Source organism: Peromyscus eremicus, chromosome 10 (genome assembly GCF_949786415.1).
Source record: "Peromyscus eremicus chromosome 10, PerEre_H2_v1, whole genome shotgun sequence".
Taxonomy (NCBI): Eukaryota; Metazoa; Chordata; class Mammalia; order Rodentia; family Cricetidae; genus Peromyscus; species Peromyscus eremicus.
Genome location: NC_081426.1, coordinates 89194350 through 89266438, shown reverse-complemented (window position 1 = coordinate 89266438; position 72089 = coordinate 89194350). Strand labels below are relative to the sequence as shown.

The 72089-nt window shown below is 44.4% G+C and overlaps 1 protein-coding gene and 2 pseudogenes across 1 annotated transcript; 1 reads left to right on the top strand and 2 right to left on the bottom strand.

Moving 5' to 3' along the window:
- Window positions 1–12660: 12660 nt before the first annotated feature.
- Gpat3 (glycerol-3-phosphate acyltransferase 3) lies at window positions 12661–68714 on the bottom strand. The gene is made up of 13 exons (XM_059275256.1): window positions 68643–68714; window positions 68045–68350; window positions 54295–54361; window positions 28493–28763; window positions 27609–27683; window positions 26979–27068; window positions 25654–25747; window positions 20659–20774; window positions 18970–19025; window positions 18145–18230; window positions 17475–17603; window positions 17154–17233; window positions 12661–13171 (listed from the first exon to the last, which is right to left on the bottom strand). Exons 2-13 carry the CDS (start codon window positions 68183–68185, stop codon window positions 13060–13062), a joined length of 1317 nt encoding a protein of 438 aa, XP_059131239.1. The 5' UTR covers window positions 68186–68350; window positions 68643–68714; the 3' UTR covers window positions 12661–13059.
- On the top strand, window positions 49819–49984 carry LOC131920809 (cytochrome c oxidase subunit 7C, mitochondrial-like; annotated as a pseudogene).
- On the bottom strand, window positions 56286–56397 carry LOC131921324 (small nucleolar RNA U13; annotated as a pseudogene).
- Window positions 68715–72089: the final 3375 nt, after the last annotated feature.

The window sequence follows — 72089 nt, the reverse complement described above, 5'->3', positions numbered from 1 at the left end:
TCCTTGTAAGATTAGAATTCCTGGTGTGCTGAATGAAAAGCAGTGATTACAATGAATTTTGTACTTAGAAAAGCTGAGAGGCGGCTAATGCAGTTGGCCGCATGCCCAGGACTTGGCTGAACAGATTCTGTGAAGGCAGCGGCAGGTGAAGCTTTCCCTTCCAGGAAAGCATGGACTCTCTTGGCTTTAGTAGGAAGTCCATTACAGAGGACTAAGTAAAGAGACTCAGTCACTCGTATTTGAAGTCAGAACTCTTAAAACCATCTTCCTGCACATCTACGGTTCTGCCCCCTTCATGCACAGCACAGGGGCTGCAGCCAACCCTTCATGAGAAGGAGCCAGGGCTTGAAACCCACAGTCACCCATTTGGGGCCTGGTCTGGTCTTCTACTTCAACAGCTGGAGACATCTAACCCAAGACTAAAGAAAGAATACAAGATCACCAGCAGACAAGTGGAGGTGGCCTACGATGGGACAGAGAGAGGGTCAAAGCACTCAAGTAGGAAGATATTGCTGTATTGCCCAGAAAATATTTTTCTGCAAATGACCAAAGGATGTACGCATAAATGAATGAATGAATAGTTGCCAAGTTTTTGCTCAGAAAGGTACACTATAGGTGATTGATCCAAAAGCTATTTTGGTTTGTTGCCATATGATCCACTCTGTTTTCCCCCCTAGGCCAGCCTAGAATAACTGAGTCCTTCCATCATTTATTATAATGGGTCAGCATCAGTAAGAGGGCCAAGGGGATGGGAACCCAGACTTATTTGTCCTTCATGTAGACCTTTGGGGTCTGCCAGCTCTCGGTTGCTTCCTTCAGGCCTGCCTCAGCCAGATGCACTTCAAATCTTTCTCAGACTTGATCTGCTTCCTTTTCAGACTTCCTTCCTGGACTTTATGTTGTAGTAACTATGTCCTCTTGATCAGTTTATGGGGATCCACTCTTAAGTTCATCATGAATTGCAGAACAAAATCTCCTGTACCAGAATGTACAACTTACAAGAAGACTAACTTATCTGAGGCCCATTCCACAAGAGGGAACTCATGCCTGGTACTATAAACCCAGTCAAAACCTCACAAAGGCTTGGGTCCTAGGGGAGACCTTAGCGCATCAAACTGCCTTCTAATTATCTATATACACCCACAGACAAAGGCCACTCTTAACCAGAGAAGTCTCCCTTTACACTGAACAGAGGTGAATAGAGACCCATGACTCACAGGATCCTGAGAATGAGTGACAGCTGATGGTGACTGACAGCTGACAGTTCAGCCCTAAACAAGATGTTCATACAACCCCTTAAGTCTCAGGGATCACTGTCTAAGAGGGAGCAGAAAGAATGTAACTGCTGTAAGATAAGCACCACATGTCCATGGCAATCATGAACCCACACCACTTCGGTTACTGGCAGTGGGCCTACACAAGACTGTCCCAGCCAACTGTCAGCTAGAGATGGGAGAGGGGCTCATGGGACCTTACACATACTACTGAACTGTGAGCAGTTAACAGATTGTGGGAGAGGAAAGGCATAGTATTCAATTTGTGCACCCACCAGGTACCGCTGGACAGTTCCAAATCCATAGTCACACAGGTAGAGTTAACTTCATGGAGATGAAACAAAAGCCAGGAATATGGGAAAGAGATTTGTAGTAGGGGTGTAGAAAGGTTGGCAGTGGTGGGAGGGAGGTAATGGGGGGGCATGTCAGAATATATTATATATAATATATTATATATATGTAATAAATTTTTTAGTAAAATATTTCTTTAAAACATCATTTAAAAATAGAAGAAATTGCAGAGAAGATAACAAATTTAAAGGTGTGGGCGTGTAGCAATCCTCGAAACTTCTATTATGACACTATTTACCTTCTTGGTAGAAGTTAAGGTTTGGCTTAGGATTTTGACTTACTCATAGTCTATGAAACTGGATTTTCTTTTCATGATGGAACCAACTAGTTGACAAGACCACGTCAGAAAGAAATGAGTTCAGTACTAGGAAGTAAATGTGACTTGCTCTAAAGCAAAGCTGAGGAGCATTCACAGAGCTACTTGGGAAAAAAAAATGTACTCTTAAAAAAAAAATTCTAATTTGGACACCGCTTCAGTGAGCATTGTGCCTTTCTTAGCAGAGTGACTTTTGCTGCCGGGACACATGACTGTAGCTCAAGACGACCTCCGCACAGTGTTTAAAATAGCAAGCCAGAATGAACAGAGCACGAAGAAGCGGAGCCAGACATGTGCCAGAGGAGTCAGGCTATAAATAGAAGAAAAGAGAATGGAGGGGAAAGGTTGAAGGCACAGGCAAAATGCTTTTAATAATCTAGACCGATTCCCAGGGCACGGTGAGGAAATGGATTCTTTCTTTCACCGCTTTGAAATACTCATTTTATGTGTTTATACATCTGGGTATGAATGGACACGTGTGCACAGAGTCCAGAGTGTGGGGAAACTGCTTTGCTGTGGGGGTGCAGACTCAGACGCTCCTCCTCATGACAGAGCAGCAAGCAGTTTTATCCACTGAGCTATCTCTCCAGACTCCTGCTTCTTACATCATTTTATTTATTCCTGTTGGATTCTGAGTGGTTCTGTAAAGTCGAATTCCCTCCTGATAACAGGCATAGGTCTCCTGAAGCATGAGCTGCTAACCTGTCTGCCTTCTTATACTCCCGAAAGGGAAACAGCAGCATTGTGGAACCTCCAATTCCCAGGACAAAAACGTCCCTTAAAGTTCCTGTTCAAGTGAATTATCCCCTTTTAGGTCCAGATATGAGAGTGAAGTGTCCCACGCCAGGATAATCACTCTGCAGCTCACACAAATGTGGGTTTGGTGCTGAAGGGGCAGTTTCCCTCTGCCTACCAGGAGTTGACTCACCAGTGAGATATTCAGGGCCTCAATAAGTTTATTTCTCTCTGTTGTCTCTCATAAACGGGGAAGTCGACTTCTGAAAAGGCTTGCTCCAGTCCTTATGAGTTTTCAGTGACTCTCCCTGGCTGTCTGCCCTGCACTGAGCAGTGGACATGTTCTGAACAGCTGCCAGAGAATCTGGGCACCACAGTAGTGCTCATTGTCCCAGATGATACCCACACTGCCTTCTCTGCAGCAGCGAAGAAATTTCCAGAAGCTCCTGGGCACAATTGCCCGTCTAGAGTCTAGTTTGATTTAGTTAATATTTAATCTAGGATGAGGGCTAACATTATGTTTTAAGTTTTAATCACCGTGCTTAAGAGATCTAAAAAATAAAAATGCCTCTAACCTGTAAGCCCCACTTGCCCAAGGGCAGATAACTTTCTAGCATGCTGGAGGCTGTTGTTCATGTCAGATAACAAGTCATGTGCTTTCACATCTGTAAATAAGGTTGGCCACCCCAACTACACAGGATGTGCTTGGTCACATGTAGGCAGGAGTTATGTCAGGATGCCCCTGATTGGATGAGGGTGAAAACTACGTAGCCTTGTGGGTTTTGCCTTTATAAGCACAAGACTAGCGTAATTTTTGGCTATTCTCTGGGAATCTCAGGTATAGACATAGCCAGTGTTCATCATCCTGGCCAGTATTTAATAAAATGTCCTTCAAATTTGGCTCAAAAAAATTGTGGTAGTGGTCTTATTCTGGCCCAGTGGGATTAAGACTAGCTTAATAGTTTTATATCCCAAAAGTTATTCCAGGGGAGATATTTAGATTCTGTAAATATTCAACAAAGTCTGTGGTGAGTGTTTTGTGTTTCCAAAGCTAAAATTGGGTCCCACAGTGAGGTTTGGGGGATGGGGGAATCCTACAAATTACATATTCCTCCTCTAAGGCTGTGTTTCATTTTTGTTTTGTAGAGCTCTCGGGCTTTCTACAGCGCAGCAGAGAATCAAAGGCGTTAGAGAGGGAGGGGGTGGGTGCAGGGCGTTCTGAGCCCCATCCCCCATCCATCAGAAGTACCATCTTGTCTAAACCGGGTCTGGTGGTGCACCCCCGAAACCCCAGTGCTGGCAAAGGAGGCAGCAGGAGAGCTCGGGTCTTGCTCGACTTCGTATTGAGCTGGAGACCAGCCTAGGATGCATAAGAACGTATCCAAAGGTGTTGGGGGCGGGGTTTAACTATGTTTTAGAGTTTTAAAACCTCTACAGCAAAGAGAAAGGAAAATGTGGAGCAGGAGAAGAGTCAGGGCACTTTGGGTACAGGAGGGTGACAGTTGATATTAACAGGGTCTCTGGGCATGTCCGAGAAGGAGTTCCTACACGTGGTTAGCTGAGATGGGAGTACCACTCTAACTGTGAGAACTACTTCATTTATTTGGTCTGTGGTCCCCATACTCAACGAAAAGGAGAAAGCAGACTGAACACCGGCCCTCATCGCCCTCTGCTTCCTGGCTGCGTACACAATGTGAACAGCTGCCTCACATTCCAGCAGCCACTGACTTCTCCACCATGATGGACTGAATCTCTTCGAACTGTGAGCCAAAATCAACCCTTCCCCCCTTACACTGCTTTCGTAGGGTATTTCTCTTCAATGCTGTGAGAACAGTGACTGACACCGGATGTGTGCTACACAAGCATGTGCACAATGTGCACTAACGGTGCGTATTGACAAAGCCCTGTTTTAGGACTGTTTCATTTGTGGCTCCCTACAGGGAGCGCCCTCTTCTGTCTAAGTGCATCCCAGTTTACTCTGGCTCAAATAAGGGAGGGGGTTTTAGTATGCTTGGAAAATCTGAGGATTCTCTGGTTTCCAGTATTGTTGAATATCAGACCATGTCATTAGGAGAAATGTCTTTTACTATCCGCTCAACCTGTATTGGACTCGGTTCCAGAATAATTCTCCTGATGGCAGCAAAGATCACTCTGAGGACCTCTGAGCTGTCACCCAGAGATACAGAAGAACCAAGTCTCCACTTGAGGCTCGCAGGTTGGGTTTCCACCCTTAAGCCTCCTTCCTTGAGCAACACAGTCCTAAAGCCATAAATGGACAGAGCAAAGGACCTCCACACTGGTGGTAGGAAGGTTGTGGTGGACCAGCGAAGTTGTCAGGGCCCAGGCAGAGAAGCTCCATAGAGAAAGACTTCCCGGGGCACCAGAGCTAAAACAGGTGAGGTGAAGGATCTTGCACTGGGATAGAAGTGCAAGCTTGCTGGTTGCATGGCAGGTTCACCTAAGATACGATCTGCCTCTCCTGACTTGTACAAGCAGACACAGAGTGAAGGGAGAAAGATGCCCAAGTGGGGTAGGGTGGCAAGGACTATGAGATGGATTAGTAATGAGTAAATATCAGGATATCAGGGGTAGAAGACAGATTCCTCATTAGAAGAAAGAGACTTACAATACAGAAGATAGAAAAACTCAAGTGTACCATGTGGTGATATATTGTGCACCCCAATAAAGCTTGTCTGGAGATCAGAGGACAGAGCCAGCCACTAAACTAGACATAGAGGTCAGGCAGTGGTGGGACACACCCTTAATCCTATCACCCGGGAGGCAGATCAATCCATCTGGATCTCTGAGTTCAAGGCCACACTGGGTTACATGAGAGAAACAGAATCAGAAAGTGGTGACACATGCCTTTAATCCCAGGAAGTAATGTGGCAGGACACAGAAAGGTATATAAGTCATGAGGAAACAGGAACTCACTCTCTTGAGACTGAGGACTTCCTAGAGGTAAGAACTTGTAGCTGGCTTGTTCTGCTTCTCTGATCTTTCAGCTTTCACCTCAATATTTGGCTCTGGGTTTTTTGTTATAAGACCTTTTAAGATTCATGTTACAGTACCCTGAAGTGTTGGACTGGAAATAGTTACCGTACTTTTAAAAGAGATAGAAAAAAAGGGGGAGGAAAGAAAAGAAGACTGATGATTAAGAGACAGATGATAGATAGGTAGATAGATGATAGATAGAGATGATGGATGGATGGATGGATGGATAGATAGATGATTGATAGATAGATAGATAGATAGATAGATAGATAGATAGATAGTATTTAGATATAGGTAGATGATAAAGATGATAGATAGGTAGATAGAGGATAGATAGATAGATAGATAGATAGATAGATAGATAGATAGATAGATAGATAAATGGTATATAGATGTAGGTAGATGATAGATAGATGGATAGATGATAATAGATGTAGAAAGAAAGAAAGATAGAATATAGAGAAATGTTAAATACAGAGGATAGAAAAATAAGTTGCCCAGAGATGATGCTGATGACAAATGATATGTATAGATGATCAATAGCTAAGATAGAAATAATATTGGCATAGATTATAGGTATAGATCATAGATGATTGATAGCTAGGTAGAGAGACAAAAATTCAGATGCAAGGTGTGTGTGTGTGTGTGTGTGTGTGTGTGTGTGTGTACATACACTTCCTAGCTCTGTCCACTGACAGGGTTATGAGAACAGCAACACCCCAGGAGCAGTACATACACCAGTACAAACTTTGGGTTCTATATACCATTTTCCACTGAAGGAAACCAAGTCTGCAAGGAAACCAATATCTCCTCCCAAATGACTCTTATTAGAGGAAGTATAAAGTTTGCAGTATGAAAGCTCAGCAGACATTTCCTGCTACAGACCAGATTATGTCCCTCCTTCCCACAACTCAGGCTGAGGTCCTAACCCAGCACAGGAAGTCCCTCCTCCCCACAACTCAGGCTGAGGTCAACTCAGGCCCAGCACTGGAAGCCCCTCCTCCCCACAATTTGGGCTTATAAGAAGGGAGATGACACACAGAACACAGAGAACAGAGAAAAGCCACGTGAATAAGAAGGCAGTCATGTTCAAACTTTTACCTCTGACTTCTGGCCTTCAGAACTATGAGAAATTCATTCCTGGCATCTTGTTATAGTAGTACTAGACAACCAATACATATTAATCAAATGCCAGGAGTGAACACCCTCCTGAAGGAACAAATGGAAGTATGGACCACCTAAGAAGATGCGGTGGGAAGGATGCACATGTCTTGTTACTTCTTCCAAACCGTGAGAACATACCAGAGGCACCCAAGTCAAGGAAAATATACACAAATTAACCAGACTATCATTTTCAAAATTATCAGTCATGTGGACCAGCCGATGAAGGACGGAGGAATGATGATGCATTTACCCATTGTTTAAGCAAAATAGTGGTCAAGCTACAGTCCATCCTGGAGCCTAGGACTAACAGGCTGACCCCAGGTACGCCTTGCCTAAAATCCATGTAATAGCTAACATGTCACCTCACATGAGCTCTTCCTCCACAGGAACTAGGTGAAGCTGCATTTTCTCAAACATTTGGCACCATTGGTCAGCCAAATTTCCGCAGAACTTTCTAAATAGGGATGGATTCCTGGAGTCATTTCTCCTCATGTCCTGAGCAAAATTGTGGTTCTGAAGGAACAATCCCTGAAGCTACATACACCAGCACTGAGGATTCTGATAAAGGTCGGACAGAGCTCAATTGGTGCTTGGTTTTAGCAACAGACAGGAGCCAGGGCTGTGTGTACCAAAGATGGTTCCCACAATAATCAGGCTCCCACCACAGTCAGAACCACAGGAGACTCACAGCACAGGAGTATCTTCACAGACTGCCGGGCTCCCTGCTCATGGTCAGAGGCTGGGCCATGAACACTGTAAGGAGAAAACCACAGACCTTGCAGCTTCCTTCAGCTGCTTCCTGCCACAGGGTCTCTTTGTCCACTGTGTGGAAACCTCCTGAGTTCCATGTGGTAGTTCACGTCTTCCTGTACCTCACTTACCTTGTTAAAAAAAAACTGTTCTTCAGCAAACTATTAATTTGAAAACAGAGTGGAGATGTAGCTCAGTTGACACAGTACTTGTCTCCCATGCCTGAAGCTCTGGTTTGATCCCCAGCACTGCATAAAGTCAGGTGTGGTGGTGCACAACTATAATCCCAGCCCTTGGGGGGTGGAAATAGGAAGAGCATTGGTTCAAGGCCAACCTCAGCTACCTGGCAAATTTGGGGCCAGCTTGGACTATAGACTGTAGGAGACCCTCTTTCTCAAAACAATAATAATTTGTAAAAAGAAAAGCAAACACAATAAAACCAGCAATGACTCTAAAGGAGTACTTTTGCTCTTAAAATAGTAGCCAAAACCAGATTAAAAGACAGGATTGAGATAGAAACCATCCATTCCCCCACTTCCAAACGTGAGCAAGACAAGTGGCTTGTGTCAAACTTTAGTGCTAAGTAACAGCAATAAATAAATAAATAAAAAATAGCACCCCCACCGAGGATTTAAAACTACTCGGCAATTAAAATGAATGAAAGGCTTAGAGCACCACATGGATTCATTTCAAAAATATAAGGCAAAGAATTCAAAACCATAAGATGGGACAAAGGGTTCATTGGAGCTGCGAGAACTTCCCTAACTTGAAAACATTGATCCACAGATGTAGAGCCAGATGCCCAGCCACTGGGTAACAGAAATGCATCCTGGATACACCTTCACCATCACACCCCCTCCCCACCAAAATCCCCAAACCCACCAAACAGTAACAAATCCATCAAGAACAAATGTTTTCTTTTTTAAACACATAATGTTACATCAGACCGTTGTAATCCACAATGTGAGAGGTAGAGACTAACGTTGAGAGGGCACCTAACCTAAGGTGCCAATCCCAGACTGTAGCCTTGCCTCGCCCATCTCTTACCACATCCTTCTATCCATCAGGAGCTTTAGGTTGGTAACGCCATACTTCAGAAACAAAACAGAAGACAGGTGTTCTCACAAGAAACCAACAAGCCCCATCTTTGACTTGAAGACGTCTATAGGATTCCTTAAGTCACACACACACACACACACACACACACACACACACACACACACACACGGAATGACAGTCACCAGGATTGTGTGAGTAAGCCGAGGACAGTCTGATCACACAGAAACCTTCCTGAAGATGGCTCTCTGCACAGGCTGTCACACTACTTCCTGTGTCCACTTCTCCATACAGGACTTCTCATTCAAGTCCAGGGTATGTCATGGTAGGTCAAGAACTCTTAGTGTTCCTCAAACCTACTGTCTGCAAACACAGCCCAGACAAAGTGCTAGAATGAAAAAACGGGCAACCTCAGAGCTCAGATAATGAGTCTACAGGAGGCTCAGGTGCAAGGTCATATCTGATGGAGTTTTTCTACTGAGCCCTTGATACCTCATTTACGGTAATGAAGATTCAGAAACGCCAGACACTGAATCCTCCTCCTCCCCAACCTCTCTCTCTGCATGTGCGGTTATGTTTGAGATGAAATCTCACACTACAGCCCAAGTTGGCCCAGAACTTACTATGTAGACAAAGTCAGCCTCAAACTCACCACAATCATCCTGCCTCAGCCTTCCGAGTGCTGGGATAACAAGCATGACCCACGAAGCTTTGAAAACAGTAGAAGTAGTAGTAGTTCTTCTAAAAGGTCTCCTATAGTCCAGGCTGGCTTCAAACTTACTTTGTGCCGGGCGGTGGTGGCGCACGCCTTTAATCCCAGCACTCGGGAGGCAGAGCCAGGCGGATCTCTGTGAGTTCGAGGCCAGCCTGGGCTACCAAGTGAGTCCCAGGAAAGGCGCAAAGCTACACAGAGAAACCCTGTCTCGAAAAAAAAAAAAAAAAACTTACTTTGTAGCCAGAGATGACCCTAAACTTCTTTTTTATTTTCGATTATGTCTGTGTACCTACATGTGGGTGTGTGCATCGGATCCCCTGGAGCAGTACAGATGGATGTGAACTGTCTGATACATGCTGCTGAGCCATCTCTTCAGCCCCAACCTTGATCTTCTGATCCTGTCTCCAGAAATACCCCACAGAGCACAGTATTTCTAAAACAATGTTAGAGCTAGGGATACGGCTCAGTTTAGAGTGCATACCTAGCATGCACCATGCCCCAGACTGGGTCCCCAGCACTGCATATGATAATAGTAATAATAAAAATAATAATAACAATAACAATAATATAAATAGATATGGGGGTGCAAGCCTGGAATCCCGAACTAGGAGGTTGGGAGATAGAGGTAAGATAAGAAGTACAAGGTCAGCCATGGCCACAGAGCAAGTTTGAGGTCGGCCTGGACTACTTGAGACCCTGTCTCAAAGAAATTTTTTTTCATCAAAGTAATATTAGGACCAGACATGGTGCTGCACACCTTTAATCGCAACACTCTGGAAGCAGAGGCACACTGATCTCTCTAAGTTCAAAGCCAGCCTGGTTTGTACAGTGAATTCCAGACCTGCTAGGGCTACAGAGACCCCGCCTCAAAAAACAAACAAACAAAAAGCTTAACAACAGGAGAGTTCTAAGGTTCGTGATCCAAATCTCAACAGCATTAGCGTTCCAAAAACACACTGAGCAGCAAAGCCATCCTGCAAGAACTCAGAAACTAATGTAGATGGAAGTCCTAGAGAATGAGCGGCGTTCTGACTGAGGTAGCGTGCCATTAACTAGCATAAGTGCCAGCATTATTACTGTCCCTCACACGCTCTATGAAAGACACATTTTATCTGTGTCCAAACACAGCAGTCTTTCTGAGAACTGGAACATGAAATGGATTTAGTAATTCAGGCCTTACTGAATACTAAAAGTAAAAAGAAACAGGAACCTCTCTTTCTGAGAAAAAAAAAACAAAAACAAAAACAAATAAATCAAACAAAGGATCACTTCAGCACAGTTGTACGTGCTGATTCTCCATCACAATCACCCTGGTCCGGCTTTAGGGAGAGATAAAAACCTAAGCAACAGACCCAGAGGGACACCCACTGACCGTGAGGGGCACCCACTGGCCTGAGGGACACCCACCGACTGTGAGGGACACCCACTGACCGTGAGGGGCACCCACTGGCCTGAGGGACACCCACTGACCGTGAGGGACACCCACTGACCGTGAGGGACACCCACTGACCGTGAGGGACACCCACTGACCGTGAGGGGCACCCACTGACCTGAGGGACACCCACTGACCGTGAGGGACACCCACTGACCGTGAGGGACACCCACTGACCATGAGGGACACCCACTGACCATGAGGGACACTCACTGCACATGTGGGACACCCACTGACCATGAGGGACACCCACTGGCCTGAGGGACACCCACTGACCATGAGGGACACCCACTGGCCTGAGGGACACCCACTGGACATGAGGGCCACCCACTGGCCGTGAGGGACACCCATGCTCGGTTTCCTTTGGATCTAATCATCCAGAGGAGTACTGGTAGTGTGTTCCAGGCCTGCCTATCTAGTCAATTACATGTAATTGCCTGGGTTCACCTGCAAAATACCCCCGGCCTGGGGCTTTGTTTAAGGTGGGATTCAAAGGCCAGATTCCAAATGGCAAGGCCACAGACCAAGGTAAAAAAGAAAGTGGTGGCCGATGTTCTGGGCTGTCTTAGCTAGGGTGACTATTGCTGTGATGAAACACCAGGACCAAAAGCAACTTGGGGAGGAAAGGGCTTATTTCACTCAGCTCCATATGACAGTTCATCATCCAAAGCAGTGAGGGTACAAACCTGGAGCCCGGCGCTGACGCAGAGGCCATGGAGGGAGCTGCTTGCTGACTTGCTCCTCGTGGCTTGCTCGGCCTGCTTTCTAATAGAACCCAGGCCCACAGCCCAGGGATGGCACCGCCCACCATGGGCTGGGCCCTCCCCCATTGATCACTAATTAAGAAAATGCCCCACAGGCTTGCCTACAGCCCAACCTTATGGAGACATTTTCTCAGCTGAGGCTCCCTCCTCTCTGATGACTCCAGCTTGTGTCCAGTTGATATAAAACTAGCCAGCGCATGATCCAATAAAATTTGTCACTGAAACAAAAACCCTTGTTTGTTACAGGAAAAGGGGGGGAAGCAAGGGAAGACTAATACAACACTCATTTAAAAATATAAAATTTATTCATAGTCAGTAAGACAGTTCACTTCCTGTACAGGGTTTTACTCCTGAGCTAACAGCCTCGAGAGCTCACAGCGTGATATATTGCTATCAAATATTGCTCATGCTATTGGACTCAGAGAATGCTTGTTTTCCCTTTAAAAAGGTTAAGGCTCAGTTTCCAAAAGGTAATTAAACCACTTAGTTTTCTGCTTAAAAGGCTGGGAACGTTTGGGACTAAATCACTACAGTGAGGTTGGTGGGGCGGGAGGCAAGTTCCTTCATACTGGAGATAGTGTGATTGTTTCTTTAAAGGCTCCTTCCCTTTGCAAAACATGTTTTGCTACAAAAAAAAAAAAAGACAAAGGAGATCTCTAGCATAAACACAAGAAAAACTAACGGTGCTTTTCCCACGGTGGCTGGATGAACTGTGTTGTGGGAACAAACATCATTCCTACACGGTTCTTAAACGAGTCTAACCAATCAACATCTCTCTCGTAACACTCGAGGAAAAAATCATCTCCATTCCATTCCTTTCAGATCAGGTGATCACAAATTTGTCCTTTCCCCTAAAAATAACCCTCCATTTTTCTTTCAGCCTTAGAGCAGAATGTAACCATAGTTGTGGCCATAATGGGAACACGCTGTGGTGTGATCCCACCACTTACAACTTTGACGCCAACAGCTAGGGATGGCAGCACATGCCTGGAATCCTAGCACTTGGGAAGTGGATCCAGGAATAGTGAAGAGTTCCCGGCCAATCTTGGGTGAGTTTGAAGCCAGCCTGGGCTACATAAATAAGACCCTATCTCAAAAAAATAAAAAATAAAAATAAAAGAAATGAAAGGGAGAGGAAATCAAATTAGCAAGTGTGGAGCTGTTTTTGAGAATTACTTTATTAACAAGCTCCAAACACTCTCTAGAAGCACTGGTTTGCAGACAAAGATTCATTCAATCATCAATGACACACCATTTTTACAAAAGGCAGAATCTGCTTCCACTCAAGAATCCGCCTTACAATTCATTGAACCAATACTATAACAAAAATGTCAAAAAGGGGGCGGGGGGGGGCACCTGTGGGTTCTGCCTCTCGTGTGAAGAGGTAGAGAGACATTCAGCCGGTAGAAAAGATTAACAATAAACGAGCAAAAAACAGTACAACAAACGATGTTATAAAATTTCCCGTCTGAAGGCCAGCTCTGGGAAGCCAGTTCATCCATGGCGCCTCAGTCCAGCTCCAGGTTGGGAGAGCCGTTGCCTACAATCATCTTGCTGTAATTCTTCTGCTGTTCTTCCTTGAAGGTATCCTTCACCTTTGCCCTCTTCAGACCTCCGTCCCTGCAAACAGAAAGGCACACATAGCAAAGATACTCTGCCAGGGGAGAAATGGGGCCATGTGGTGGGTGACACGTGCCTCATGGTACCAGGACGCTTCATAGACGCAGGAAGAGCAGGTTCTGGCCTCTCTCTACAAATGACCAAGTGTGTGTTCCTTTGAGCAATGGACACGCTCTCTGAGCTTGGTAAAAATGGAGCGGAATACTGCCTGCATGCCATTTCTGCCTAAAGAGGCAGACGTTTTCTGGTGCTGGGACTTGAACCCGGGGCTTTGCGCATGCTAAGCAAGCGCTCTACCACTGAGCCACACCCCTAGCCTTCATTCCGTTGTTTCAGAAGTTAGAGCTGTTGTATGCAATATTTAAACAGAAACAAGGATTATTAAAGCCAAGATGTTTCTTCAGATTCTTTCCTTGGAAAACCAAACATTGGTTTTTCATTGGCTGTGGCTTGCCGAGAAACCCCGTGAAAAGTTGTAAACACACACACATGAAATGACGAGAGTGTTGTTATCCATGCATGAGTTATAAACACAGGCAATTTTCTTTAAAATAAATTATTTAATAATTATTCAAATCTAACCCTATGTTTAACAATTTTATTTTTATTCAAAACGTATGTATACTTTTACACTCCAAAGCAGATTCAAGATAAAACAAACAACAAAACTGTAAGCTGCATTTGACCAGAAGTTGGCACAGTAGAAACAGCCTTCCTCCACTCAAGGCTTTGATCTTTCTCCAGGACTGTGAACCACAGACCTCTCTGTGTTATAAGGTAAGGGCTCTGAGCGTCTTTCCTTCTTTGGACACAAGGAACAGCAAACTGGAAGGGCTGGAAGGAGACCGGGCTACCAGGGATTGCTCCTCCCCCATTATAATACAGTAGATTCTAACTCCTAGGGGGAGGGGGCTGAGAACTTGCTTACTTTCTATGCGGACTATTGAACTTTAGCCCAGTTAGGCAAGTTCTAACAGTGCCGAATGATCATGGGTTACACAGTGAACTCAATGCCACCGGGACAGGACTTGACCTTCAGACAGACACCTGCCTGACGCCAGTGCAATGTTCTCTGAGAATGGACCACCGTTCACAGGCTTTTTCAGAGGGTTGGGTACGGGAAGTTCCCATGAGATAAAACTGTAGGTTGTGGTCGGGTCCTAAGAATTGTACACAAGCCTCTTTTCTCCAAATGAACCACCTCTATCTGTAGCATTTACACGGATTTTGAGTAGTGAGAACTAAAGGAGGAGAGAGAAGAAGGACCTTTTTCTTTTTCTAAGGCCTGAACTAAACTGGACAGTAACACAGACGCACTGCTTCTGATGTTAATAATGCCTGTTCCTAAATCTCCTGGCATCACCCCCAGGGAACCACCCCAACTATGATCTCTTGCCTCTAGAGCCTTCAAAGTTCTATCAAACTCCCCACTTCACGCAGATCTTAGTTCTTTAGGAAGGCGTAGCCACATAATAGCCAGCTTAAGATCCTACAGCAAAAAAGCCAGGCGTGGTGGTGTATGTCTTTCGTTCCAGCACTCGGGAGGCTGAAGCAGGTAGATCTGAGTTTGAGGCCAGCCTGGTCTACAAAGTGAGTTCTAGAACAGCCAGGGCTACATGGAGAAACCCTGTCTCAAAAAAACCAAAAAATTAAAATTAAAAATACCACCTTCCCCCCCCCCAAAAAAAAAATCATAGCAGTTCTCATTCATCTGCAAAGAAATCAGTCTAGACGTGCTCACTCATACTCAGCAGGTGAGTGAAAATATACCTGGAAAGGCAGGAAGGCTTTTCCCTTTTGGAAAAACAGGCCAGGTAGTTAAAAGGAATATTGTTTATACAATGGCACATGATTCAGTAAAAGGAAATGGAAAAGTTCAAAGGATTTGTTTTGGTGTGTTTTGTTTCTGTGAGACAAGGTCTTACTCTGTTGCCAGGATGGCCTGAAATTCACTAGTCAGCACAGGTAGGCCTGGAACTCATGGGAATCCTCCTGCCTCTGTCTCCTAATACTAGGACTAGAGGTGAAGATCATTGTAGACAGAATCTGACAGTGAGTCTTCCCTGTGGCTGACTGCCTGTGCTTGCTCTCTCTCTCTCTCTCTGTCTCTCTCTCTCTGTCTCTCTCTCTCTCTCTCTCTCTCTCTCTCTCTCTCTCTGTCTCTCTCTCTCTCTCTCTCTCTCTCTCTCTCTCTCTCTCTCTCTCTCTCTCTCTGCTTGCTTCTCTCCCTGCCTCTGAGAACACAGAACCAGTCACAAGCTTTTCGTGACAGCTTCAGACAGGGCTAGCATGCCGGGTAAGAGGAAGTGCTGGAAAGAGGTTTTAAGAAGAGAAAAAGAGGAAGACAGCTACACACATGAACTTGAAGAGTCACTAAGACACGTTTCGCCTCAGGCCTAGAGTTTTGTGATGTTACCCTGTTTGCCAGTTTAACATTTCCAGATTAGATTGCATGATGTAAAATGCTTATCTTAGCCTGCAGCTTAGAACAAATCAGCTGCTGTCAGTCAAGAATTCATACTTCCAGGGACTCATCTGGCATCGACTTTCACCTCCCATCAATTTCCAAAGTTTGGCTAATTAGCATACTTCTAAATGACTTTTTTTCCTATAAAAATTAGTGTCAAAAAAGCAGTGTTTGCCAGAAATAGGCTGGGGTGGTATAAATTAACTGGTTTCAAGAGAGGTGAATGGGCAAAATATATTTTAGTGATATGCCCTCCTATTGGATAAAGGAATATAAAATGCTAGCCAGCCCATCTTTAAAGATGTAGCCCCTAAATAATCCTGGGCCTCTACGCTGAGGATGTTCTTGGTTGCTATTAACACGGAAATCAAATCCTAGAACAACACTACAATTGCCTCAATTGAACTCATCATATAAAGTGTTTTGAAACATCCAAAAAGGTCATAGAGACTTCACTGAACTTGCTGAACTTGACACACAGACCATTTGATGACAGCCCACTCATACAAGGATCGACCTCCTACTACACAGTGGGTCTAGTTAACCCTCACTGTTCACGGCTTTACTCCGAATATTTCTATCCTCACAATTTATAGATTGAAGCCAAACTCCCAGGGTGACAATATTTGACAATGAGGACTTTAGGGCATCATTAGGGTCAGGTGAGCTCAAAAGGATGGGGCCCTTAGAGTGAGGTTAGCGCCCTCATAGCAACAGGCACTAGAGAACTTGCTCTCTACGGGCTTGAACAAAGAGAAGGTCATGCGAGAAATGGAGAAAGCAGCCTTCTGAAACACAGGGAAGAACCCTCGCCAGAAACGGGCTGTGCAGCATCCGAAGCTCAAACCTCTAGCCTTCAGAACTTAGAGAAAACAAATTCTGTGAAGACACCATTCTGTGGTATTGTGTTATGGCAGCCCAAGCTGACTAATGCACACACCTACATTAACCCACCTCAGAAAAAAAAAAGTGAAAGAAATCTATAGTTATCTATCACCAAAATACTTCACTTCCTTTCTTTCAGTTCTTAAGTGTTCTGATACAGTTACAGTGAAACACAAACAGCCTGCCCCCCAAACCAAGCTCCCTTTCTCTCCCTTCTTCTTCAGTAAAAGAACTCTCATTTTACCTAAGAACATGGTCATCCAGAGCAAACATTGCATCACCCAGTTTCCTTTGCAGCTAACTGCTACCCCAAGACTTGCAGCAGATAGATACAAGTTTAAGTTACGTGTGCAATTTCTAGCGTGTGCGCCTATGGAGATGGGTGTGTCCCTTTTAAAAGGCCCCCAGCCAGCCATTTGCTGTGTGCACCTGGGCCATGAGTTAGAAGCGCCTATTGAGGTTGGTATAGGAATAAAGGAGAAGCCGTTAGCCAGCCTGGACTCTGGTGCTTAAGTGGGAGAGTAAAGCCTTTACCCTTTTAAGTCTTTGTTACGTACTTCTTGCTAAATCTATAGCTAACCAGTGTGGTTTTGTTGAATATACAGAGAGTGCTTCTGGGAGGACTCTTACCAGGGAAGTTCAGTCAGCCCCCCTTGGACAGCGATGGCGGATTTAACCCTGTTTGCAAACTGCACAGCATCTTCTCCTTCCTGGGTAAATGAAAAAGATACACATCTTGAGTATGAAGTTTTTAAACACCTTAAAATGTCTCGTAATCGTTTTTTATTTGTTTTTATAGAACTAAATACATTACTAAGAAACAACCCTTTCATTAGGAACGAAGAAAAGCATGATGGGAGGAATGGAAAGACCCAAGGCTTTAGGCAAAGGTTTTCTTGCCTTTATCTAATTAAATAAAGCATCAAAGACTGGAAGTTATCTCAGTAATACCTCTCTGGTCATGGGAGGCATGTACCACACATCGCAGACGATGGCCCAGCTGGTCATTATTCGAAGCAAGTAGCTCACCATGTTGTATTTACTACTGTTCCAGAATGCATCACCAAACTGGGGGTTATACTGAGAAAAAAAGAAAGACAAGACATTCCAGCCATGAATTCCATGCCGGCTTCTCTCATCCAAATCAGTGTTTTTCAGGTGGTAAGATAAATGAGCCTATCAGACCCCAAGAGAATTTACTTCACTTGATAGAATTTTTCACAAGAACTAAGCCAGTAGAGTCCAGAGTGCTAACTACGAAAGCTGTTGATATGACTCTGCACTTAATTAGAAAGTCAATAAAAGCAAAGATCAATCAGGTTTGCCCACCACTATATCCTGAGTATTAATACAACCTCTGCTGCATAGTCCGTCTGTCCATCTTCCTATATCTATGCATCTACCTATCTCTGTATCTAAGTGTCTCCTGTGTACGTATCATCTACCAGCTCTCCATGCATGTATCTATCACCTGTCTAGACAGAATGAGCACAAATGTACAATGTAAGAACCCAAAGAAGCTAAATACACAAATGTTCTTCACTCTTGCACGTTTTAAATTTGTAACAATATCAAATAAAGTTAACAATCAAATGTTCCCCCTTTTAAACTCAGACTTTACCTTTATTGCCACTGGATATATGGTCCCTCCAATTTCAAAGCTTCCCTTTTTAAACATCATGACTGAAGTATTGTTGATGCAGGTACCTGGCAGAGATGTGGAAGTGAGTCTCTTTTTAAAAACAAATTTTAGAGGGAACTGCTCTAAGGATTATTATATTTTTTTATGTGGGTGCATGTGTTCGGAGGTCAGAACAACATAAGGGAGTCATGCCTCTTATACCAGTGGGTCCCGGAAATTGAACTCAGGCCATCAGGCTTACAGGCAAGCTCCCCTACCTACTAAATTATCTCGCTGGCCCAGGAAATAATTTTCTATAATCTAAAACATCATCAAAGCTGCAGATACCTTAGTGCCGCTCCACAAGTCAACCCTTGCTTTAAAAATAATTTACAAGTAAGTTTGGAGCATATTTAACAGCAAATTTTCACTTTGCCACTAAAGGCTCAGCAATAACCCCATCACAGCAATTGATGATTTTAATACATTTAAAGAATAATACCTACAAAGTCATAAACCATGCTGCTTAATACCACTATGGAAAAATGGCTTATAAATCAAATAAGTGCCAGGTGGTGGTGGTGGTGGTGCACACCTTTCATCCCAGCACTCAGGAGGCAGAGGCAGGTGAATCTCTGTGAGTCTGAAGCCAGCCTGGTCTATAGAGAGAGTTCTAGGACAGCCAGAGCTGTTACACAGAGAAGCCCTGTCATCAAAAAGCAGGAAAAGAAAAGGCACCCATCCCTTCCTCTCGGAGTGCCAAACCTAGAGTGCTCCTCAGATGGTTGGCGGCCATCAGCCGTAGCTTGGCAGGCAGTCTCTTACCTTCAGGGAAGATTAATATGGGCAACTTTTTCTTATCAGCGACATGTTCTTTCAATCTGTAAGGGAAAATAAAGGATCTGTGAGTCGATCTTGAGAAACAAAGAGACAGAGTTTTTGTTTGTCGCATCCCTCTAGCAGGAAGAAAAAGTCGTAAGAGAAATAAGGGACAAAGAGAAAGTGATGAAGGGCAAGGGGATAAGGAGATCGGCATGCTTTCATTTCCTCTGGAGTGAGTGGGTTTGGGTCACTTCAGCCTACTCTGTCTGTGACAGGTGACAGGGTCTCATTAGCTCAGGCTGGCCTTGAACTCACTACACAGCCACAAATGTTTACTCCTGACCTCCCGTTTCTATTCTCCAACTCCTAGGAGTACAGGTATGCACTACCAAGTCCAGCTCTTCTGGCTACTCTTTGATTTCTAGATAGCCAGGTGCCATTAGCACTCCGCCCTTCTTCTCTGTGTTGATAATTCCTTGTGTGAAAAAACATGGGAGTCCTGGTGACGCACGCCTTTAATCCCAGCACTTGGGAGGCAGAGGCAGGCAGATCTCAGTGAGTTCGAGGCCAGCCTGGTCCACAAATGAGTTCCAGGACAGCCAGAGAAACTGTCTTGGGAAAAAAAAAAAGGGGGGGGGGAGATTCTGATCATGCTTGATCTGTCTGCATTATGGTTATTAAGTAAGAAACTCCTCTAATGAATCAGGATGATGAACTTTCCTATGAAATCAAACACCGTAGCCAGGTATAGTAATCCCGGTGCTCAGGAGGATGAGGCAGGAGGCTAGCACAAGTAAGTCTAGCCTAGGCTCCACAGAGAAGGAAAGGCTTTTCATGAGGAACACCTGCATGTGAGCACAGGCTCTTCAGGGAAAGCTTTTCCTCAGCTTTGTTCCTAGTGAGTTCATCTCTATGGAGCCCCAGAAAGACACTCCCTCCCTCCCTTTCCGTGAAGACCTGCTGTAGTTTGGATGTACTCCCTACAACCCTATGTTCACGGTTCAGATGCCACTTGCAGCACTAAGGAGTAACAGTGCCTTTAGGAGATGCGGTGCATGCTCTTGGTGGGAAGACTGAGACCCTGGTCCCTCCACTCTCTCTTGCTTCCCTGTCGCCATGAAGTGAACAGATCTCCTCTGCCACAAACTTGGAGTTTATTGTATAGTCATGAGCATAAGCACAAGAGCCGAGGGACCACGCACAGCTTACCCCAAAACTAGGAGCCAAAATCAACCCTCCCCTACTAAGCTGATTGTGTCTTGTGATGGTAAAGAAAGGCACAGCTGTGGTTATCAGCTCTCTGATAACTAGATTCGGAGTGGCAGTGGCCATTCAGCAAAAAGAAAAAGAAAGTTATTCAGCAAATAAATTATCGGTATTTTTCTGTAAGTTCTCCAGGTGGTAATTTTAAACTTTTAAAAGTTCAGTGATTGTACTCGAGTCACAGCAAAACAGACATCTGAGCTTTCCAGTCTGTTTATATGCAGCCACATATCCCCCTGACTACAGAACTATTACTTCAGTCCTATTGATGACTCCAGAAAAAGAGGTTTGCATGATTTTGTTTTCATTTTAAGTTTGTTTTTTGTTTGTTTGTTTTGTGTTTTGTTTTGTTTTGCCCTTTGGCCAAATGATCCAAGTCAATCAGCTTCTCTGTTACTCCAATAAAGGCCAAGGAACTGCACTGTTTACCTCTTAGTAACCAGGTGTCGGTCCTTCATTTCTGAGCGCTCAAACCAGACGTGTGGACAAGCCTTAACCATGGCTCTCTGAATGACCCCCATCAATCCACCATGAACCTGTCCAACCTAGAAGAATCAGGAGAGACAGAAAAACATAAAGGTATAGCCACCGAAAAACTGCTAGGGGTCTTGTCAAGAGAGGGAACCCTATTCTCCACTCAGAGAGAAGACTGGCTGCCTTTTACTGACAGATAAGTCTAAATCTAGTCAAAGTATCTGTAAAGCCCAATGCAAGCCAAAACGTGCTCTTCAGCAGCTAAATTCTAGCTGGACACTAAAGTCACTTTGCTCCACCAGCTGTCCTAGAACTCTGAAAAACAGAGATGCCTCAACTTCATCAGGATCATGGAAATGTTGGGCTGGAGAGATGGCTCAGAGGTTAAGAGCACTGGCTGCTCTTTTAGAGGTCCTGAGTTCAATTCCCAGCAACCACATAGTAGCTCTCAACCATCTGTAATGAGATCTGGTGCCCTCTTCACCTGCAAGGATACATGCAGACAGAACACTGACACATAATAAATCTTTAAAAAAAAAAAGATTATGGAAATGAAAATCAGAGCTACGGTGGACTATGATTTCAAGTGCACCCAAATGACCAGGATTTAGCCTTGATACCATACTCTGCTGCAAGGCTTTGGGGGAAGGAATGAGGACATTAACAGCTGTCAAGACTACATATTCATTTACCCTCCATTTCAATCATTTCTCTTCTAGAAATTCTCCCTGAAAACACATCAGCAAAATGAAAATACATACTCAAAGATTATTAGCTATAGTATTGTTTATTATTGCAAAATATTGAAAACTAACTAAATGTCTAAATAACCAATAGTGTCAATGAGGTGGTGGTGGGATGTGTGTGTGTGTGTGTGTGTGTGTGTGTGTGTGTGTGAGTGTGAATGTGTGTGAGTGTGTGAGTGTGTGTGACTGTGTGTGTGTGTGCATACACATGCATATACACAGTAGAATACTTTGCAGCTGAACAAAGGATAAGGTTGACCTACAGGACAGATAAGGAGTGATGACCTCCAGACGATGGTGTTAAGTGACAAAGGCAAACGAACAGAAAAGTGTGTCATCTTTGGGGCAAGAGGAAAATGAAATGATACGTTTGCATTTTTTAAAATGAAATGATACGTTTGTGTGGTGATATTGTGTTCCCCCAAAATATTGTGCACTCTAATAAACTTATCTGGGGTCAGAGAACAGAACAGCCACTAGGTATAAAGGCCAGAAAATGGTGGCACACACGCCTTTAATCCTATCACTTGGGAGGCCAGAGATCCATCCAGATCTCTGTGAGTTCAAGGACACACTGGAAACAGCCAGGCATGATGACACACGCCTTTAATCCCAGGAAGTGATGGCAGAAGCAGAAAGGTATTTAAGGCGTGAGGATGAGGAACTAGAGCTGGTTAAGCTTTTAGGCTTTGAACAGCACAGTTCAGCTGAGATCCATTTGGATGAGGACTCAGAAGCTTCCAGTGTGATGGTATTGTGTTCCCCAAAATATTGTGCACCAAAATATTGTGCACGCTAATAAACTTGCCTGGGGTCAGAGAACAGGACAGCCACAATATTAAACATAGAGGATGGGCAGTGGTAACACATGCCTTTAATCCTAGCATTCCAGAGGCAAAAATCCATGTGTTTAAGGATACAGCCAGGCATGGTGACACACGCCTTTAATCCCAAGAAGTAAGCCTTTAATCCCAGGGAGTGATGGCAAAAACAGAAAGATATATAAGGCGTGGAGACCAGAAACTAGAAGCATTTGACTGGTTAAGCATTTGGCTGGTTAAGCTTTCAGGCTTTTGAGCAGCACAGTTCAGCTGAGACCCATTCGGATGAGGACACAGAGGCTTCCAGTCTGAGGAAACAGGACCAGCTGAGGAATTGGCAAGGTGAGGTAGCTGTGGCTTGTTCTGCTTCTCTGATCTTCCAGCATTCACTCCAATAACTGGCCTCAGGTTTGATTTTATTAATAAGACCATTTAAGATTCATGCTACACGTTTGCATTTTTTTTAACCCTCAAGAAGAAATAAGAAGGGATAACCAAGCAACAACGTCAGGAACCTACAAAGAGACCAACGATATTCTGAGGTCTTCGGTTTCAAATGTATTACCATCAATTCTTTGTTGGCCAGAGCACAGGAGAAATAGGGGGTGGTCTCAGAAACACAAAATCCTAGTTAAACAGTTGCTACGGTTTGAGCACATGCCCCGGAATCCATGGACTAGAAGCTGAGTCCCCGTGCAACCATACTAGAGAAATGACCTAATGTGAGCAGTCTGGATCACAACAGCTCTGCTCAATGAACAGTTAAAGTCATTATCAAAAGGGCTCTTGCTGAGGCTGGAGAGATGGCTCAGCAGTTAAGAGCACTTGCTGCTCTTGCAGAGGACCTGGGTTTGGTTCCCAACACCCACACAGCAGCTAACCACTGTCTAGGTACAGTGAACCCCACTGCCTTTTCTGTCCTCCTAGGGAGTTGCATGCCTCTGATGCACAGATGTGCATACAGGCAAGACATTCACACATAAAATGAAAATAAATATCTCTACAAAGTGCGATGCTCTTGGGAGCGGACCTCCTTTTGTAATTCCAGGCCTTCTGACATGTGAAGACAGGACAATCAGATCTTCACTAGACATCTTGACTTTAGATCTTCAGCCTGCATGGTGAGCCAATAACTTCCGTTCCCCACAAATTACCCCATCGGCAGTACTCTGTTAGGTCAGCACCAGATGGACCTGAGATAGGCAGATCAGCTGCCTGGTCTCTGCCTCCCCTACCTACAACGAAATCTCAGGCCTGACTTAACTGCATCACAGAGAAAATCAAATACAGTGGGTGGAATGTGAATGTCCACATACACAAAAGTGCATGTCCACACACACAAAATGCTGATGTGGATGTCCAGGCCCGTTCGGGGGCTCTACTGAGGGCTGCATTGGGTGGGCTTTAGGGAGAGTACCTAAATATTGAGATTATATACAAAATTGTGTTTGTATGACACACATGTATGTTTTTTCCAGTTTTTTTTCAAAGTATATAACTATCAATTGATTCCCAATCTACCAAAAGATAAACAATCAATTCTTATCTCTTTTCCCAAAGATGACAAAAGATTCTTTAGGTTCAAGAAAAGCTCACTTTAATTAATGATGTATTAAAAAAGGACTTGTCTAAGAGTTATCTATTCTCAATATTTTATTTCACTTATTTATTTACTTTGGTAGGGAAATGAGTATGTGTGTCAGGGTCTCACTGTGTAGTCCTGACTGGCCTGGAACTTGCCATGTAGTCCAGGCTGGCCTCAAACTTACAGCTATCCTCCTGCCTCTCTTCCTCCTGAGTGCTACGATTATAGGAATATGCCACCATGTCCAAGTTGTACTTTTTTTTTTTTCTGGTTTTTTCGAGACTGAGTTTCTCTGTGTAGTTTTGGTGCCTGTCCTGGATCTCGCTCTGTAGACCAGGCTGGCCTCGAACTCACAGAGATCTGCCTGCCTCTGCCTCTCAAGTGCTGAGATTAAAGGTGTGTGCCACTACTGCTCGGCCTCAGGTTGTACTTTTTTATTTAGACTTTTTTTCCACCTTTTCTGGCAGTGCTGGAGATAGATCCGGGGCTTGACATGTGCTAGACAAGTATTCTACCACTGAGCCACGTCTGAAGCCACTGACTTAAGTAAACATGTAGCAGTAAGTGGGAATTTTTGCAAAGGCCTTGTTGATCACAGAACCCACGGATAGTGAAAACCAGTGTGCATGCTGGCACTCCCCACTCACTCACTCACAGCACACACAGTAATACACAGACCGGTAAGGCTTTCCCAGAAAAGCACCCTAGGCCACCAATATCAATCTGCAGAACTGACAGGTGAACCAAACCTGACTTCAGCCTCACAGCCTGACCCACCATCCATAACCCACAGCTGTGAGAAGAGGAGACAGCCCAGGACACTCATCTAGTATCTAGTCATCCTGTTCTCCACACCTCCTTAGGACACATTTAACCCGTGAGCAGAAGGGGAGCTTGAGTCAGCCTCCGGGATTCACCCAGAGGAAATGTCAAGACGATCTGTCAGAGCAACAGAAGATGCGGGGGGAACCCCAGAGTGGGGCTCCTCTTCAGGCCCAAGAAAGGGTACTGGGGGCCTTGGTTGTGCTGTAGACTCTGTGGTTAGGGCGCTGGGGACTTGGTTGTGCTGTGGACTCTGTGGTTAGGGCACTGGGGACTTGGTTGTGCTGTGGACTCCGTGGTTAGGGCGCTGGGGACTTGGTTGTGCTGTGGACTCCGTGGTTAGGGCACTGGGGATTTGTTTGTGCTGTGGACTCGGTAGTTACGGCACTGGGGACTTGGTTGTGCTGTGGACTCCGTGGTTAGGGCACTGGGGACTTGGTTGTGCTGTGGACTCCGTGGTTAGGGCACTGAGGTCTTGGTTGTGCTGTGGACTCCGTGGTTAGGGCACTGGGGACTTGGTTGTGCTGTGGACTCCATGGTTACTGGATTTTCTGCTCTTTCCTTTGCTTTCTTTGGAGGCTGTGGTCACAGTCTGAGAACTGGACTGAGACACAAGTATTCTGCCTTCTTTGCCAGATCCTCATTAAAGAAACAGATTTTTTTTTAACTGTACTTATCTCCCTGAAGAGAGAGCTAATTGGCTGACTGGGATCTGTAAAACTCTAAAGAGGATGGCTTTAATTTCATACAGTAAAATTGAACACCGGCCGGCATGTTCAAATCAACTTCACAAAGTTCCGTCGAGGTGTTTCCCACCTTCTCTGTTACAGCTGTTTCCTTGCACTAACTGTTCCTTGTGTAAATTACTGCACAGCCTATGCTGCTAAGTCCCAGCCAAATTCCTAATACGAAGCCAGCTTCTGAGTTTGCAATCCAGCAAATACACATACGTGAAATATCATTGAGTTGCTCTTACCATGGCATAACAGCCATCCGTTGTCAAGATTAAGACATCGATGGGAGATGTATGGTTGGCAACACAAATGCCTCCCTTCTGGGGTCTGTACTGCCTGCAATTAAAAAAACCGTAAGTACTACACCTCAGAAAACAGTCGATATTTTACAGAACAGCATGTAAAGACTTATCTTACTTAGGATTTTTTTTAAAGTTTTTAGGTACATAGGTCCCATCTTTAAAACATCATCCCCATGTAGTATGATGAGTTCTGTGAGGAACCATGACATTCTCTTTATAACTCATATTTTGCTTCTTTAGTCACAACTATTTCGATTAATGTTGATTGCTCTAAGTATAGTATGCTACTTTGTTGAGACAGGGTCTCTTATAGCCCAGGCTGGCCTCAAACATCTGGTTCTCTTGCCTCAGCCTCCCAGATGCTAAGATTACTGTGTGGGCCACCACACTCAACCAACTTAAAATAATAACAAATTTTAAAAAAAAACAACATTGAATTAAGAGAAAAGTATTTCAAAATCAATCACAATCATTTTAATTTAGTTGATTATTTTCCCTAGCTACTTGTATTATCTGACTGTGGGTAAAGAGAACAGAATAAAGTATTTCATCTTAGGAACTAGGTAGAGAATTTTAGACATGGAGAGACTAAATGTGGAAAACAGGCCTCTGCCTCAGCCGTACCCCAGGACTGCCAGCAGCAGCATTGTGGGAGCCCACAGAGGTTTCCTAGTGAGATCTGAGCTTGCTTTACCCAGCAGGGCTGCATAAGAGGATGATTGGACCACGGGCCTGGGTACCAGGTGTTTGGAAGGGTCTACACTTGGCTGTATCTAGCAAGGGGGAGGTCTTTTGCCTCACTCCATAGCATTGTTATAAAAAGCCCTTTTGAATAAAGTTCTGGGCCAGTGAATAAGGATCCAGGTCCTCCCGAAGCTCTCCTGTGTTTCTGTTTTTCCTCTTGTCAACTAGGTCTCTTTCTACCAAATGTCTCTTATCCCTCTCTCCTCCTCATAGGAACCCTGTAAAAGGTGGGGGCTGGTCCCCCACACAGCATCTTCAAATTGAGCCCAGTTCAAAACCTGACTTTGAAACTGTACCACCCTTAGCAACCAGATCCAGAGTTCCCATCATTCATCTGTCTATCCCATGGGATAGCAGTGTCCACCCCCCAGGAGTAACCTATGAGAAGTTCACCCCCACAGCACACCATAACTGCCCATCTATGAACACTGCTCAGTGTTAATTTTTGTCTTCCTTATGAAAACCCAAGCAATGATGAACACAGACGTTCCCAGGTCAGGACAGCCACAGCAGACACTCACTTGTTATGATAATGAATGGTGCCGGACAGGGACCGGACGCAGATCCTACAGCAGGTCAGATGCACCAGTTCACTCAGCCAGCTTTTGAGGCTGAAAGGAAAAGAAACCGTTCTGTTATTTTGTTCTGGGTACTCATAAGAAACACAATGAAAGCTTCAATGTGCGGCTCACAGCAGCATCCTGTGTTCTGCTACAGCAGAGTGGTTCTTGCCAGCTCATCTATGCATTTGCGAGGCCCAACATGTACCAGGAGAATTAGACACAATCGTAGCAGGAAGGAGCCCCCACCCCGCTAGATTCTAATAAAGTCCTGAAACACCAGCTGAGGTTTCTTTGGTCTAGACCTCCCAGGCTGCCAGTCAAAGACTCTATTTTTCCTATGGTTCCCTCAGTCCACTTTCTTTCTTCCTTTCACTTCTCCTTTGAAAAAGCTACTTTTCAATTTGAACAGAAAAAAAACAAAAACAAATAAAGACTATGAAGACAAATTCAGTAAGAATTCTCATAAATGGCTTGAGACCATAAAATTAATGAACCTACAAACTAGCCAGACTCTAGCTTTGTAGACACAGGGGAGGGGAAGAGGACAGTCCTACATAAGGTGAGGCTGGATGGAGGGAGACACATCACCTGCTGTCCGGGAGCTGTCCAACCAGTGTAGTTCCTATGATCAGCAAACTGATCCCAATGAAAGCCAGAGTAACCCTGAAAAAGAAAAGAAGGCTACTGTAAACATCTGCCAGACAGTGGGGACACAGCCTAAAGAATTCACTACTGCAAACATCTGCCGGACAGTGGGAACACAGCCTAAAGAATTCACTACTGCATAGCAAGTTCAGGACCATCCTGGGCTTCATGAGACCCTGTCTCAAAAGGTATCAAGCAAACAAAAATTAGAAGTTCTAGTATTGCCGGGTGGTGGTGGCGCACGCCTTTAATCCCAGCTCTTAGGAGGCAGAGGCAGGCCGATTTCAGTGAGTTCGAGGCCAGTCTAGTCTACAAAGCGAGTTCCAGGACAGCCAGGACTGTTATACAGAGAAATCTTGTCTTGAAAAAAGCCAACCCCCCTCCAAAAAAAAAAAAAAGCTCTAGTATTTCCTTCCCAAATGTCAACACATAGTTTAGTGCACCCCCAGAATACTTGAACCCCACTTTGAAAGCACTGAGTTAAGGTCCTAGCAATAGTATATATGCCGTCCTGAATTTCACTGTTTATCACAGCCACAACAATTCCCAAAAGACAGTCTAAGCCAGTGTTAGGACACAAAGGAAAACACACACACACACACACACACACACACACACACAGGTGGGGAGGGCGTTGAACGCACTCTTCACTTGGAAGAAAAAACTGTAAAAGAAGTGTACAGGTAAAAAACACATGGCTGCAGGTCACACCTGGTGGCGTCTTCCAACCGGGAAGAGGTGGAATCCATTCCACATACTCTTAAGCAGCCATTCCACACATAATGAAGAGGGAAGCTGGTGGCATCACCCAACCAGGAGTGGCTTACCTCAGAGGGAGCAGAAAGCAATAACGTATTAGGACACCCAGCACCCACACCATCGTGAGCTTCGGACTGATGTACTGAAAGTTGACGTTGGTTCTTGTGAGGAGGTTCCATGATACGAGCTCCTCGGAGGAGAACCTCTGGGTCACTTCATCTTCCACAATGGCTTCCAAGCCCTTCTTGGAGAAATAAAACACATCAGAGAGCTCGAAGTCCCTTCCTCGAAGACCAGAGAGCCCTTTTTCCATGGGTGACTCATCTCTTTGGATAATACCTTAAAAGAAAGCATCGGGACATGAGAAAATGCCATAGGAGTGATAAGCAATTGCCTCAAAGGGCAATGTTAACTGCACAGAACACAGAAAACAAGTTTCAACATAAGCAACGTGAAGATGTTAGAGCAGCGGTCACGGTGGTGAGATGTGAGGCCACAGCATCTCCACAGAACAACCTCTACCCAGCAACTTCATAAAAATTACTTAATAAGAGGCTGGGGTGTATGTTCAGTGATAGAATGCTGGCCTAGTGTGTATAAGGCCCTGAGTTCAATCCTCAGTACTGCCAAAAATATTTCATAAGAAAACTACAGCCAGGCATGGTGGCACACACCTTTTACATAGGCACACAGGAAGCAGAAGCAGACAGATCTCTATGAGTTTGAAGCTACCCTGGTCTACATAGAGAATTCCAGGTCAGCCAGAGCTACATAATGAGATCCTGTCTCAAAACAAAAGGAAACCACAGATATTTCAGAAAAATAAGCAAAGCGCAACTAGATTGATAGGAGCAACCCAACCCGTGTTAGTAAATAGTAATTTCATGTCATGATAGAGCCTAGTGACTGAAATGGTACCCTCATATCCCCCCTGTGTGAAGTGGAACAACCTGCGGCCGGTTTTAAAAGTGACTTACCAGAAAACACTAAAAGAGTTCTGCTGAGGATTGGTAATCCTGCTCCTAAAATGTTCCCTAAGAGATGCAGGGAAGACATTCCCTGCAGCACTCTACCCAGGGATACATAGCACCACAGTTAATATGGCTCCAGTATCAAGGGAAAAGAGACCAGATCTTAAACATAGCTAAGTCAGGAAATATATTTACGTAGAAAAACACCAAGTAGAAAATATGCTTCTCTTGGGGCAACAACATTAGATTTTCTTCTCCACTGAGACTATGTTCCTTAAAGAAAGTAATTCAAAGGATTTTCAAAGCCAAGTTTACCAGAATGGGATGTTTGCCAGAATGGGATGTTTCTTTCTTTTTCTTTTTAATGTTCTGAAGGAATAACAGCAGGTGCATGGGGGGGAGGGGAGTGTAGGGAGCCCAAGAAGTCCTGAGTGGATGTGTAAGGAGTGGATGAAATCCTGAGTGAGTGTGTAAGGAGGGGATGAAGTCCTGAGTGAGTGTGTAAGGAGTGGATGGAGTCCTGGGTGGATGTGTAAGGAGTGGATGGAGTCCTGGGTGGATGTGTCCTGCTGGCATGGGCACAGCCATGTCAAGGACACCAGTACCTCACACCCACGGATACTGGCGAAGCCTTCCTGGAGTGAGGCTCAGAGGATGGCAAAGCAGTCCTCTAGCCCAATGGTTCTCAACCTGTGGGTCACAACCCCTTTAGGAGGTCACAGATCAGACATCATGAATTGTAATGTAAATATCTGATATGCAGGATGTCTGCATTTACATTACAATTCATAGCAGTAGCAAAATTACAGTTGTGAAGTAGCAATGAAATAATTTTATGGTTGGCGGTCACCAATATGAAGAACTGTGCTAAAGGGTCGCAGCGTTAGGAAAGTTGTGAACCACTGATCTAGCCAAGTGATTGGCCGGTGTGTGTAAAAACTGGCAACATAGCTCCCTCCCAGATGACTGCAACCTGAGACTGCCCACCTGCAGACACCTCCTACGGGGACCAGCTGACTCCTCCCTGGGTTGTTCAGAATGAGCGCCCTGAGGGTCTGAGTTGTTGTTGCCAAGTAGGCTCACTCCATTAGAGCAAGCACAGCGAGCTTTCTGTACATTTGTCTGTGTGTCTGTCCTTTCTTCATGCCCTCACGACCCCCGTCATGTCAAGTCCCATCTGTTCTGGGTTCAGGACACAGCAGGAGAGAAAGGAAAAGTGACTTGAAATTAAAAGCCAGGTTGTGTTTAGAACAGTCACCAGCTCCATGGGGTGTGTCTTTTGTATAATGAAGAAGTTGGACATTTTTAGTTTCCTTGTAGGACTACTAACATGGGGAGAGAGAGAGAGAGAGAGAGAGAGAGAGAGAGAGAGAGAGAGAGAGAATGTGTGTGTGGTTTTGCCTAATTGTTTTATCTAATAACTTGATTATAACTCATTATAACAATAAAAGAAGTTTATTATCAAAATAATTAGAACAATAAAGCATGTTCTTTATTTTTTTAAGTTAAGCCAAATCTTTCTTGCTTTTCATTAGTGCCAGTGGATGGTCCAAGGTTGTGTCCCTACTGAGTTACCCTCTTGCTCCACAGGCTCTGCAAAGCCTCTAAGGCAGAACACTCTGTCCAAGTACTGGCCAATACTTAGCAGTGCAACAGTTTCGGTATTTAGCAACCTATATATTTCTTAAATATCTACCAGGGGAGAAAGCAAAGCTAGTCAGTAAATCTCTGAATAAAATACACCAGGGACAGTCGCTATACCTCCTAAAAAGATCCTTTCTGAGAAAGGCCAGAGATGAGAGAACGCAACTGTGGGTTGATTATGTCACCGAGCTAAGGGAGAAGAGTCTGCCTACAGGGCAGCTTGCCAGCCCCACCCACCTGATATGCAGGATTTTCTCTACCCCCATCTAGTCTGTTCCTTGCAACTCCAATAAAATGTAATGCAGTTCTGTATTTTTACTTAAGAGTCTTTCAAAACTGTGTGGACAGTTGCAACACCACGAGATCAACAAAGAAGATGTCTAGCATATACTAAGACATACAAAAAGTCAGCAGGAAACATGAACTTCAAAGCTCAGTAAAAGCAGCTAAGAACACAGCAAGAGTAGCCTTTATGACTCAATACTCTGAAAAGACGTGCAGCTTCACTATAGCCCGAGAGACATACACTATGCCACAGCAATACAGTCATATCAAGTGCTCTGGAAATGGGAACCAACAGGGATATAATTAGTAAAACTGTACTGGAAAGCAATTCAGCACTGTGGAGTAGAATCAAACATTCAGAGAGTATGACTCAGGAATTCCACTCAGAGATTTTTATAAATTACCAAATGCATAGAAAGGCTACAAGGATGTGTCATCCCACCCAGATTTACCACATTCACTTTGTTATTCTATGTCTAAAAATAAGTTTTTTCTGGCCCACTTAAAGTAATTGTGCACACCATGTTCTTTATCTCTCAACAGACATTTCCTCGTGATGCTTAACCAGAACAAAAGCTTCAAAATCAAAGAGGCTGGCACTAATGCAATGCTGGTGCCTAATCTGCCTCATTCAACTTTTTCGCCGTGGAAAAATCCCGATAATATCCTTTAAACCAATTTTTTTCTGATCCAATATTCAAACCAAGTTCCTACATCACATTTACATGTCAAATCTTTTAGCTGCCTTAAATATACTAAGCTTCCGACATCTCAAGATATTGTTTTATTTATTTATTAAATAAAATTTACTTAAATAAATTATTTACAATAAAATTTATTTAAATTACAATAAATTTATTTATTAAACAGGGTGCTGAGCATAAATATGATAAAACCACAACAGGAAAATAAAAAATATCTGATATCAACAGACACATAGTATCTGAAGATGAATTCTACTATGAACTAGATGCTATGGGGAGGCACCATTCCAAACATGTCACTTTCCTCCTGAGATACAGTCACTATGCAGGTCAAACTTATGCATCCAATTTGCCAAATTACAAACTTCTGACAGAAAAAGAAAACTAATGTAATCAATATACAGTGAAAACTATGAGTCAGCATCAAATTGGAGGTTAGAAAAAATGGAAATATTTCTTTGGGCACTAAAAAATGTCTAGAAGGAGACCAAAACTTACCACACACACACATCAAAGGAATAGAAATACAATTTTTACACTATCATTAAAGAGATCAGGAGTGCCGGGCAGCAGTGGCGCACGCTTTTAATTAATCCCAGCACTCAGGAGGCAGAGCCAGGTGGATCTCTGTGAGTTCGAGGCCAGCCTGGTCTACAGAATGAGATCCAGGACAGGCACCAAAACTACACAGAGAAATAGTCTCCAAAAACAAAACAAAACAGAAAAGAGCAGGAGTTGGTGGAGAGATGGCTCAGTGGCTAAGAACACCAGCTGCTCTATCAGAGGACCCAGGTTTCATTCCCACAGACAGCTTACAAACATCTATACATAACTCCAGTTCCAGGGGATCTGACACACTCTTCTGGCCTTCAAGGGCACAAGATATATACATGGTGCACAGACATACACACAGTGAAAACACCCATACACATAAAATAAAATAATAATAATTTTTAAAGAAAGTCTGGTTATTTCTAACAGATCAGTCCTGATCCTTCAGAGCCCACACTTCTTAAATTGGCCAACACTGATTCTAGAAAATTTTTCCTTTAATTTTACAACTCAGTTTAAGGAAATAAAGCTGTGAATATTTGAACTTTGTCCTTATTCAAAATGCTCAGGCTGAGCCAACACAGACCACGCTTGGATAAAAAGAAAATTAGAGCTAGCTCTCGGTCTAATGCAAGAGATTAATTGCACAAGCTGGCCTGTGGCCCTCTGCCTTTAGCAAGTCGTTGGTACATAAATAACGCCACATGTGAAAGGCCTGTAGAAAGGGAGGCAGAAGTTAAAACCATCTCAACCATAATTAACTCTAAATTAGCTGAGTGAACTTTTGGAATAACTGCCTGGTTATAAATCACACTAGTGTTCTGTGCTCTGGTTATAAAGGGAGCTTTCTAAGCCACCGATTAAGAAAACCAGGCCTACTGCAGACCCAAAGAGGACAGGGTAATTACACACATCAGTAGAACCTTAACCTACCAACATTCCAAAGGTCAGAAGTTCATTATTCCAAACACACTCTCTCATTGAAACCTGGTTGATCAAGAAGCCAACTCGGTCATAAACCTTTATCAAGAGAACAGGCAGAACTGAGGGCATGGCTCAGCTAGCAGAGTGCTCGCCTGGCATTCAAAAAACTGTGGGTTCGATCCTCAGCATCACACAAAAGCGGAAGTGAGGGATAAAGAGGTGGCTGTTCCTCCACAGGACCCATATTGACACCCAGCACCCACTTGGTGGCTCACATCTTAGCTCCAGGCTCAGGAATCAATCCTATCTTCTTGCCTCCTTGGGTACCAGGCATAAATGGTACATCAGCATGCATGCAGGCAAAACATGAACACACATAGAGTTAAAATTCTAATTAGAACTCATTTTTAAAGAGTGGAAGTGGGCTGCACACACCAGTAATTCCAGTGACTCAGGAGGGGGAGACCGGGGAAGTTCAACAGCATACTCAGCTTTAGAGAAAAAGCTGGGTTACCTGACACCCTGTCTCAAAAAACATTTTAAAAAGTAGGCAATCAGCCGGGCGGTGGTGGTGCACACCTTTAATCCCAGCACTTGGGAGACAGAGGCTGGTGAATCTCTGTGAGTTCGGAGCCAACATGATCTACAAAGTGAATTCCGGAACAGCCAGGGCTACACAGAGCTGTCTCGAAGAAAAAAAAAAAGGCAATCATCTATCCTAACATTGTTTATGGAAACACCTAAAATTAAATCCGGTAGGGATTTAACAAGTGTGCACCTTTCAGGAGAAGGCTGGAGCTTAAGAACATTCTGGGAACTGGTAAGTTCCATTTCTTGATCTAGACCAGTATTTTTCAACCTGTGGATCTCGACACCTGAATGGTCCTTTCATGGGCGTCACCTAAGACCTTCAGAAAACGCAGATATTTATATTATAATTCTTAACAGTAGCAAAAACTACAGTTATGAAGTAGCAACAAAAATAATTTTATGGTTGGGGGTCACTATATGGTTGAGGAACTATATTAAAGGGTCACAGGATTAAAAGGTTGAGAACCACACTTTGGATGGAAGATAATTAAGTGCCCTTTGGAAAATACAAAATAATGTATTTATAATTTTATACTCTGTGGTAGTTTGAACGAAAATAGCTCCCACAGGCCCAAAGGGAGTGGCACTATTAGGAAGTGTGGCCTTGTTGGAGGAAGTGTGTCACTGTGGGGGCAGGCTTTGAGGTCTCTTTTGCTCAAGCTTCACTCAGTGTGACAGTCTACTTCCTGTTGCCTTCTGATCAAGAAGTAGCCAGCACCACATCTGCCTGCACATTGCCATGCTCCCCATCATGATGATAATGGCCTGAACCTCTGAACTGTAAGTGAGCCACCCCAGTTAAATGTTTTCTCCATTTATAGGAGTTGCCATGGTCATGGCGTCTCTTCACAGCAACAGAAACTCTAAGACAGCCTCCTTCCCACACACACTGTTCTCCTATTTCATCCCCAGTTACTAAGAAAGTGGGGCAGGGAGGAGTTTACAGGTCGCAGAGCCTTTTCCTGGTGTGAGGGGATACTCTGGCTTGTGGCCTGAGTAAAGGTCCCTCCCTACAAAAACCCAGCTTCCTTCTGAGCCATAGATATGATCAGCCTGATCTTAAACAGACGGAGAGAGAACAACTACAACAGATAAGTGTATGTTAAAGGTGTGCAGAGAGCTGAAGAAATCCTGTTGGGATTTAAGAACAGGAATACTTAATGCCAAGGGAGCGGCCAGGCTGATGTCTAGTGACTTAGCTGTCAAGATATGAACGTTGACCCCATCTCGTTCTCCTGGTTGTTAATTGCTATGGACATTGATATGTGAATCATTGAACCAACTACACACAGTGTAATCACAGGTTCCTGGGTCCACCTTCTGCCGTTCTGTTTCACAATGATTCGGCCGTAACTAGGCAAGCTAGGCCCCAGATTCACCGAGTCCAAAGCATCCCCTGGGCCACTGGTCAAGTCACAGCTTCAGGGCTTACACTAGGCAACCCGGCTCTGCCTGCTTCACAGTGACTCTTGGAGTTTCTGGTGATCACTTCATTCTTTGCCAAATACTTTTTTTTGTAATATATTTTGTTGCTGTAAATTTAGTCAATTTATGATTGTTGTTACTTGATTTTGTTTGAGATAGCATCTCATATCCCAAGCTGGCCTTGAATGAAGTCGCTGTGTAGCTGAGGATGACCAGGAACTTCTGATGCTCCTACCTCCAGATCTCCACATCTGGGATCACAGACATGAACCACCACATCCAGCTTCTGCAGAGCTGGGAACTGAACCAAGTGTTTGTGCATGCTAGGCCATGTGAGTGTAGGTACCTGTGCAGGCAAAAGATGTCCAGTCCCCTAAAACTCAAGTCACAGACTATTGTGAGTTGTCTGAAGTGGGTGCTAAGAACTGAACTCTGACCTCCGGAAAAGCAGCTGAACTGTAATTTTAGATTCTTTTTTTCTATGTCTGAAACGCTGAGTATCTCTCCAGCCCCAGAATACACTGTTACTTATTTGTAAATTCTAAACTTTCTATGTCATTTATATGCTTAATCTACAATTCATCTGAGTTTTAAAAATAGTTCAACAAACCAGGTATGATGGTTTATAGGTCACACCTATAATCTCAGCACCTGGAGGCTGAGGCAGGAAGATTGAGGTCCTGTACCAAGTCAAAACACAAATACTTCCACAAAAGAATCCCAAAAAAACAGACAGATGAAACAAATGTATCAAATTCTTGATAAATGGTTTATATAAATTAAAGGTAGGCTGGAGATTGGCAAACACCACGTGCTGACAAATTCTACCTTTTACCTTCCTCCCCTTGCTAACAAGCCCTTAGATGACATTCCTAAAGCTAGCCATCAAAGTCTAGTCCCTTATTTGGACACTGATCATTCCTGAGACTGATTAGCAAGGTCCAGCTACCAAAACACCAAAGTCCAGGAATCGGAATTCATTGTTTTGACTAAACTAATTAAAATATCCAATCAAAACTTACCAACACGTCCCAGCTCATTCTGAAACAGGCCTCCCCTCTTTCTTCTCTAACATTAACCCTTGCAAAGCTATTTGCTGCTGTTTCTGCCCGATTCAGATTCAGCTACTCTTTGCCTTGCTTAATATAAGAGATCTCTTTGCATTCGGTTTGTGCTTGGAAATTGGAGTTTGGGTGTGGTCTGTGCCTAATCTGGGATCCAGAGGGGAGCACCTGGTAGTACTGAGTCCTTTCATGAGTGATTAGTACTTGCTGCTAGTGAGCATGTGCAAATATTTTAGGATACCATTGGCACTTTCTAATAAAGCTGAACAGTTAGTTGTTTATCCTACAGTCAAAGGATTCACCTGAATATCTATTACAACAATGTTCTCAGCAGCTCTGTTCCTAATGGTTAAAAACTAAAAATAAACCAAATATCAAACAATATAACCACAAATAAACAAACCCTCAGTGTCTGTGTAAAGAAATATACCAGTTTTAAAAAATCCACTTCATACAACAGAAGGAAGCCTCCAGACAGTCTGCTGAACAGGAAAGGAAGACACACAGAGAAGTGTACAGCATGACTCCACTTACACAGATTTCCAAAACAGGAAAAACTAATCGATGAGAAACCATCCTAGGCAAAGTGAAGGATGGAGAGTATGCACTGGGCATGGGCTGGAAAGAGGAGGTCCAGCTCCCCACATACCCCAAACCTTAAATCTTAACCATTCAGCCATCACTACAGACTAAGACACTGTCTTTTACAAAGGTCATATCAATCTTGAAATATTATTTCAAAGTTTCAAAATTTAAATCAAGCTTGACTAAAGGAGGTAATGGACCTGTGTTCATTGCATAGAAAGCTAACTGGGCATCAGATGACTTGAAAGCCTGCCAGCACCACACACTGATGCTGAGAGATCCTGTGGGTTGGGTCGACGTAAGCGAGATTAGAGCACACACCTATTTAGATACATGAGCTCAAGTACACATGCTGATTTGACATGAGTCAGCAGAAATGAGGAAGTTACTCAGGCAAGCAGATCAGTACCAACGTCACTGGGGAGGCCCAAAGAGGAAGAGATATAAATTAAACAGATAGGTTCCAACGTAACTAAAGCCATACCGGGTTTTGTGGGGGAGCACGTTGCAAAAACTTTAATTATGTGGTGTATGTGTGTTTAAACTAGGTCTATGTAGACCAGGCTGGCCCTGAACTACCATAGCTCTACCTTCCTCTATGTAGACCAGGCTAGCCCTAAACTCAAATAGATCTGCCTTCCTCTATGAAGCCCAGGCTGGCCCTGAACTCACATAGATCTGCCTATCTCTGCCTTCCAGTCACAAAGATGAAAGGCATGCACCACCATGACTCATAACTTGAATTATTTTATGTATTCCATCAAGTAACCAGATCATGTCCTCTTTACCTAGTCTCAATTTCTTTTTTTAATAATTTATTTTTATTTTATGTGCATATGTGTTTTGCCTGAATGCATATCTGTGTGACAGTGTCGGTTCCCCTGGAACTGGAGTTGCAGACAGTTGTCAGCTGCCATGTGGGTGCTAGGAATTGAACCCAGGTCCTTTGGAAGAGCAGACAGTGCTCTTCACCACTGAGCCATCTCTCCAGCCCTAATCTCAATTTCTTATCTCTTAGTATCTCTCTCCTTCCCCAACTCCCCAATCCAAGAGAAAACTGAGAATGTACCTCAGTGGTACAAGTGTTCAGCATGTGCATAACTCTAAGTATCCTCCTCTGAAAACCAAGAGAATGTCAATGGCTGTAATGGGGTACCATCCTTGCCTATGACCTGAAAAATAATGTCCTTCACTACACACGTTGGACTATCACCAAAATGAGTTACCTTTTTTTAAAGGCCTGTAGTCCCACTCATTCCATGATGCTGCCTCACCACCGTATGATTTTCAATATACTGAAATAAGAAAGGGCCAGAGCATATCCCCTGGCAGGGCTGACTCAGGTGAAGTGAACAGGCCCATCCGGGCTGTCGGGTACCATACCTAGGAAAGTGAGGAAAGCTCCCTCACACTACTCTGAGGTTACCACACAAAGAAACGGGAAGGACCCAGCCTGAGGTTTCGCCTGTCACCAAGCCATCCACATATCACTGCACAAGCAAAGGATTCTCTTTAGACCCAAGACCATTGAGCGCTCCTCTCCTGGGCCCAGGAGTCTCTCTCTCTCACCCTAGACGCACACCCCGTGTGCCCCACCTTCTCCGCACAGCCTACTTGGACACTGGGTCATCTACTGGCTTTATTTATTTTTCGGAGGGCAGGGGGAACTTCAGAAAGAACACAGAAGTGGAAAATAATGCCACGAACTTCTTAGAGAAAAAAAAAGGAGAAAGAACTGAAGATCTTTGCGGCTTTCTAGACCCATGGAACAAGTGACCCACCTCCTATAGGTGACCCCACCATTGCAGAGATAAACACAGCCAATAGAAGAGTCTTCAGTTTTTCATAGAGAATTTATACCAACTGAGACAATCAGGAACTATAAATAAAAACAAAAAAATGAAAAGAGGGACTGGGAGGTTGCTCAGTGGTTAAGAAAGCTTGCTGCTCTTCCAAAGGATCAAAGTTCAGTTCCTAGCACCCATGTAGTGTGCTCACAACTGCCTGTTGACTCCAGCTCCAGGGGCTCTGTTGCCCTCTACTGGCCTAGGAGGGCATCTGCACTCATGTGCACATATCCACACATTGATAGGCAAGGCAGGAAGTCAGTCAGACACACAGACAGACAGACAGACACACACACACACACACACACACACACACACACACACACACACACAATTTCAAAACAAAATAAAGCTTTAAAAATAATTGTGATGTAGGTATATATGTGCATGGAAAGTGAAGTGCTTGTGGGGGCCAAGTCAGCTGACTCTCCTGAAGCTGGAAGAAGAATCCTCTTCAAGAGCACATACACACTTAATTCTTTTTTAAAACGAGTTTCATTATTTAACGAAGCTCACACAATTCTCAACTGTATAACATATACTAACCTGGTCCAATTTTCTGATCATTTTTAACTAATAAGGAGATTTTCCTTACATATAATTTAATTACGTGATTTTGACTTAAGACAACATTTTTGTTTCATCATTTAGAAATATGAAGAAAAGTAAAGTTTACTTCCTCTAATAATTAAACAATTTTAGTGAGACTTCCCTCATTTTTCCCCTGGATTTGAAAAACAGCCATCTCAAATCTTGTTAATTGCTGTTTTTGTGTGTGCATGCGTGTGTGTGTGTGTGTGTGTGTGTGTGTTCGTGTGTTCTCTGTATTTGTGTTCTGTGTGTGTGTGTTCGTATGTTCTCTGTGTGTGTGTTCTGTGTGTGTGTGTGTTCTCTGTGTGTGTATGTGTATTGTGTGTGTGTTCTGTGTGTGTGTGTGTTCTGTGTATGGTGGGTGTATGTGGTACATGAATACAAGTATGCAGGTGCATGTACCCATGCTCAGGAGGCCATGCAGAAGCCAGAGCAGAATGCCAGGTGTCCTTTACTGCTCTTCCACTTATTGCCTTGGGACAAGGTCTCTGTGGACCAGAAGCTCCTGTTTCCAATAGGCTGAGTGTCTCTCCCAGTCCAAGCACAACCAATCCAGGAACAGCCATACACAGCTCTAAACCACTATGCTGTGGGGGCCTACTTATGCCCACCTATATAACTTTATTCCTATTTGCCTCTTCCTTCTGTTGACTAACACACCCTCACAGACAATTAAGCTTTTCCTTCATTTCCCTAGTTTAAAAATCATCCCACCGGGCGGTGGTGGCGTACGCCTTTAATCCCAGCACTTGGGAGGCAGAGCCAGGCAGATCTCTGTGAGTTCGAGGCCAGCCTGGGCTACCAAGTGAGTTCCAGGAGAGGCGCAAAGCTACACAGAGAAACCCTGTCTCGAAAAACCAAAAAAAAAAAAAAAAAAAAAATCGTCTTTACAAGGCAGGTTCAACATCAATTCATCCATCCAAAATGATTCCATCCCATGAAGCACTTAGGGACTGTCTTTCTCAAATTAATTGTATGCATACATTTGTGGAATTCAATGACACATTGCCTGGCTCTCATTAACACTTAGATACTGGTAAACACCACCCCATACTGAAGCTACAGTTATGTAAGGACACGCCCAACATCACCACAGTGCAGGCTAAGACTGCTAGGTATGTGGAGTTGCCTAGCAGCCATGGTTCTCAGTGAGGGATATTTCTCCAGCAGCATGTTTGAGCCTTGGAGCTGTGGGAGCCATCTTGGCATCTTTCTAGGTTCTAGTTTTTCACCAGTGGCTGTCCATTTTCCTTCCTCTGACATGTTGTGGCAAGCCTTTCTCTATTATGTAAATAGCATCATTGTTAAAAGAGTATCAATGAAGACTGGGGGGCGGGGGGGGGGGGGGGTCCTCTGGTCGAGAGAACAGGATGCCTGCCCTGGATACCTACCTAACATTCTCCTGGCTGGGTCAATCACCTGGGCAGGTGGGCTCATCTAAACCGCACAAGAGACAGATGGAATAATTTCCCTTTCAGGAGACATTATCCTTCCCTTCCCCGAAATCCTGCCCCTACAGACCAAGCAGCCATGAGGTGCTTCTCAGGCCTGGCTTAGAAATGTACAACTTTTCCTTTTTCGTTTTTCCATCGCTTTCTTCCAGATGCTGGCCGGAACCCAAGTATGTTTTCCCTGATAATTTGGCTTCCTTACTATTTTTTAACAAAGCTACCCTCACTGCTATGTGGCTGCTTGTCTGACATCCATGCTGGCCTAAACGGCCTGGCTGTGTTTTCCTCTTTCTCTCTGCTCCCCTCCTCCAGGCAGCTGCTGAGATTTACAGCTTGTCTGCACTGGGGTGTTTTTCTTTTTTCTTTCTTTTTTTTTTCTTTTCTTTTTTTTTTTTTTTTTTTTTGTGTGTGTGTGTGTGTGTGTTTTTCAAGACAGGGTTTCTCTGTGTAGTTTTGGTGCTATCCTAGATCTTGCTCTGTAGACCAGGCTGGCTTTGAACTCACAGAGATCTGCCTGGCTCTGCCTCCCGAGTGCTGGGATTAAAGGTGTGGGCCACCACCAACTGGCTTGGATGTTTTTCTTTTAAACTCTAAAAAAATTGTCCTCCTACTGACATTTAAATCCATTCTTATTTTATTCATAAGACTAAGAACTCGGAGAGGGGACCCCAATGTCCTCTGCATCATCATCCTTGGGTAAATAAGGTAAAATGAAGCCCCCCAGGTCAATGACTCGCTTATCAAAACCACCAAGATTTAGTTTAATTTTTTATAGTAAGTATGGCACCCAGGGCCTTGGGCAAGTTAAGTATATGCTCAACCACTTAGTTGTACTCCCAGCCTCCAACATGACTTTAAATTCTATTTGTTTCCTATATTGTTTAAAAGCATGATTAATTTAAGAGCATTCAATCAACTCCATTGTACTTTCGATTATGTCAAACTGATCAATATAACCTCAAACAATGAAACCAACTATGTGCCCAAACCAGTTACTCAGCAGGTTGGTGACATCATCTACGAGCTAGAACAAGGCTTCATCAGGAAAGTCAGCACCAAATTAGCTACCTGTGACATCTGTCTGCAGGACTGGCATATGAATGATGAGGCTACATCTTGGTTTAGTAACAGATCTCATCAATTAGTATCTGCAGGGTGATGGATGGTGAATGGGTTTGTTGACCCTCTTACTAAGAATGAAAAGACTCAAATGCTTAAACACAGTAAATGTACCTTCTATTGTCTTATTTTTACATGGTTTATATATCTGTTAATAACCAACCAACCATACACACACACACTTCTTTTTATAATTAAGTTATTTTCTGCTGGTATCCCTTGGTTTTCAAGACCCAGACAAAATTACTGTTATAGAATAAATGGTTATATACCCATAAAATCCACACATTGAAATCTATTCCCCAATGTGAGGATATTTGGAGATGGGACATTTGGAGGCTGATTAGGTCACAAGGGTGGAGTCCTTGAGAATGTCCCTCAGAGAGCTGGGAGATGGCAATCATGAGGACCTCAGTTGAGATCCCAAAGATAGAGACTATATGACTATAGTCAGTAAAGATTCCTGGATCTCACTGGCTAGCCTCACTAGATGGTAGATTACTGGTTCAATGAGAGACCCTATCACAAAATAGATAGATAGATAGATAGATAGATAGATAGATAGATAGATAGATAGATAGATAGATAGATAGGTAGGTAGGTAGGTAGGTAGGTAGATAGATAGATAGATAGATAGATAGATAGATAGATAGATAGATAGATAGATAGATAAATGGATAAATAAGTAAATGAGATGAAGGCAGCTGAGAAAGTTGTTTAATGTTGACCGTTGGCCTCCACATGGAACACACACACACACACACACACACACACACACACACACACACACGAAGACCTCAGGAAAGTCCCTCGTCCCTTCTGCCGCCTAAGGACATGGTGAAAAGGCCCTTGTCTATGGCCCTTGAACAGAACTGTCAAGTCTCTGAAAGTGTGAAAATAAATTTCTGTTGCTTCTAAACCATCCAAACTACCATATTTTGGTATATAAGCCAAAACAGACTAAAACTCATGCTAAGCTAGAAGTATTAGAAATTTACTTTTTTTTATTGAAAACTGAGGAAAATCTACTTCCTTTTTAGTCATTGTATGCTCTGTGGAGGATATTTATAAGACATCATAAAATGTGAAACTTTTTAACCCAAATGAGTATTTCTATGGAATTAGCCCCGTGTTTTGAAGTATGAAAGGCAGGAATGGGTTGTAGACATTATAATCAGTTGTCAGTCAACACCACAGAGAAATCAACAAGCATTTGAAATAACAGGCAAGATTCCAATTTAGCAACTCGCTCAATACACTGTTTATTTTTATTCTGGCTGACAGCCCACACTCACTATGTTGCTTTCTACATAGTTAACTCAATTAAACAAGAAATTCTGCAAGAAGAAAACATGTTAGACTTTATGGTTTGGTATACATTTGTAGTGTCCTCAATTATAAATAACATGAAAAATTGAGAGACGGGGTCTCTCTATGAGTTCTGGCTAACCTGGAATTCACCGTGTTGACCAAGTTAGCCTCAAACTCAGAGATCCGTCTCAGAGTACTGGGATTAAAGACGTGCATGGTCATGCCCAGCCCAATGTTAAATATTCTTTTTGAAACAGGATCTCTCTAATTAGCCCTGGCTGTCCTGGAAGTCTATGTAGACCAAGCTGGCCTGAAACTCACAGAGATCTGTCTCCCCAGTGCTGGAATTGAAGTTGTGGAGTCAAAGTCAGACACCAGTGATTAAGAGTTCAACATCATAAAACCACTTCAGGTGACCATATCAATTGGCTATGGTAGGGATTCCCAAAATCAATCCCTTCTGAGGTTCATCAATCTGTAAGAATGACCGCCGGAACTCAGGGATACTCTACTTGCCACCACTGATTACTAGAGGAACATTTTAAAGGATACACGTGAACATCCAGAAGGAACACATAGGACAAGATTCAGAAGGGTCTTAAGCATGGGCACCTCTCTCTGTCCTCTGGAATGGGGGACATGCCTCCATCCCAATACCTATAGGTGTTTGGCAATCCGGGGAGCTCTTTGAACCCCGTTCATTGGAGGTTCATGGAGGATTCATTAGACAGGCATGATTAATTAGATCATTAGCTACAATGGATTACTCTAACCGTTAGTTCTTGTGGTGGTTTGAATGAGAAATATGCCCCATAAGCTCAGGCATTTGAACACTTGGTCCCTAGCTGGTGGCACTGTTCAGGAAAGTTTATGAAGTGCCACCTCACTAGAGGAAGTATGTTCCTGGGGCTCTGCTGAGAGTTTAAAGCCTTGCCCCCACCTTCCAGTTCACTCTGCTTCCTGTTCAAGGTACAATCTCTCAGCTTCCTGCTCCTGCATGCCTGCCGCCTGCCCCCATGCTCCTCGCCAAGATGGACTCTTAGCCCCCTGAAACAGTAAACCCAATAAACTCTTCTCTGGAGATCGCCGTGGTCATGGCGTAACTAATAACACCTGTCCCCTGGGGCTGGATGAAGGGTCATCAGCTCCATCCTGAAGCTGTGCAGGAACTCCAGCCAGCCATTCCCCCTGGGATACCAAAAGATGCATCAGTCAGGGGTTCCCAGGGTGATGCACGAGACATCGGGAAAGGAGTGAGGGAGGCAAACGATCATTTCTCGCTAGGTCACAGCAACAGGGGCAGAGGAGGTGCCATTCTTAGGAGAGTCGCCTCCACCAGCTGGATGAGAAGCTGGTGCTGACCAGAGGCACAGGAAGAACGGCAGGATTCTAGAGGCGGGGGGGGGGGGGGGGGGGGGGGGGGGGGGGGGGGGGGGGACACTTCTGCACAGGACAGATCCGGGTTCCTTTTCAGACGGCCTTGACCGGTGGTGCGATCTGGATCGAGCTGCTGGAACTTCCTCCCCCAGTTTCCTCATCAGCAAAGTGGGGGCTCTCATACAAATAATGTGCATCGTGTTGGGAGCAAACATTTCAAATGATCAGTCTGGGAGTGGGGCCAGCAGACACACGGACATTCGGAACCTAATAAGCCAGAGGCACGCAAGTCTCTACTTTAAAGTTCGGGAGGGCCTAACCTGCCTCCACCTTTCCTTAGGAGCACACTGCCTTGCGTGCCAGTGATCTCTGTTAAACATGCTACTCACATAGCCAATCCTCTTCCACCCACATTGTCCTGTCATCCCGCTCTTCCCCAAACCAACCACTGAAAATTAGAAACCAAGCTCTGCTGGACACAAAAGTCAGCCATGTTAACAATGGTGCACACTAATAGCTGAATGCACTACTGTGGTAGCCGAGGATCGGGCGGACAAGGGAGGATCAGCACACCTTCCAGGTTGTCAGATGGGCGTGCCCCGCTATTATCTAGAGGCATCAGGCAGGAATGCTGCTAAGTATCTTACAAGTAGGAGACTGCTCCCCACAACAAAGAGTCACCCAGTCTAAAACACTTACAGAGTGGAAGTTCACAAGCCCAACTCCCCAAGTAATACCTTTCTGTCAACAATGCCTTTGTTCCTCAGGTTTAAATTCTAGACACCACTCAGGCTGAAGGCAGGTGTGTTTTGAAGGAGGTAAGCACCAAGTCTGACCCCTGGGACAAGTACCTAGTTTCCATTCCTGTAAGACTACCGAGTGCCATTTGTCAGAGTTGTGATTCAAAGCTGAGGGCCAGGAAGCAGGAGAAGGAATGCACTACCACACCCAGTCTGTGAGTTGCTGGGGATTGAACCTGAGGCTTCATGCATGTTAGGTAAGTACTCTACCAACTGAGCCAGCCACCTCCCCAGGCCCAGCTTCAGATACCTTTACAGAAAAAGCTAAAGCTAAATCCCTACCTTGCCATCTCCTTCCCAGAAGACCACTCTCTTGCAGTATTTCTCATTTCCATATTTATCTGCAAATGTTTACATAAATATGTAGTATCCAAACATGGTAAATTTTAATGTACGTACGTACGTACGTACATGCGTGCATGCATGCGTGCGTGTGTGCATGCGTGCGTGCGTGCATGTGTGTGTGTGTGTGTGTGTGTGCTTGGATTTAAACTCAAGGATTCTCATGCTGGACATGGTTGTGTATGCCTTTAATCCCAGCACTCAGGAGGTGAAGGCAGGCTGGTCTACATAGTGAGTTCCAAGACAGCCAGGGCTATACAGAGAAATCTGTCCTAGAAAAATAAAAGTTTTTTTTTTAAAGTAAACCCAACCCTCAAGGGTTCTCACATGCTAAGCACTGTACCTCTGAGCAGCACACTCTTAGCCCCTGTGGCAGGAAATTTTAAAGAAATGTGATCACAGTACATTATTTTCTTTTCTCTTAACGTTGGGATTTATCCACTTTGTTCTCTCCATGTAAGTCTAGTTAATCCGCTCTGGCTACTATACAGTGCTAGAGCAAGACCTTGGAAATAAACAGTCCCGCTGAAGTGAAAATGGGTCATTTCCATGTTTGCACTCATCGCATACACTTGTGTCAAGGTCACCTGGTTCATCCACACTTGGAGTTTGGATAAGCTCAATATCTTACAAGACCGTGGACTGTGAGTTAAAGAACAATTTCCAGCTTCACTCGGTAGGTAGTTGTGCTAGATAGGTTGTCAACTTGAGTTTCTACTCCCTCATCAACCATAGATCCTCAGGCGTGAGCCCCTTCCCTATCCTTGACAGGTGTTGGCAGGCCCAATCTCAGGGAGATCTTGTCCAGGTAATCACAACTGCTGTGAGTTCAAAGCCATGTCATGCCCGGAGTCAGCTTTCCACACTTCCCCCTGTCTTCCTCTGACTCATGTGTCCTTTCTATTCCTCCTTCTATCTCAGTGTTTCCCGAGCCCGGGAGGGGGATGAAGACAGACGTCCCATTTATCGCTGTCATCTATTCTCTGGACCTTGACCAGTTATGAATGTGTCTTTGCAGCCACTGCTGATCGCTGCAGAGAGAAGCATCTTTGACTAAAGCTCACAGAACACTAGTGTGTGGTAAAGGACTAGTTATTTAGAAAGCAATTTGACAGGCACATCATGTCCACTCATCTTATCCTGATAGCTTAATATCCACTAGTATACAACTGTAAACAGAGACCAAGTTTTCCTATGCTGATTGTGTGGACCCAAATAAACATATAAAATCTTATATTAATTCCAGAATGCTTGGCTGATAGCTCAGACTTACTGTTAACTAGCTCTTACATTTAAATTAACCCATTTCTATTCATCTATGTTAAAAAAAAAAAAACTCATGATGAATATGAGGCAAGTTTGAACTACATCTGCATTCCAGACCAGACCGAGCTGTAGAGTTAAACCCATGTCTTAGTTACTGTTCTATCGCTGTGATAAGACATTATGACCAAGGCAAGTTCCAGAGGAAAGAGTTCACTTGAGGCTCACAGTTCCAGAGGGTTAGAGTCCATGGCCATCATGGATGGGAGTAAAGCAGCAGACAGACAAGGAAGACTCTGGAGCAGAGCTGAGAGCTCACATCTTGAGACACAAGCATGAGACAGGGAGAAAGACAACGGAATGGCATGGGCTTTTGAAACCTCAGAGTCTGCCCCCCAGTGACACACCTCCTCCTCCAACAAGGCCACACCTCCTAATCCTTCCCTAACAGTTCCACCAATTGGGGATCAAGTATTCAAACATATGAGCCTCTGGGGGCCATTCTGATTTAAACCACCACACCCTGCTTTGAAAACTAACCTAACAGGGACTGGAGAGATGGTTCAGAGGTTAAGAGTGCTCCATTAAATGTATTATACTCCATGCTTTAGGGTAGTAAGTACTGAGTGTGTATTCAGCAAGTTTAAACCAAGACAATAAATAGTATTTACACCAACTTAGCCAATTTAAACAGCCTATCGGGCTAAGGTATAGCACAATGCTACAGCACCTGATTAACATACATGAGACCTGAATTTGATCATTAGGACCACCAGGGAAAAAAAGAACAGACTATCAAAAACAACTTAGTAGCCAGGCGGTGGTGGCGCACGCCTTTAATCCCAGCACTCAGGAGGCAGAGCCAGGAGGATCTCTGTGAGTTCGAGGCCAGCCTGGGCTACCAAGTAAGTTCCAGGAAAAGGCGCAAAGCTACACAGAGAAACCCTGTCTCGAAAAACCAAAAAGTGAAAAAACAACTTAGTAACTTCCCCAGAATAAAATAAATGTTTATAAACAAATGAAATTTCTCAAAATTTTTGTTAACAAAATATTCTCCCACACTTCCTGTGAATTTAACAGGTTATTAATGTCTCATAACTAGTGTATACAGGGTATCAATGTAGTTAGTCAAATACCTCATAGGAAGAACTGCAGAAGGAAATATTAGGCAACCTGAATTCTGAACAAGTGTCTCTCTGTACCACATTAGGTTCACCTTAATACTTGGTTCTTTTTTGTTTTGTTTTGTTTTTTGTTTTTGTTTTTCGAGACAGGGTTTCTCTGTGTAGTTTTGCGCCTTTCCTGGATCTTGCTCTGTAGACTAGGCTGGCCTCAAACTCAGAGGTTAATTCTGCCTCTGCCTCCCAAGTGCTGGGGGATTAAAGGCGTGCGCCACCACCGCCCGGCTAATACTTGGTTCCTGCTGAGTGCTTAGATGGGCAAAAAGGCTGGGGGCCTGAGGTTCAAAGTAGAAAAGAAATACAGCCGGGCGGTGGTGGCGCACGCCTTTAATCCCAGCACTCGCGAGGCAGAGCCAGGCGGATCTCTGTGAGTTCGAGGCCAGCCTGGGCTACCAAGTGAGTCCCAGGAAAAGCGCAAAGCTACACAGAGAAACCCTGTCTCGAAAAACCAAAAAAAAAAAAAAAAAAAAAAAGAAAGAAAAGAGAAGAAATACATCAGTGAGCTAAATTGTCAGTAGGTTATGCAACCCCAAATCTCCCTGCATTGTGCCCGTTGAAGTTGTGGAGGCCGAATGCATTCCTCACAGCAAACAGTTTCAACTAAGACCAGAAACACTCTCAGGAGCAAGGCCAGATGGCTGTGCCCAGCTGTGTGGACAGTACTTGCCCTGGATGTCTCACTCGCAGATCAGTGCCGACTTCCCTCACAACAGCTGACTCTTTGGTAACCATTCTGGAGTCCCAGCGTCATAATGCACTTATACTACAACTCACTTGCTGCCACTAAAATTTCACAAGAAATTACACTAATCCAAAAATGACCAATTCAAGCCTAAGGTTGTACTGGAATGAAGGACCCAAAGAGTGTGGCCAGCCACTCTTCTGGGTGTCCAGGTGAGGTAGCACACACCTTTAACCCCAGCACTCAGAAGACAGAGACAAGTGGATTTCTGAGGCCATCCTAGTCTACATAGAAGAGTTAGTTCCAAGCCATCCACCCCTCCCTATCTTTCCCTTCCTCCTCCTGTGGCTGTAGCTAGTTCATGTGAAGCTAATACCCAGGAAGGGAGTAATTATATTCCCACCAACTAAATGCCAATATAACAGTTACTTGAAGGGGTTAACCTCCACCTATATATTAACAATGAGAGAAAGGCCTCTAATCCCAAGAAGATGCAGACAAGGGAAGATCCTCCTCATGAGCGTATCCTGAGCCCAATCAATGACACCATCTTCTACAACCAGCTCAGGAAAATGAATGTGGCTAAAGACGGAAAAAGGAGGTCGTGAAGAAAGAAGACTATGGTGGTGAGGCCGTTTCTTCCGCCTTCCAGCTCTACGCCCCTTGAGGAGCTTCCAGCGGCACCATGTTGGGCCAGAGTGTGTGGAGGTTCACCGCCTCTGTGGTCTGTCACAGCCACTATGAGGAGGGCCTGGGGAAGAATTTGCCATTTTTGGTGTGAAACAAATGGCTTCGGATCTGGATTTGCTACTCCTCTCTTTATAGTAAGGCACCAGCTACTTAAAAAATGAGGATATTTAATTCATCCCTTTAACAGAATGAAGATTGTTTAAGAGATGAGATCTGAAAATTGGATTAAACTCTTAAACTCTTATTACTAAATAAAATTGTAAATAAACTAGTGACATAAATAAAAAAGACAGAAAAAGAATGACTTCTCCATGAAGATAATATTTCCCTAGGTTCACTTGCAGATGCCTTATATAGTAAAAGCACAGAAGAAATATAATACGAAAGGCACAGAACTGGTAGAGAGACCTGGTGTGTCATAAAACATATGTTTCCCTAAATAAAGGCAGCAGAAACAATCCATGTGAGTGTGCAGAAGATACGTAGTTACCACCCCTCCCTAGCCAATCCGTGCCTTGCAGGTCCTCCAAATGTATTATTATCGGGACAAATAATTCAGAGGCATGTCAAAAATCACACCGCCTGGGGCCCGGCCTGCCTGTGACCCTCGCCTGAGCTGGATGGCTCCGCACCGACTGGTGCTTCTATTGGCTCCAGTACAGAGACACGATGCTCCGCAGCCGGAAGGTTGCACCAGCCAAGCACATGAGTACTCAGTGTTTCGTCACCCTCTACTGTCTGTCTAGGATTGTGACACCATTTCCCTAATGACTCCAAACACTGGATGGATCAACAGGGCACACACCCCATAAGTCCAGGCTTCCTAAACATAGAGTCAGAAGTGGGGCAGAGGTGCACGGCATGCCGTTGTGATTAATGTGGATTAATGCAGACACAAATGAGCATAGAATGCAGAACTCCTCTTACACTGTCTTTTGCTTGTTCACCTATTTGAGCACCTGTCACAGGAGCCTATCGGGTGACTATCTCCCAACAGACACGCATTTTAATGAACTTAGGATCCCATACACGCCAAGTTTAAATGTCACAGATGCTCTATAACTTAGAGAATTTATTCCGATTTCACAAGCTAAAGGACAGCCACTCTGGATTAAATTTCATAGGTGCTAGCCTATTCTAAATTATGACATATTTTCTCCACCTCTTTCTTTTGAGGGTCTTGTGTAGCCCAAGCTGGCCTCAAACTCTAGTCAAAGACATCTTGACCATCTCTTCTTTCTGCCTCTATCAACCTGAGTGCTTGGGATTACAAGTGTATGCCACTTCCTTAGTGTGTGTGGTGCTAGGGATCAAAGCCTGAGCTTCATGTATGCCAGACAAGCAATCTACCAACTAACTCCCAACAACATACAGTTTCTACAGTTCCTCATGTGCAACCCTTCAGATGATAAATTTCTTACAAAGTACCTGACCATTTGACCATTTTCCATTCTAAATAAGAGGGGCAAGATTTTTCTACATTTTTTTTTTATATTTAGGAAAAAAAAAAAAACCTGCAACTGGAAATAAAGGCAAGTCATTCGAAATGAGTGAGCATTTAAACTCCTGTAAAAACTTGGTGGCAGCATCTGGAACCATTGCCCAGGTCAATTCTAAGCCATCGATGATGCTGGAATGTGGGGGGCACAGTTGTACCCATCAAGGCCACAAAGAGGGCAAGAGACCTCAGAGACCCTCCACAGCGCTGGCTACTGTCTCCTGTGTATGCAGAACTGGCCCAGCAGCCCTCTGAGGCCCAAGCCAGGAGCTGTACATGGATGGTAAACACCTCCAACAGCTAGGGGAAAGACAGGAAGGGAGGATACACTCCCACTGTGTTCTGGGAGGCTCACTGAATGCAGTGGGAGAGGGTGTGTGCTGTGCATGACAGGACACCCCCTCAACTTCTTGTGGGCCTTGTTAACTAACCTTGGTGGCGAGGTAAAAAAAAAAAAAAAAACACCCCACGTGGGCAGCACCACTGAGGGGAGACAAAGCTTTGCTCCTTAGTTAGAGACAGCCGTCTCAGCCCTCAGGAATCCCCCCAAGTGATAGACAGCAAGGCTAGACCGAACACTCCATCAGAGAGGCTACAGAGCAGGTGAAAGACCACTCCGGGCCTTTTTGAAAACACTTTTGATCCATTTGATGATTTAATTCTTTCTTATTGTTTAGTCACTATTCCTATAAAATTTGACTTCCTAGGAACCTAGTGCCTGAAATGATTGTCAGGATTCTTACTCCCACTGAAACTGTTTCTTTAGGCACATAAATAAACAAGGACTGGTTTTAACTTGTTTCTACCAGAAGCTAACAGGGGTCATAGACTGCATGGGAGAAAGAAGATTGCAGTCAAGCAGCCCTGGGAAAGCTTAATTTAATTTAAAAAAACTCTCTCTCTCTCACGTGTGCACTCTTGTTTTTCCAATTTTTTTAAACAAGGTCTTAGTAACATAGTTCAAGCTGACCTAGGATTAGCTACATAGCCCAGGCCACCACCACACATGCAACCACCTACCTCAGCCTTCAGAATTCTGGGATTACAAACACACACCACCATGCCCAACTAATACAGTCTTTACCTCAGAACTTTTCTAGACCTTTGTCACCACACAACAGTACTCTTCCAGAGGAAGGGACAGTATGTAATGCCTCCAAACATTCCCCCTAGAGTCTGACTGTGTTATTACTGGGGTTTGGGGGTGCTGGAGACTGAACTGAGAGCTTCACATACATGAAGTATATGCTCTACCATTGAGATACAATCCCAGACAAGAGTTGTGGTGGGTTTTTTGTAAACTTCTTTACTATTTATCTGAATTATTTTTCATTATGTGTCTGTATGTGGTGTGTGCACATGAGTCCAGATGCCTGTGGCAACTAGAAGTAACTCCAGATCTAGAACTGGAGTTACAGGTGGTTGTGAACCACCCAATATTTGTGCCGGGAACGACGTTTGGGTCATCTACTTGCTCTTAACCACTGAGCCATCTCTCCAGCCTACAGTTTTATTTCTTGTGCAGGATTCTCAATTAGCCTTCAGCAGTAAAATGTATTCCAAGGAGTGCGCTTTGAGAACATCTGACTAGAAGTTGGAATGAAACCCTGATAAAATCTCAACTTCTAAATTCTAACTCCCAGGCAGTCTGATTAGTCTCCGCTATGGTTGGGATTAGTCTCTGCTGCAGTTTAAGGGTAAACTTCAAAGGTTCCTGTGTTAGGGGACTGGTCCTCAGTGTGGCAGCGCTGAAGCGCTGTGGACTTCTATGAGGTGGGGCCTCAAATGAGTTCCTGGGTCATCAGGGTGCTGCTGCCCTGGGAAGAGACTAAGGCTCTGCTTCTGCAGCCTTGTGACAGTACTTGTAGCTAGCTATGAGTTGTTCAAGCTTGAAACAGACCCCTGAGTCACGGTCTGCTTCTGGCTCACAACGGGAGAGGCTTCCTCCTCCCACCTACCACCTGAGCTCCACTGTCCTGCAGATCTTCCTGGAACTTAGAGCCGCACCCTGCTCTCACAGCTGAGTAGAGTAACCCACCCGGTGTCTTGTGATAGTGATAAAAAAAAAAAAACTGACCAACAGCCCTCCCCCCACCCTCGTGAAAAAATTACCAGTCTCAAAATCAAGATGTAAATGATCAAAGTAAAGCAAAGAACTTACTGGTTCCATCAAAACATACAAACAAAGTCGAAGGACAAGTCAAAAAACTAAGATGAAAAGCATAATTATCATGCCAGGCAGGGGTGGCGCACACCTTTAATCCCAGCACTTGGGCAGTAGAGGCAGGCAGATCTCTACGCTCGAGGCCAGCCTGGTCTACAGACAGAGTTCCAGGACAGCCAGGGCTACACAGAGAAACCCTAAACCAAAACAGAAAAAATAATTTTTTTCCTGATATTTTCAAATTAACAAAATTTTCAATGTAAAGATCCGAAAGCTCAAACAACAATAATATATGTATGAAACATAGAAATTCTATTGTGTAATAACTGAATAATTACAATGGCCATATAATCTACAGCAACTGGAAAATGTAGCAGAGACAACAATAACTCCTCCCCCCCTCAAAAAAAAAACGCAAAAACAAATAAACAAGTAGTGAGTATGTAGCACTGTGAAAGATTGAACCACACCAAGTCCTTGATTATATGTAAATGAGCTGAATACTCATGTTAGCTTGTACTGTAACAAAGTACACACTGCCTGCCTGTATCTCTTCTCATCCCTGACTACATCTTTAAAGCCACAAACTCCCTCTTCAAATGCAGGCCTTACAAGTAAAATAAGACATGGAAGAACCCAGAGAGGAACTAATACATACTGCCCAACCCTCCTGATAACAACTCAGGCAGCTACTGTTCTACAGTACAGACAAAGCCATGAATAACCTTAGGCCTATAAAGACACTGCTGTACCAACAGACTGTTTACAGATTTAAACAATCGTAATAAAAAAAAAAAAGCAAGACTTACCCACAGAAGCTGAGTTTTTAAGAACTGACTCCTTTGGGGCTCCTTTTTCAATTCGTAATGTGGCCCACTGTTCAAAACAAGAAGCATTCATTGAAATTCTTCCATAGACACGTGTAAACACTGAAACACACTTATATAGAAGTGACGTTAAAAACTAAGGTTGGGCACCGTCTGATCAGGGAAGACACCCCAGGGATTCTCTATGCACACTATTGCTAGTGTGAGAGCTAAAGTTACGTTTTAAGTTTAAATTACTCTGCTTAAGAGAGCTAGAAAACAAAAATGCCTCTAACCTGTAAGCCCCACTTGCCCAAGGACAGATGACCTCCTGGAATGCTTGGGGCTGTTCATGTAAGGTAACCAGCCACCTGTTTTCTCATCTGTAAACAAGGTTGGCTGCCCCAACTTCACAGGATGTGCTTGGTCACATGTAGGCAGGAAGCTCATCAGGACACATGCTTGCCCCAAATTGGACAAAGATGAGAAGTGCGTGGCCTTGCAGGGTTTTATAAACACCGGACTAACTCTCCGCCATTCTCTGGAAATCCAGTGTATGGACCCGGCCAGTGTCCACAGTCCTGGCCAGTATTTAATAAAGCTTGCTTCAAATTTGTCTCAAAAACTGTGGTCGTGGTCTTATTTTCACCCAGTGGGATTAATTAACACGCGTCTTTTGTATGCTCCTATAGCTGTCTGTCACTGATGACGCCCCAACAAATACTTAAGTTACTTCTTGAGAAAGCAATGAAGTAAGAAAACAGGTTACGGCTGTTTTCCACAATGTCTGGGTCAGAAAAGAAGGCCCAGCAAAACCCAAGCCAAGGGAGCGGGGCAAAGTATGTGATTCTCTAAATGCTGTGTTGAAAAAAACCACTTACACTTTTAAAGGTATGATGTCAAATGGTAAATAATATTACAATGCATAAGAAATGTATGGGGGGCTGGAGAGATGGCTCAGTGGTTAAGAGCACTGACTGCTCTTTCAGAGGTCCTGAGTTCAATTCCCAGCAACCACATGGTGGCTCACAACCATCTGTAATGAGATCTGGTGCCCTCTTCTGGCCTGCAGGGACACATGCAGGCAGAATACTGTATACATAATAAATAAATAAATCTAAAAAAAAAAAAAAAAAAAAAAAAAAAAAAAAAAAAAAAAAAGAAATGTATGGGGCTAGAGAGAGTGTTCAAGAGCATTGGCTGCTCTTCCAGAGGACCCCGGTTCAATTCACAGCACCCACATGGCAGCTCACAACTGTCTGTAACTCCAGCTCCAGGGGATCTGACACCATCACACAGACAGACATGCAGACAAAACACCAATGCACATAAAATAAATAAATCTTTTTTTAAAAATGTATGAATAGGGAGATGGGCTGCATGTAGCTCAGGTGGTAAAACTGCTTGCTGGCCTTGCATGCATGAAGTCCTGAGTTCAATTTCCAGCATTGAAAAAACAAAAATCAGTAGAAATCACCAGAAGACCACCTCACCTGTTTTTCACATAATAAAATGCATAAGGAACATGTAATTGGGAGGGTACAGACTGGGAAGTAAAAGACCAGGGAGTATTAAGTATCAGTTTGTTCTGAATATACTTAAAAGTATAATGAAAAATGCCAAAATTGGGCTATCCTGGGACTCACTCCTAGGCCAGGCTGGCCTCAGAGATCTGCCTGCCTCTGCCTCTTAAGTGCTGGGATTAAAGGCGTGCACCAACAAGCCTGGCTTCCAAGGTGTTTGGGGTTTTTTTTTGTTTGTTTGGGGTTTTTTTTGGGGGGGGCGGGGAGTTTTGAGACAGGGTTTCTCTGTGTAGCTTTCCACCTTTCCTGGAACTCGCTTTGTAGACCAGGCTGGCCTCGAACTTACAGAGATCCGCCTGCCTCTGCTGGGATTAAAGGTGTGTGCCACCACCACCCGGCCCAAGGTGTTTTTAATGACCACTTTAGCTCATTTGTTTCACACACCAAAAGTCACAGGATCCTCTAAGTTCCTATCAGAAAGGTCCTGTGCCAATGTGATAATGGTGTGTTGGGGGAGTGGGGGAGACACATTTCATGCAGCGACATGAATGCCCATCACCACACTGAAGAAAGATCCCAAGATGGGTTTTTCATGTTTCTTTGGGTTGAGGTTTGTTTGTTTTTGAGACAGGGTCTAATATAACCCAAGGCTGGCCTCAACTCCCTAAGTAGGCAAGAATAACCTTGAACTTAAAAAAGAAAAGGGAGCTAAACTCAATGCTGGAGCATTCCAGGCAAGCACTTTACTATTGACCCCAGCCCAGCCCCTCGGCACTGACCTTCCTGCCTCCACCTCCCCAGCACCAGGATTACAAACCATACCTGATTTATGCAAGCCTGGAGATCAAATCCAGAGCCGCATGCGAGCAAGTCAAGCAGTCAACCACCTGAGCTACAGCCTGCCCTTTCTTCGTGCATTCCCTATGCATTTCTAATATTACCGTCATAACCTAAAAGGAGCAGGTGGATTTTTTTTTTCAGCACAGAATTTAAAGACTCTGTAGATACTGTGCCCCATTCCTGTTAGGTAGTCTAGGTCTTGAGTTTAAAATTTAGTAATTAAGGGCTAAAGATGTAGCTCAGTGATAGAATGCTTGCCTAGCACATTCAAGGCCCTGAGTTCAATCCTCAGCAGCACATAGATGATAGATAGACAGACACAGACAAGACAGATAGATGACAGACAGAAAGATAGATACATAGATGATAGATAAATAGATAAACAGATGATAGATAGACAGATAGATATGTAGATGATATATAATAAAGATACATACATACATGCGTAGATGATAGAGATGATAGATATAAATAAATACATTGATAGATGATAGATTGACAAACAGATAGATGATAGATACATAGATAATAGAGACAGACAGCCAGATACAGAGATAAATAGATTTATCTTTAAAACCAATTAAAATGATATCTAAGGTTACAATTCAGATACTAATATCTTTTTCTTTCAGAGACAGGGTTTCTCTGAATAGCCCTGGCTGTCCTAGAACTCACTATGCAGACTAGGCTGGTCTCTAACTCAAGAGATTGGCCAGCCTCTGCCTCCCAGTGCTGAGATTTTAAAGGTGTGCACCACCACACCCAGCCTAGATACTAATGTCTAAATTGACCAACCTGAAAGGAAAGAGAAAGAGCAAAAGAAGAGGTCAAATGCATTGTAATAATTATAATTATATATAAGCACCATGAAGGGACAAAAAGATAGATTAATATACAAAAAGAAATTTGGAAGGCTTGATGTATATGTTCAAACAGAGAGATCAAACATTTTGTTTTTCCAAATAAGCAAGAAAACAACTGATAGAGAATAAATAGCCTAGAACACAACACCAAGGTCAAGGAGTGATGCCATCAGGGCTGTGCACAGCAGCACAGAGCCATGCACAGCAGCACAGAGCCACGCACAGCAGCACAGAGCCATGCACAGAAGCACAGAGCCACGCACAGCAGCACAGAGCCATGCACAGAAGCACACAGCCATGCACAGCAGCACAGAGCCATGCACAGAAGCACACAGCCATGCACAGCAGCACACACACAGCCATGCACAGCAGCACACAGCCATGAACAGAAGCACACACACAGCCATGCACAGCAGCACACAGCCATGCACAGCAGCACACAGCCATGCACAGCGGCACACAGCCATGCACAGCAGCACACAGCCATGCACAGCAGCACACAGCCATGCACAGTGGCACACAGCCATGCACAGCGGCACACAGCCATGCACAGCAGCACACAGCCATGCACAGTGGCACACAGCCATGCACAGTAGCACAGAACCATGCACAGCAGCACACAGCCATGCACAGCAGCACACAGCCATGCACAGCGGCACACAGCCATGCATAGCAGTACAGAGCTGAGCAGGACTCTGCCACCTAACTTAGAAGACCTAAAAATAGAGCCCCATCCCCCAGGCTTCTAGTGGCCCTTCACCACTGTGAGACTCCATGCTCATCAGGCTACATCCTTTCTATTCCTGTTTGGGACACGGGCATTAAACTCTGGATTCCCATCTTCTCAACTGAGGTAAAGGTTAATTTCCATAGTTTCTCCCTAAAGCTTGGACATCTATTATCATTTTTTTAAAAAATATAGTATAAAATAAATTTGTGTGAAGAATCAATCATTATTATTCTTAGAACTCTTTCTATTGTGGCCACCTAATTTTATATTTCATAGAAAGGCACCTTAGACTAGAACAATTATTGCATATGCATGATGGAAGATGTGAGCACTTTTAGTAGGTAAGAGCTCAATTGTGTACCCTCCAAAATTCACATGCTGAAAACAGAAGGTTTATATTTGGAGATCAGATCTTTAAAAGATGTGATGCAGTTAAAACGAAGCCCTTAACGTGAGCCCTGATGAGTGGTTTAAGAAGAAATTTTGACCCTCCAAAGAAATACCAGAGATAGTGCTAAGGAGATGGTTCAGTGGGTTAAAGAATTTGCTGTGCATGTGTGAGGATTTGAGTTCAAATCCCAAGACCCCAGATGTGTTGGCAAGCAGCTGTAATCCCAGCTGTCCTATAAGATAGATGGGAGGAAGAAACAGGAGAATCCACAGAAACTCAATAACTTCATGCACACATCATGAAAACCACTGACTGTCCCAAAGACAGAAGGACTGACACCCAAGGTTGTCCTCTGACCTATACATGCATGTCACAAAGGCACCCACATTCACATACAAGGATATTCATGCACACACTTGTCTACACACACTTTGTGTGCACACAAGAAAAAAAGAAAAATATCAGCCGGGAAGTGGTGGCGCACGCCTTTAATCCCAGTACTCGGGAGGCAGAGCCAGGTGAATCTCTGTGAGTTCGAGGCCAGCCTGGGCTACAGAGTGAGTTCCAGGAAAGACGCAAAGCCACACAGAGAAACCCTGTCTCGAAAAACCAAAAAAAAAAAAAAAAAAAAAAAAAAGAAAGAAAGAAAGAAAAAAGAAAAGAAAAATATCAGAGATGTGTGTAAAAACAGTGAGAAATGAAGCCAGTCCCATGGATTCCAGTCTTCAGAATCCTGAGACAGAAGGTAAATCTCTGCTGTTTAGCCTGCTTGGCTTGTGTCATATACAGCAACATTCTTCAAAGAGCAAATCACATCCCTCAAAGAGCAGGACATTTGAGAATGCATAAGGTTTCCCCATTTGAGAGAACCAAGTCCGCAAAGATTGTTCAAGATAAGCAAATTTCAAGGTTGGAGAAGCAATTCTTCAAAGCCAACAGGAATCTGTGTAGACAACTGCTTGGGAATCTGTGTAGACAACTGTTTGGGGATCTGTGTAGACAACTGCTTAGGGATCTGGGTAGACAACTGCTTGGGGATCTGGGTAGACAACTGCTTTCCAGTGCATGCTTATCCACCACTGAAAGTGAAGAGGCATTGCAGCCTGCCTGGTGTCAGGGAGAATTTGTCTTCCTATTATTTCCCAGCTGAGACTTTAAGCTCTTGGGACATCTGTTTCATCATCTCTCTCTAAGGAGGGTCAATACCAAAGGTGACAGTAAAGATCATCGAGCCAGGCAGAGTCTGACACAGATCTATAAGCTCAACTACATGGGAGGCTGATGCAGGAGGATCATAAAACCAAGGCCTGCCTCCACTAACTCTAGTCATTAACTCTAGTGATTAAAGACCAGCCTGCATGACTTACTGAGTCCCTATCTCAAAATACAAAGTAAAATGAGGACTTCAGAGACAGCACATGGTAGAGAGCGCTTGCTAGCATGTGCAAAGAGCACTTGCTAGCATGTGCAAGTCCTTGGGTTCGACCCCCAGTATGGGGATGTGGGGCACATGGGGGAGCATGAAAGGAGAGCCCCTGCCTGGTGCCCACCAGATGGTTGGATACAAAGCAATTCTAATGAACTGCTCCTTTCTCACATACCTCACACTTGGTTTAGGTGCCACAAATGAGCAGTCCCCAAGACCACCAGTGTGTCGCCCAACAGGAAACTATTTGTCTTTTACCATCCAGCTTCTCCACCCATGGCTGAGCCCCACGGTAGTTCTTCTGGAGACTCTTCAAGGTAATCTCAGAATGCTTCTGCCTCAAGACCATGCAGACAAGAGGACCCTGAATACAGAAGCAGCTTTACCACCCTGCTCCTACACCTCACCTCAGTCTTCAGGCCCTGAGGAAAGCTAAAAGTCATGGATCTGTCAGCGTCTCACCACTTAATTTCCAAAGCCTGTAAGAGGCAAATTCACTTAAGTTTGTTTCAAGCTAGATTTAAAGAAAAAGATCTGATGTATTCCAGGCTATGAAGATGAGGACAACCTTAAATTTTTTTCTTTTTTTTTTTGAAAATTTTATACATGAATACCATATTTACATCATTTTCATGCCACCCTTTCCCACCTTCCATGTTCCCCACCACTCCCTCTCAAATTCATGATCTCCTCTTCTTTAATTATGAGTGATCTATTGTATCAGTGAATGTATATATATATTCCTGCCTCCACCTCCCAAGTGCTGAGATTATAGGCATGCGCCGCCTTGCCCAGTTTATGTGGTGCTAGGAATCAAATCCAGGACTTCATGTACACCAGGAGAGCACTCTACCAACTCACCTACATCCCCAGCCCTCAAGTCTGATTTTACAACAAGCCAAAAGCTTGCAAAATTATAAGATTCTCACCCTAGACAATTATAACTTCTTCTAGATAATTATAACTGTAAAGAGTCAAGGATTGACTAAAGATGGAGAAAGAGTCAAGGCCAGCCTGGGCTACCAAGTGAGTTCCAGGAAAGGCGCAAAGCTACAGAGAAACCCTGTCTCAAAAAACAAACAAACAAAAAGATGGAGAAAGAGATAAGGAAAACAAATAAAATCATCTAAAAATTCAAATAGTAAGGTTTACAAAAATAACAGCTGGCTGTTATCTGAAGCCGAATGAGAGCCTCTTGGCAGAGTCTATCCTATGGCAGACTGAAAATCTTGGTTCCAGATTAAACTGAAAACCTGATTCTACCCCTGACAGCTGCATGCTACTGAACTCCTGCCCTCAATCAATAAGAATAATGACAGGCCCCTGTGGAATTAAGATAAATGAAAAGCAGCTTTCCTTTATTGCCATTGCTCATTCTAAACAGCCTGGGTCTTCTAGCACACTGATTCTATTTCCAACATCAGAGAAAGTCTCTTTTACAAAAACTTGGTAATAGCCTCCTGAGAATCATGGGCATGCCTCTTCCAAAGGATGGAAAATCTTTGGTGGATGGAGGAGTAAAGAGATGAGAGAATGAGCAATAGGCAAGAAGAATCAGCTGAGTGAGTGTTCACCTTCAAAGTGAACACGTTAAATCTTAGTCTTGTGAGCAGACAATACAGTGTCATACTGTCCCAACCTAAACTCTACTAAAACTCAGCACCAACTCTGTGTCAAGCACCTTCATTTCCTCTCCTAGCTTAACCCTCAGAATGATCTAATAGGATATTGGATCGGTACATGCAGAAACCAAGGCTGTGATAAAGTGACCCGCCAGAGACCACAGAGCCAGAAACATGGGAGAACTTGTCCGTGCCTCCATCTTATTCCTCCAAAAAAGGAGGGAGGTTACTCCTTGTTGTCCCTACTTTATTTGCATCTAGCCCTTTCTTTCGGGGTTGGCAAAAGAACCCAGGGCTGTGCCCACGATAAGCACTCTACTGAGCTGTATCCACAGCCTCCTCACTTCCTTCCTGTCCATAATTCTATATTCTCTTTCTGTTCCTTGTTTCTTTCTACTCATAAACCTCAGACCATGGAAGAGCAATCCCTCCCAACTCTCACCTTAATGGCTAACCTTACAGTTAACCTGGATGTTGAGAGCAGCAGCACCTTGCAATGTTTAACCTACACTCCTGTTGGATACACATGAAAACCTCACACACACACTAGAGATTCTGACGATACATTTGACCATCGGGGGACTTCTCCTGAGGACACCTCCTCAGTCTGAAGTTTTACTTCTCAGCTTGTATCCCGAAACAATTTCCCCCAATGTTAACTAATCTTTGGCATACATATTACCTAGCAGATTCTTATATACCCTTTAGAAATCACTGGTCAAAAGACTCACTAAACTGATTCTATCCCGAATATTCAAGCCCTTGTCTTCAAATAGCTTGCCACACCAGAGACATGTATTCATATCTAGGGACATCTAGCAACAGAGAAAGCAGAATGCAGTAGATGCACAAAAAATAATTATATGTATTCAAATATACATAATGTATATGTGTGTATATAATAGCAAATATATAAAATAATGTAATATAAATATAATATTTACAGCCGGGCGGTGGTGGCGCACACCTTTAATCCCAGCACTCGGGAGGCAGAGCCAGGCGGATCTCTGTGAGTTTGAGGCCAGCCTGGGCTACCAAGTGAGTTCCAGGAAAGGCGCGAAGCTACACAGAGAAACCCTGTCTCAAAAAAAAAAAAAAAAAAAATTTACAAGTATGTAGACAATAATATATAATTATATATAGTAATACTGATATATAATTATATAAATATACAAAGAATAATATAATACAATAAATAAATAAATGTAACAATTTTTAAATTAGAAATATTTTCTTTAAAGGAAAAAGCAAAGCTAGAATATTCAGTGCTACTGTCACTACCTTAATGCCACACTGCAGGGAGATCCTGTCCTAGTTAACACAGAGAAGGAGGAGAGAAGGAGGGCGGGAAAGGAGACATGGAGTGAAAGCTCACATGTACTGATTCCTAGACTCTCTGAGGGCGTGTACAGTTTAGCATGTGTGGAGGTCAGAGGACAACTTGCCGTGCTCACTTCTCTACCCTGCCTGTGGGTTCCAGGGATCAAACTCAGGTCGGCAGGCTTGGTGACGAGTGCCATTTCACCAGGCTCCTGATTTTTTTTTAGGATAGGGTCTCACTCTGCAGCTCAACCTAGCCTCAGACTCCCAACAGCCTTGCCTCAGCCTTTTGAGTGCTGAGATTATAGGCATGACCGCTTTGTCAGACAAAAGGAAATCTTGATATTTCTAACTTCGTGCTGGTGTTTATAGGTGTGATATTGATATGCTTTAGCAGATCAAAAGATTTTGTTCTGTTTCTACCCATTAAAAACTATCTGTAACTACCTGTTAATGACTATCAGCATATACTCATTGTACATAGTGATGGGTTTCATGAAGATATTTTCATTCAGATGCATCATCTACTTTGACCACAATCACCACATACCTGCCACTCTCCCCCCATTCACCCTCTCCCACTAGCTTCTTCCCCAGATAGTCCTTTCCACTTTCATGCATATATATATATGTGTGTGTGTATATATATTTACACACACATATGTGTGTGCGTGTGTATATATATATATATATATATATATATATATATATATATATATATATTCCATGTAGTAAAGAGAACATGTAACAATTAAAAATAATAATTCTTAGATCCTGTCTCAAAAAAAACAAAATAATAATAGTAACAAATAATTCTTTCTTTTCCATTTTTTAGACTTATTTATTTTATGTGTATGGATGCTTTGCCTGCATGCATGCCTGTTCACTTCTCTACCCTGCCCTGTGGGTTCCATATTTACAGTGCCTGAGGAGTCCAGAAGAGAATATTAGAACCCCTTGGAGCTGGAGTTACAGGCCACGTGGGTGCTGGGAATAGAACCCAGGTTCTCTGGAAGAGCAGTCAGTGCCTTCAGCCACTGAGCCATCTCTCTGCCCCAATAATAACAATTCTTATGAGCCATCAAGATGGCTCACAAGATGTTGTTTAAGACAAGGTCTCACTCTGTACCCTAGGCTGTCCTCAAGCTTGGAGCAATCCTCCTGTCTCAGCTCTCCTGGTATGCTAGGATGACACGTGGTGGTTTCAGGGAGCTAACTGACAATATATATAACAAGCACCACAGTAAGCTCTTCAGCAGGCATCCAAACCCAGTTCAACCTCTAGAACTTGAGTATGGTCCTTTAAAAAGCCACCTATTAACAATAAAATAAAATTAAGATAAACACACAATGACAAGGCCAAATGACCTTTTTAAACAGCATATAGTCAGGCAATGTGGCGCTTGACTTTAATCCAAGGATAAGGGAGGCAAAGGCAAGCATCTCTCTGTGGTTTGCTTTTGTTTGTTTTTGTTTATTTGCTTGTTAGTTTCTTGAGACAGGGTCTCCTTGTGTATCCCTTGCTGACCTGTAACTGGATATATACCCAGGCTGGCAAAGCTAAACAGTGAGACTTGTTCTCTCTCTCTCTCTCTCTCTCTCTCTCTCTCTCTCTCTCTCTCTCTCAATGTGTGTGTGTGTGTGTGTGTGTGTGTGTGTGTCTGTCTGTCTGTCTCTGTGTGTATGTATATCTCCCCCAAAGAACATTCTTGAGACAGCCTAGAACCAAGTTAACTGAGAACTCACCGAGGAACGGGAGAAACACAAGTGCCAGCTCTATAAAATTAACTCTGTAGACTGTTAATGCACAGGGGACTAAAGATGTCCTAACACTAAAGAGCTGTCATGATTCCACAGAAAATTATCCCTGCACTTGGAGAAAGCAATCCACTGCGGTGAGCCTAGCCTTCCAGAAGTCTCTGAAACAGCTAGCACTGTCATGGAGGAAAGAGTGTTAACCCTGGGGTCACACCTTTCCTCCCTGATGAGTCCCTGAGAAGAGCTCCAGGCAGCCATGACCGACAGTCAGCTAATTCACAAAATGAATCTCTATCTAAATTCTGTATGGGGAACGCTTAGTAATGAAGATGACTGCTTACATTGCCTCCCACCCAGTGTCCACGATCAACAGCATACGCGCTTTAACTAGAATACCATTGCTTAGGAGAAGCTGGGAGGGGCAGACATGTGTGAAAATGCCATCAGACTCTCTGCTTTGGACACCAACTTAAAACCAATTCAAAGTTCTGAGACGGAGCGTGGTGGGTGGAGAGCTTGACTAGCATAAAGACTGGAGGCAGTGGTGCTGCTTGGAACCCTAGAGCTTGGGAAGTGAGGAGAGGGGGTTCAAATGTGTAAGGTCATCCTCAGCTACACAACAAGATAAGGTCAGCTGGGGCTACATGAGATCCTGCCTCCCCAAAAAGAGCCCTTTTTTTTTTAATTAAAAAAAAAATGAAAAGAAAGTAGACCTCTTTTGAAAACAAACTTCCCCAATTATCAAGAAACTCACCTCTGACACTACATATAGAAGCTCACATCAGTAATTCAAAATATGAACTTGGGAGGCCAAGATAGTCTGAAGTCAGTTCAGATATCAGATGGGACTGTATACTGAGTTCTGAGTTCCCGGCTAGCTTGGGCTATAGTATGTGGTGCATGTATGGGGGTGGGGTGTATTGTATGTAGTGTGTGTGTACATGGTGTGTGTAAGTGGTGGGAGGGTATGTGTGCTGTGTGTGTGTGTGTGTGTGTCTGTGTGTGTGTGTGTGTGTGTGTGTGCGCATGTGTGAGTTGCTTGGGTTTAAACTCATACATATGTGGGGAGAGAGAGACTATCTCTGAAGTTTCTTTCTGCTCTAGATAGTAAACTCAGGGCCCTGGCAAACAAACTCAAGGTCAGAGCCTGGACTGCCAATCAGTTCATCAAACGTAGTAATTTGCCAGCTGAGAACAACCAGGTGGTGACTCCCTCCTTGCCATATCTTTAGCTGTCCAGAAAGATTAAAGCAAGAAAGGCAGTAATAAGCACCTAGAAGCCAGTGTGTATGATTCCCCTTATCTGGTTCTCCAAAGGGCACTGCTGCCCAGGAAACCAGCCCAGTCATTTCAGGAGCACGGGCTGGAGAGGATCATCTGCCATGTGTGGAGTGAGCATGTTAGAATGTCTAACAACGGGGGGAAGAAACTAAAACTCACAGTGTGACAACACTGTGTAATGGTGATAGGAAGAAAGGACAGACAAAAACCATGAGGGCTGGCTGGCAAGGTGGTACATGCCTCTTCTGTCAATGCCTGGGAGCCTGAGGCAGCAGGATCCAGAGTTCAAGGCCAGTCTTAGCTATATGGTGAGATGTCATCTTGGGGAAAAAAAAAGTGTGAAGCAGACTGGAGATAAAGAATCTAATATGGCTTCAAGGATTCAGCAAAGAAATAGCCACAAAGAGACAGTCCAACAGGATCTGGAGGAAAGCATTAGCAGGCAGCCATGGGCTAGAGATATGCATCTAGGAACCACTCCTTTACTAAGAAAAGGCAGAGCCAAGTCCTATGGGAGGACAAAAAGTACGGCCAAAAAAAAAAAAAAAAAAAAAAAAACCCATACAAACTAACAAAAACCCTGCACAGCTGTAGGTGGTGGTAGAGGCTCTGGAGAAACGAAGACAGCAACCATACCAGTCATTTCATCGTAGCAAACACACAGCGCACCTAACACACAGGCACCCTGCTGAGGGCTCCCTGTACTGATGTATTTTAAAACAACTATGTGGGGCAGTGTGGTAGCACGCCTTTAATCCCAGCAGTTGGGAGGCAGAGGCAGATGGATCTCTGAGGCCAGCCTGGTCTACAGAGTGAGTTCCAGGACAGGCTCCAAAGCTATACAGAGAAACCCTGTCTCAGAAAAACACACACACATACACCCCTAAGTGGAAAGCTAAGTGTGATGCCTCTTATCCAGAAAACCAGAACTCGGGAGCCTGAGGTAAATGGACTGTCAAGAATTCATGAATTTCAAAGCCAGCTAGGGCTCCAAGAGTGACAGCCTATCTCAAAACCAAACCAAGGGGTGGGGATTTAGTTCATTTCAAGGCCCTGGGTTTGGGTCCTCAGCTCTGAAAAAAAAAAAAAAAAAGACAGACAGATGAAAATGATATGCAAATAGGTGTTGGTACTTCTTCTACTTGGTAGATGAGTAAATAAAGTACAGAGGTCAGATTACCTTCTTAGATCAGATACTAAGAAACAGGGATGAGAGTTGGGTACCAAATCTAGGCAGATCTGTACAGCCTGAGGGGCCTCTCTTCATTAAGACCACTGCCATTTGTCACACTAAATTCAAACAAACCTTTGAACTCTGAATCTCACAGCTCTTGCCCCCCTGCATGGAGAGGCCCTCTGAATTTTACTAAAGACCTGGATAAACTCAAGCTGAAGTGGAGTGTGGAAACTAACCGAAGGCCCAAGCTGAGGGCAGAGAACCTTTGCGGTGGTATTCCAGTGTCCCTGGTTAGATTTTTTAAAAAATCCCCATGACTCCACTAAAACAAAATCAGATTCTTCTTCTGCCACCCAGCCACTGGTTTCTTATCTTGGGCATGAAGTGGAACATGATGCCTCTGTAGGACCTCTGAAACCTGGGGCTGTAAAAACTCGAGGGAAGTAACAGCTCCAGAGGCATAGTGGGTAATAAATCTGCTGATACAGCAATTGGCTGTCATAGAGTTCATCCAGTAAGTAAAAAATAGCAGCGATGACAGAACCCAGGCGGAAGGGTTCCTGTGAGGTGGACTGGTGCTCTTGGTTGGGATCAGCCTGGCTCTCCCTGCAAATAGCGATGCAGTCTTTCTTGAAACAGCAGATTAGAAACTGAAATACTCTCTCGGGTCCCTGCTCCATCCCCACTCCCCACCCCTAACCCCTACCCCCGACCCTTTGCTCAAAATGCTCCCACAGTTCTAAGTCCAGGCACTCAGCCGCTCCCGGCTCCCTAAGTTCTCAGAGCAGCCGGGGCTCCACATCCTTCCCGGCACTCACTCACCTCCAAGGTTTTCACCAGGATCTTCATGTAGATCTCCGAGATGCCTAGAGACAATCCGAAGGCCGAGGGCAACAGGATGAGGCCGACCACCAGCGTCAGCCAGGTGGACAGGAGCTTCATCGCCAGGTCTGCGCCCTCCATGTCTCGGCGCGCCCTCTGGGAGAGGTCCCCAGGAGATCCGAGCGCGGTAGGTAGCTATCCGCGTCCCAGGCTGTCCAACGCAGCTCGGAAAACACCGCAGAACACCGCGTCCCACCTGGAGCTGGGCTCCGGGGAGTCCGCGCCGCCCGCCTCACTCCCTTGGCTCTGCGGAGCGAAGGGGAGAAGGAGGGAGAACTCTCAGAACTACCGCGACCTCCTTCCCTCCTCCTCTTGGGTCCCCGCTGTCCCCGAGGGCTAACTCTCCACCAGAGGCCCAGGCCAAGCTGTGGCCACCGCCGCGGGAGCAGACCTGAGTGGCCGGACGAGGAGACCCAGCTGGCGGCGACCTAGGGGACACCCTGGCGCGGTCAGAGCTCACGAAGGCAGCCAGGAACGCGCCCCACCCCGGGCCTGATTTCCTCCGGGTGGCGATTGCGACAACCCCGCGGTGACTCACCGAGGCCCTGGGGCAGTGAGGATCCCTGCAGGTTCCCTGCACCTCCGCGTGGGCTGCGGGCTATGCGGGTAGCCAGCCGCTTGCTTTCGGGTGCGGGGAGCCCTTTTTCTGCACTCTGCCCTTGCCCCACCCCCCTCGCCACCCAACGAGGAGCTCCCCTGGCCCGACCGCGTCCCGGGGGCACCGCTGCCTAGAGAGCCGCTGCCTTCTGCCCCGCCTCTCCCCCGCCCCCGTGCCCTGCGCTCCCAGCGAAGGTCCTTTGGGGAGCAGACTCTCCATCTTCACCCATAGAATGAACCCCTGACGAGTCCCGGAAGCTGCGGAAAATCTTGTTTTGTGAGCGTGCCAAACGACCTCCAGGGAAAGGCTTTCCGGAGGAGGAAACTGCAGGGCAAGGTGAGCAGTCACACGCCGCCGCTCCTGGCTCCCCCACGTCTCCTTCCTTACCCTAGCCCGCCGCAGGGTTGACTCTTAACTGAGCAGGGAAGGAGAAAGCTCGTTCGCTCTCTTTCTCTCCACAAGTCGCCTTAACCACCCTGCCAACACCTACCTGGCACAGAATAGACCCAGAAGACTAGAGTGGCAGTGTCGCAGGACTGTAATTCCAGCACTCGCACTCAGGAATCTGAGACTGGAGAAGGGTCTGGGCTGTGCAGCATTCCAATAGTCCGCCTAGGGCTAAATAGCCAGATCCCTTAAAAGGGCGGGGGGGGGGGGCTGTTTGTCACTCCCCTCCCTGGAGGAGATTCCAGCCTAAGCTTCCCTGGCATACACCCACATTCAGAGCACAGACTGCAGAAAATGCTGAGCAAATGCTAACCTTCACACAACCCGCACAAGCTTCCCGGGGGTCCGCGTCCCACGCCGCTAGGGTGCTAGCGGTTACCAGAACAAAGAACAAAAATTCCTGCACGTGTATTCCGCCACAGCTCAACCAGTTTTAAGAATAAGCCTGAGAAGGGATGCCGACTGAAAGCAGTAGCGGGCAAACTGCCTAGGGTTCAGACCATCACTGAATCGGCTCTAAATTCTTAGGACCAAACTCGTTGAACAGTTGACAGTCGGGAATTATTTGGGGAGCTATAAAAAGTCGGAGGACCACCAAACTGAATAGAAAGTGTTAATAGTAAATATTGCAGAGAAAGCTGCCGCCACCCGCAGGGGGCGTGGAGGAAGATGGAAGCGCCTCTGCACCTCCTACCAGCAGCCCACACTTTCCTCACTAGGAAGTTGTGAAGGAAAAAGTGTCAAGAGCTTACTCTCAAAACTCAGCGTCTGGGGCCAGTGAGACCGCTCATCAACAAATGTGCCTGCTGCCAAACACGCTGAACTGTTTGGACCCCCATGGTGTACACAGAAAACCAATCTACCCCCTGACCCCAGGTGCTCCAGGACATGCCTCACACACACAAGATAAATAAAACATAATTTAAAAATTGGTTTTTGAGGAGCATCTACCAGGCACGATAGGAAAAACCTGTACTCCCAGCACTAGAGAAACGGAGGAGCATCTACCAGGCATGATGAGAAAAACCTGTAATCCCAGCACTTGGGAAATGGAACTCCTCTTGGACCAGGAGTTCAAGGCCAACATGGGCTATATGAGACTGTCTCGAAAACACAAAAGAAACATCTATGTGCAGAAATAAACATTTTTGGAAGCTGGCCAACATATCTCTGTGTATACATGTGTGATGTATATATTTAGCTCACAATCTAGGACCTACTCGCTCATTTAATACTGTCCAGGTAAAATATCCAGCCTCCCTTATTTCCTCCAACCAAAATGACTAAGGGAAGCTGAACAGTCCACCCGTAGTGACCCCTGCAGAAGAAACACACAGGCAGCCCTTGTTTCTGCTAGCACACGTGGGTGCTGAATGCATCCACACCCCAGTAAGTTTTCTTGTTCATAACCAAACTTGTGGTTTGGGGTTTTGATTAGGAATGGCTCTGTAAGCAAAGCTGGATCCGGAAATCGGAAATGTGCAACAAGGGCAGTGTTCCTTCTCACCTGAACACTGCAAAGTCAGAACAGTCTTGCAAAAGACACAGGCTCACCTTGGCAGCCTGAGGGAAGGAGAGGTTTTACCTCCTAGGAACCTCCTTCCCTTCCTGCCTGGAGTTTTCACCTTAATGGAAACAGAAATCTGAAATCGAGGTGTCTGTCGTGCACGGTCAGGCTCCCCTCTAAAACCCTAAGGGAGAAGCCTCTTCAAGTTTCTGTTGTTCACAGAGGCTTTGGGTTTGTGTAACTCCAGTCCCCCCTACAGTGCTGGTGTGACCTTCTTGCTAGGCAAACTCTACCACTGAGCTATATCCTCAGCCTTTTTCTTCTCTTACAAGGACATTTAATCCTGGCTTTAGGGCCCACACTAATCTAGAAAGAAGTTATCTAAAAATCCATCACTATTTAGGCCTGCATGATGACACACACCTTTAATCCCAACACTCAAGAAAACAAGGCAGGTGGGTCTCTTTGAGTTAAGGCCAGCCAAGGCTACATAGTCAGACCTTGACTCAAAACAAAACAAACAAATAATACTGGTTACTGTGGCTGAATAGGACAGAGAAATTATAGGGATACAAGAAGGGAGAGTGGCCTTTCATCCCTAAGTCTGACTGAAGTTTCTAGAACTCCAGCACAATTAACATTTCATTCTATTTTGTCTTCCTTCCTTCCTTCCTTCTTTCCTTCCTTCCTTTCATTTTTAGACAGGTTTTCACTCTGAAGTCCTAGATGACCTGGAACTTGCCCTGTAGAGTAGGCTGTCCTTGAACCCACAGAAATCCACCTGCCTTTGCTTCCTGAGTGCTGGGATTAATGATATAGGTCATCACCGATTCTCTACCTGTGTCTCAACCCCTTTGGGGGTTGAACAACCCTTTCACAGGGGTTGCCTAAAACCATAGGAAAACACAGATACTTACATTATGATTCGTAACAGTAGCAAAATTACAGTTATGAAGGAGCAACGAAAATAATTTCATGGCTGGGGGTCACCACAACATGAGGAACTGTATTAAAGGGTCGCAGCATTGGAAGGTTGAGAACTGCTGACAAAGGCCAACACACCCAGCCCACAATTGACAATTTTTCTCTGGGTTTTAAGACAAGGTCCATGTTTCTGAATAAAACCATGTACACTTTTTTAACATAAAATTCAGTTAATAGTAAATGCTCAGTATGAAATTTGTCCAGATGCCTGTTTTTTACCTGTTATCTGGGGTGTGTGTGTGTGTGTGTGTGTGTGTGTGTGTGTGTGTGTGTGTGTGACTGAGTCTCATGTATCCCAGGCTGCCCTCAAACTTACTCCATAGCTAAGGATGACCTTCCACTTCAGAATCTCCTGCTCCTACCTACTGAGTGCTGGGATGACACGTATACACCATCTTATCTGGTTCACGTGGTACTGAGTAGCCAAACCAGGGCTTCATGCATCCTAG

What these genes read in the sequence shown, in the direction of transcription:
- Gpat3 (XM_059275256.1), bottom strand. Translation starts at nt 68,185, where the DNA reads ATGGAGGGCGCAGACCTGGCGATGAAGCTCCTGTCCACCTGGCTGACG. An exon ending in CGGATGGCTGTTATGCCATG is followed by an intron (nt 20,775 to 25,653) that starts GTAAGAGCAACT and finishes TGATTCTTCTAG; the next exon opens with GTTGGACAGGTTCATGGTGG. An exon ending in TATATCCAGTGGCAATAAAG is followed by an intron (nt 17,604 to 18,144) that starts GTAAAGTCTGAG and finishes TTTTTTTCTCAG; the next exon opens with TATAACCCCCAGTTTGGTGA.